Here is a 72,089-nt window from a genome sequence, read left to right on the forward strand (position 1 = left end):
GAGTGTACGTACACATTAATCGTGGATACCTGGCAGATATATAAGATGCAATGAATAAGATATCAATGCCCAAAAGGAAATATAATGCAAAGTCTAATGTAAGCACCGCTAAGCATTGCACAGGCCAGCTTAGGTGGTGTACGCAATGTGTAAACCAGCTAACTCAATGTGCCCAGTGGTATACCCCTTTAAACAATGCCATCCCTAGGTAAGCAGGTTTGCCCATAGTTTAGCCTTTTCAAAACCGGCCAAGCACAGAAAAGTGCGGGAAATCAGCCCTACTTAAACTCAAGAGGCGGGAATACATCTCATAACTTGTTGTACCTTCCTCTTGCAGGCACTATGGCAGTAAGGGGAGAGGGTGTGCGCTTCCGGGCACAGTGCTGGTGCATCCAGGTGTCCAAGGTCATGGCAGGACTCCTAGTTAAAGACTATGCTCACAGACTGCTGCAGGGCCAGTATCAGAGCTCCCAATATAAGGCGGAGGACTGGGACCATCTCGCCCGCGACCTCACCAGTGCCACTGGCATACCCCGAACTGGTGAGCAGGTCAGGCACCACTATGCTGACCTGGAGCGGCATAAAGGGGATCTCTTGTAGGAGTGCCTCCAAGAGGCTAGAGAGTCAGGGGATGTTCCAGACATGTGTAAGTATCATCCCAGTATGTGTGTAATAATTTCCAGCTCAGGTATATCATGGATAGGTATGGCTAAATATTCCTCTTATGTCACCCACAGCTGCAATGGAGAGGGCCTCAAACCAGGAGGCCCACATCAGTTGCCTGACAAGGTTGTGATGCAAGGCAGATCAGTAATACTCATGCATTTACTGTCATAGGAAATAACAATAAAAGTAGTAGTAAATCAATTGCTAGTATAAAACCTGTATTGTTCAAGGCAAGTACTGCATACACTACAGGATATGGCAGTAAGTGTCTCATATTGTTTGCAAGTCAATAAAAGTGTAATAGCCTGAAAAAACAGGTCAAACTGCTGGACAGCATGTGTATATCCTGGTATCATACAGTAATGTAGATATGCAATTATGTAATAGTACTGTAGTATTAAGCACTGTTACCCACACTGTGCACCATAAATTAAATGTGTAGGAATGCCCTGTATATGACAGGTGTAATCCCCAGAGGTCATTTAGTACAACTGAGAGAAACATAGACAGTAAACAGGGAAAATGCAGACAACAAAAAACAAATAGCACATGCAACTGGGCTGTGAACTGTTGTTTGTTTAGCACAAATAGCCATGGTTTGAATCCGGCCAGTGGTAGTCTGCATACAGAATCATTACCCACAACTATGTCTATTAAAGTGGCCCATGTATGTTGCATATCAATCGGTCCCCCTGGCAAATCAATGGGATGATCCCAGACGTATAGGCAGCAAACAGGAAATACAACTGATTGACACACATCTATGTCAACAAACCTGGCACACTAGCAACTCCCCAATACCATATGTGACTAAGAAGTCATGTATTTCCCATTTACACCCCAACTTGTCAAGCTGTAGTCAGAGTGTGTACAGTAACAGAGTGAGATGTATGTGCATAATAGTAATGTGGAATCTGGTACTGTGTGTGGGAACATTCAGGTAGTGCTAATAAACATTCCTCCCACAGGTCTGTCAGATACCAACACTGTGCCCAGAAATACAAGAATGATATGCAGTTGCTCTGAATAATGAAGTATTACACATCACTGTCACACACACTGTCCTACAAAATATAACTGTCTAGGAAATCTGTATAAGAGTGTTGTTATACAAGGTCAGAATGCAAAAGCACAGGAGAATAATAAGACAGAAAGCAGATAGGAGATATACATCAATATCTATATAGCAGACACAACTGTGATGAACAGTATTTAAGTTGTAGCAGACACAGCCATGGTCTGAATCCTGGGAGTGGAATTAGGCTGCATACAGATTCATACCCCACAACTGTACAGATGAGGCCAGAATGTCCAGTAAATGTGCCCATATCTGCTGCCTGTCCCCCTGTCCCCCCGGTAAGTCTGTGGGATGATCCCAGATGTTTAGCCAGCAAACAGGGAATACAAGTGATTGGCAAACATCTAAGAGAACACACCTGTCACTGTAGCAACCCCCAAAACTGTTAGGGGAGTAATATGTCAAGTATGTCCTATCTACACTCACATGTTGTCAAGCTGTGACCAGAGTGTGTACAGTAACAGAGTGAGATGTATGTGCATGATACTAATGTGTAATCTGGAACTTTGTGTGGCAACAGTCAGGTAGTGCTAACAAACATTGCTCCCACAGGTACGTTGGATATGAACACTGTGCTGTGAAATAAAGACCATTATAACCTGTACTGGTACTGTTCACTCTGGTATTGTAGGGAATTGTGAATGTTGCAGTTTCTCAGAATAATAAAGTATCACTGGTCACTGTCACCCACACTGTATTACTTAATATAACTGTGTAGGAAAGCACGTATATGTGTGTCAGGTCACTAAAGGTGGAAGAGGGCAAAATTCTAGATATGTCCAGGCACACCAGCATGTGGTCAACACATGGCCAGAGTCTGTGCAGAAAGAGCAGGATAGCATAGTGGAAAACATCAACCTGGAAACCGGGAGTATGTGTACAAACAGTTAGTTAGTAATAACAAACATTCCCTTCACAGGTATACCAGGCAAGAGGTGTATACTGCAGGTAATATAGTTCATGTGTAATGATGACGACCGCCATATCATAGTAAGACTTGTAAGGTACAGATAACAGCACTGACTAGGAAAGTAATGTGGACTACAGGAATATACTAGTTGCTAATTGACATCTTTCTCTCCACCCCACCATATCTCCAACAATAATCAACATACCCACCCAAACCGGTATGTAATGACACATATGTTCTGATAATGTCCAAATGTTTGATAAAATGTTAATGGTTCCCATGCATGTGCTATATTGAATTATTCCAACATTAGTGGCATGGTGCCATCAATGTACCTGCATGCTGTTCTTATTACCACTGAGGTCCCATATATGCATGTGTTCTGTTTACTATGCAACTGTTCCGTATCTGGTGTCTGGGTTAAGGGAAATATCTATGCATACTGTTATACCTAACCCTGGAATGTGTTGACTATTACTAACCCACAAATAATGATGAAATGTAAACAATATAGCACGTTTGGGAAGGCCGGTCACAGTGGACCCACCTGTCCCACCTCAGCTGGCCATGGCACCGGGCACCAGCATGTCTAGGGCCCAACCTGGGACTTCTCTGTCCGTTGGTCCTGCACCACCTTTGGGTGGAACTGCCTCAGGGGATGGGGCATGCCCCCCCTGGGAGTGGGCGTGAACAGGCACCTGACACCCATCGCCAGGTCGGGGTCGTGGTACCTAGAGCGATCAATAAGCAGTTTGGTGATCGTCTACGCCAGCTCGAGGGCCACGTGTCACGATTACAGGAGTCATCCTGGCTCTGTGACTCAGCCCCCAGCACAGCCACCTTTGGAGCTGTAAAGGTGCAGTGGTGAGTGCCCATGGGTGGGGACCTCAGCCCTACTGTTACCACTAGGGGGCCTGTGGGCTTACTATATCCAAACAACCCTCCCCATCAAGGTGATAATCCCACACATGTGTCATATACCATCCAGTATGCATCTTGTTTGTCTTGTCTGTTAACCTACCCAACCTACCTCCCCAAATATACCTACTACCCTTCCCCAACATCCCACTCTCACCTGAAAAAAAAAGGACAATCTGTTCCCACAAAAAAATCTCACCCCATACATAGCTGTCCAATTTGCACACATTTCCACTGGACACATGTAATCTGGTCTAATTGGCATCACAACTTATTATTGCTGTTCTCACCCCTCTCCCAGGAGTTTGAGTGTCCAAACCTACCTCCAAATTCAGTGTATATGCACAGCTGCTGCTGTAGAAGAAATGGGCAGCTATGGACCTTTCCTTCACCCTTCCTGCACATCCCTAGCTATTTTTCCTACTGTCTTTCCCTTTTTGTGCCCCTTTTTCACCACTTTCCTATCAACCCTTTTTTCTTTTCTTTTAAAGAAATTAGCACAGGGGAAAGCTGGAGCAAGCACTTTTAAGCAGCAGTAAGCAGGTTTAAGCCTGTTTGCGCGGGGGTAAGCAATGCCTACACAGGTTAAACAATACAAAAGCTGTGTATAAGAAACTGTAACTGGAAGTTAGCAGTGCTTACCTCTGCGCAAACCCATTTACAACTGCTTTAAAGTGCCTTAATCACTCTGTATCCTACAGCCCAGCAACAAAATAAACACCCTTTGCAAGGCTCAAACCCAGGACCCCACACACCATAGACAAAGTGATTTACCACTAAGCCATGCCAGATATACAGAAACCCTGATGTTTTCACAAACACATCATCCAGCCCAGACATTAAACTGTACGGAGAATGTATTCCACCATTTAGATGTATGTGTGTGTAAATATATTAATATCTAAACAGATACAACATATCTATATATGTATATATATATATATATATATATATATATATATATATATATATACACACACACACATATATATAGAAATATATCTGAACATATATACATGCAAATGGCTACATCAACACACACACACACACATATATATATATATATATATATATATATATATATATATATATATATATATCTACACCTATATGTCAACATATACCCAGCAAGCTACATATATGTAAGCAGATATATATATATGTCTGTATATATGGACATAGCTATATATATGTAAGTATATATATATATATATTATATATATATATATATATATATATATATATATATATATATATATATAGGTATATCTGGACATACATGTGTAGATATCAATGGGAGATTAACTAAAACATATATGTCCACATGCACCGTTAATGGGGTTGAGAGGTCCAAACAATATACGTTTTGTACGAATAGCCCACTCCCCCACAGCCAAACACATCTGCCCTGCAATACACTACGACGTGTTGCAGATCCCATAACCTGGACCTGACATGACATGGGCGCAAGATTTTAACAGTACTACATCCCACCTGTATGACGTCAGGCTGGTTTTGGTAAGATATCATGCTGTACAATCTGGCTCCCATAGGAAATGTAAATAGTAGAAGCTATCAACATCCCCAGGATAGATATACACAGACACATATATGCAGATACAGATATACATATATATATATATATATATATATATATATATATATATATATATATATATATACATATATACATGTAACTACACATACACGTGCAGAGATATGTACAGTAAGACGCGTATGTAGTAGGTGCACACAATATGGAACAGCTACTATGCCTACAGTTAACACCTTAATGACTGGACACTGGATGATCCACCCATACAAATGACAGTCATTGCCTGCAACATATACCCACAAAGAGGTCATAGGATAAAAAACCACACACAGGTCTGCAGAAATGGAAAACCATTATTTGTGTACTATTACAGATTTATATGCCATGTCATATAGCTGTTCAGACACTGACATCCATATAAACAGAGTAATGAAACTGTGAATCAGTATACTAATACAGTAGTCTGGAAAGGTTCCCACAAAAAAATCTCACCCCATACATAGCTGTCCAATTTGCACACATTTCCACTGGACACATGTAATCTGGTCTAATTGGCATCACAACTTATTATTGTTGTCCTCACCCCTCTCCCAGGAGTTTGAGTGTCCAAACCTACCTCCAAATTCAGTGTATATGCACAGCTGCTGCTGTAGAAGAAATGGGCAGCTATGGACCTTTCCTACACCCTTCCTGCACATCCCTAGCTATTTTTCCTACTGTCTTTCCCTTTTTGTGCCCCTTTTTCACCACTTTCCTATCAACCCTTTTTTCTTTTCTTTTAAAGAAATTATCACAGGGGAAAGCTGGAGCAAGCACTTTTAAGCAGCAGTAAGCAGGTTTAAGCCTGCTTGCGCGGGGGTAAGCAATGCCTACACAGGTTAAGCAATACAAAAGCTGAGTATAAGAAACTGTAACTGGAAGTTAGCAGTGCTTACCTCTGCTCAAACCCATTTACAACTGCTTTAAAGTGCCTTAATCACTCTGTATCCTACAGCCCAGCAACAAAACAAACACCCTCTGCAAGGCTCAAACCCAGGACCCCACACACCATAGACAAAGAGATTTACCACTAAGCCATGCCAGATATACAGAAACCCTGATGTTTTCACAAACACATCATCCAGCCCAGACATTAAACTGTACGGAGAATGTATTCCACCATTTAGATGTATGTGTGTGTAAATATATTAATATCTAAACAGATACAACATATCTATATATGTATATATATATATATATATATATATATATATATATATATATATATATATACACACATATATAGAAATATATCTGAACATATATACATGCATATGGCTACATCAACACACACACACACACACACACATATTTATATTTGTATATATATATATATATATATATATATATATATATATATATATCTACACCTATATGTCAACATATACCCAGCAAGCTACATATATGTAAGCAGATATATATCTATGTATGTATATACGGACATAGCTATATATATATATATATATATATATATATATATATATATATATATATATATATATATATATATATATAGGTATATCTGGACATACATGTGTAGATATCAATGGGAGATTAACTAAAACATATATGTCCACATGCACCGTTAATGGGGTTGAGAGGTCCAAACAATATACGTTTTGTACGAATAGCCCACTCCCCCACAGCCAAACACATCTGCCCTGCAATACACTACGAAGTGTTGCAGATCCCATAACCTGGACCTGACATGACATGGGCGCAAGATGTTAACAGTACTACATCCCACCTGTATGATGTCAGGCTGGTATTGGTAAGATATCATGCTGTACAATCTGGCTCCCATAGGAAATGTAAATAGTGGAAGCTATCAACATCCCCAGGATAGATATACACAGACACATATATTCAGATACAGATATACATATATATATATATATATATATATATATATATATATATATATATATATATATATACATATATACATGTAACTACACATACACATGCAGAGATATGTACAGTAAGACGCGTATATAGTAGGTGCACACAATATGGGACTGCCACTATGCCTACAGTTAACACCTTAATGACTGGACACTGGATGATCCACCCATACAAATGACAGTCATTGCCTGCAACATATACCCACAAAGAGGTCATAGGATAAAAAACCACACACAGGTCTGCAGAAATGGAAAACCATTATTTGTGTACTATTACAGATTTATATGCCATGTCATATAGCTGTTCAGACACTGACATCCATATAAACAGAGTAATGAAACTGTGAATCAGTATACTAATACAGTAGTCTGGAAAGGTTCACAGCTGCTGCTGTCCAGACCAAGCCCTTCAAATAGTCCAACAGTGAAGTAGTACAATAATGAAGACAGACTGGGCCACAGGATACCAAACAATCAACAGTAAGTAATGCAGGTGTGTAGATCAGCAGCCTCTATCTACATTTTGTACACAATCACTAGGTGATGTAACTGTCACATAACAAAGCATAACTGACACCATCACAAGCACACCGACAAACAGAACAGTCTGTATGGTAGGAGGCAGTAGGCCTGCATTAACCCAATTTATATAAGTAATGTCAATATAGGTGAATTGTATGGTACTGTACATCCAGATACCTTAAGGCAGCTCACACCTGATACCCCCACATATTGTCACAGCCTAGGTTATTTATGGTGCATCCCCCCTAGACTCAATAATACAAGCCCATATACCACTGTTACATACACTGGCATCTGGAGTGCATATGGGCACACATGTATGGTGTAGGCGAAGCCCACACATATATGGCCCCAGCCCCACCGTATGTGTGGGGGATACAACAACAGTGGACTGCTGGCAGGAATGGCATTGTGATATATGTATATGTGCATACGTATCACTATCTGTATATGTGTAGACATATATTGCTCTGCATATGTATATATCTGGGTGTGTATATGTATATCTATGTACATATACATACCCATCTATATATGTTGATATGTATATCTGTATATATCTGTATAGATATCTGGATAATTATATATACACATATTTCCACCATATGTCCTAAACATGGAGTGTAGGACTACTTCAGCCCCTATAGTCTCAATTACATAGTGCAAGGTGATGTCAGGTATGTCTAGCAGGTATAGCAGTAGACTATTGCTACTGTAATAGTGATTGCCTTCACAGACATGGTGTGTGTGGGAGATCACATCTGCTTTTACATATGCACCACTGGCTACAGGCAGACATCCTAAGGACATCATAGTACAGTACGGCTGCTAGCATGTAATGCTACTGTGGACTACAGCAGAGATATTGGCCAATATATGTGGACATTCTGACACACTCTGAACAGTCCACAGGTATACACAGACCCCCTTAGTGCAAAACATGTGGACCAAGCCTGACGATGTGGATTTTAACAGCCATGTAGATGGGTTTAACATGTAATGACTGGTATACATATGCCCCCATAGGTTATGCATTCACACACCCCTGTCTGTCCTGACACATACTAACCACTGGTACAGAGGTGCCACGGCCACATACTACCCACTAGATATTGACATACATCTGTACAGCATTCCACTGCTTTGTCTGGCATACACAACTGTTAAGGGAGGCCCGGCAGCAGTACATCTGGCAAGTATCTGGACATGACATATCACTGGGTAAGTACACTAAGCTGCTAGGCATGTAACAAAGCACTGCACTGGCTACAGGCAGACTGGCTCAACACTGGCCTAGATTTCCTATGGGGGAATGCACATGTGCCTGCATATATAGCAGGCTCTACAGGCATATCACAGCACAGTGTAAGATACACCTGTGTGACAGTGCATAGCTACATCCAATGTGAACAAAGCAACAGCCACATATTGTATGCTAGCACATTATTACAGTATATGGACTATCTGTTCAACACCATCCTCATTTGTGCCACTCACACACAAACCGTACATATACTGGGCCACTAAACAATGTGGTCTGATGACTGTCTGTGGTATGGGACATGTGTGTGTTTGGCCCTACAAACATGTAAGCTGATAAGGTAACTTACAGTGGAGCAGCATGTAACATCAGATAGGATGGGACCAAGAACAATGACATCTACCACAGTCTGTACACAGGCCAAAGTACATATTAACATTACACACACTGTCGACATTCACCATAAGTACGCAGACCTCAGTACTGTATACACAACCACAGAATGTCCAGGTTATGTCACCAAATATAACCCCTACTGTATATAACATGTGTAGCAGTCTGATATCTCACTGGCTTATTATCAGATATGGTGTCATTAATTATGGTGTACAGCACATATGCACCTCTTAATGCTTGACATATGTACAAAGGTTGACAGAGGTGTGGCTGGAAGCACATACACAAGGCCAATATTGACATGTTGCTGTGATAACCTCATACATTTACTGTTGTAACAGAGTTTGTTGCAACATATGTCCTATGAGGGATATGAAGTCAATAACTGTCACGTTTCCACCATCTACAGACTGCAATCCTCACACCACCTTCTGCAGTTCACAGATAGGTGCTCTGTGGGTAACACATGAAACCAAAGTCATCACACACTGCCCAGTCTGCAGATGACCCTACAGATGGGGATTCCTCATACACAGAGCACTGACATGGCAGGTATTACAACATGTAGGACAGCCATATCCACACACACACACTGTTAAACCAACACTGCAATAAATGCAGTATAGCAGCACTTACAGTCTGTAGTCAGGTCAGGCACATCCCCCTCCTGTGTGTTGCCCTGTTTCCACACTGTATGTTGTTAGAGGTAAATCCCCAATCCATCTGAGATGCTGTTTGCCAAACAACCGATCGAGTTCCTGCTCACAGGGAATGGAAAGGCCCAACACCAACATGATGTTCCTAGATATTGGAGTGTGTTTCCTTGGAATTGGCAATGGGAATGTTACCACAGCTGTGCAATCAGCTAGAGGAGGGCTGCAATTCGTGCAGAGGCCATCAGCTGATCATGAGCATCAATTAAAATACACATGATGCTGCCTAAGCAAAGCTGGTGTAGGTCTCCACATCCACCAGAGAGGGAGTGAGAGAGGCAGACAGTGTCAAAGACAAGTCAGGGAGGGTTGGGAGAGTAAAACCTAAGCATGTTTGTGTCACACACCTACCAGCAGAGGGTATTAAACCCCTGATCACTATGTAGTGCTATCACATTTCCATGCAGTTACTGGATGCTCAACATAGGTTACATGGTGAAGAGCCCTCAGAATGTATATGTGATGGTGAGTGACATCTGTGACAGGGATATGGTAGCTATACAGTAGGTGTAGTACACGTGCCTGTCCACATGTACAGGTGCCAGCGACAACACAGCCACACTCTCACAGGGACGCACACACATTGACACACTTGGCAGGGCCAGGGATACAGCTAATCACTAGTGAGATTGCCACAGCACATTACTGTGCAGGTATAACATGCACCACAGGGGTCATACAGAGGTTATATGGGCAAAGGATATGGGGAGGTGTCTGACATCAGACAGAATGCATCTGTATGCCAATGGGGGTTGTAGTGAGTGTGACTGTGATCATACGCATCATGCAACACACACACACACACACACACACACACACACACACACACACACACACACACACACACACATACACACACACACACAGTGCCAGTACTCACATGCATGGGTGCATTGATTCACGGGTGTGTAATGGTCAGCTTTGACAGACAGCTATACAAGGCTAGGTGATGGGTATACCTTGGCATCAAGCCACATGACAATGGTCTGCACTGTGGCTCAGAAGTGTAGTTTCTGGATTTGCCCACACAGGTGGATATTGTATTCACAATCCAGTCACCTGGGTGACTACTGCATGTGGCCTATGCTGCGCATTGCTTGCCATGTATGTGTTCCTTAGTCCATGACATGGACGGAGTCTGTGATGTGCACACCTCCCACATGCATGTACAGTGACATGTGGAACTGTACCTGGGGTGTCTGGCGCATATTGTGTACACAGAGTATCATCAGATATGCCAATTCTGGCCTCATGTGGCAGGAACTGGTAATGGACAGCAGGTTTACCTTGCACCTACAGTGATGGCATGCAAACAACATTCCCTGGTATCAGTGGCATCTGTGCATACAGGGCATGTTTTCAGGCATGGTATGTCCTTTGTGGGTCACATTTGATGGCACCATAGGTGTCACAGGTGTCCACTGGTGAACATGGGGAAGATGCACTGTCTGCATGTACGTGCCTTTTGGACAGATGGACAGGGTGCCATGCCCTCTTTAGCCCACTGCAATCACTCCATAGTTACTATCAGTGGGCAATATGTAATGTACCAACATAGTGGCTGTTGCCTTGACAAGTGTATGTGTGTATGAGACATGGGTTGAGAGTGTTCTCTGGGTAATACTAGGGTTGCTAACTTTGTTTGCCTGGCCTTGATGTCACATGTATGGGTATGGATTTGCACCCCAGCCTCTTGGCTATTTCACATCTGTAATCCCTGTATGGTGGACATTGTGATATATACTAGGGCCACCATATAAGAACATTGCAAAACCTGCTCCACATTGGGCCCAGATGTTACACACTCATAACCACCTACACACAGGATACAAGTTGCAAACAAAGATACACACACACCTTTCTTTTCTGGTATTAGAACTCCTACCTAACTAGTTTATTACACTACAGCACTACACAGTTATAGTACGCACCACAGAGATTACTGGAATACTCTTTCCCCAATCAGCAGGATTGCCAAAGTAGGGCATTCAAATCATAGTGAGTATTGCTAGGCTAAAATGCATTGCACCCTACACAGAGATTGAAAGACACACAAAACATCCACAACTGACATTGGTGGCATAGAACCCCTGACAGAGGTGTATATCACACTACAGAGTGAAGCAGTTATAGGACACACCACTGGGATTACTGCAGCACTCCTTCCCCAAAGGTGTATTTCACATTGGATGACATCATCAGGCTTGCCAAAGTAGGGCATCTGAAATGTACTGAATATGACTAGCCTAAAATGCATTGCTCCCTACACAGACATTGAAACACACACAAAACATCCAGAACTGTCATGGGTGGGAATAGAACCCTACCAGAGTTCTATATCACACTACAGCAGCACAGAGTTACAGCACATGCTATGGCAATTACTGGGCTGCATCCTTCCCAGAGGTGTATCTCTAGGTGGATGACATCAGCAGCCTTACTAAAGTAGAGCATTTGAATTGTATGGGGTGTGACAACCCTAAAAAACATTTCTCTCTACACAGACAGAGTCAGATAGATGCACACACTTGCCAAGTCTGGAATTAGAACTCCTACCTAACTAATTTATCACAGTACAGCAGTACACAGTTATAGGACACCCTACAGAGATTACTAGGCTACAACCTTCCCAGAGGTGTATTTCTAGGTGGATGACATATGCAGCTTTGCCACCACAGTAGAGCATTTGAATTGTAGGGAGTGTGACTACCCTTAAAAAGCATTGCTCTCTACACAGACAGATTCAGAGAGACACACACACAAACACTTGCCAAGTCTGGGATTAGAACTCCTACCTAACTAATTTATCACAGTACAGCAGTTAGCAGTTATAAGACACGCTACTGAGATTACTGCATTACAACCATCCCAGAGGTGTATTTCTAGGTAGATGACATCAGCAGCCTTGCCAAAGTGGAGCTTTTGAATTGTAGGTATTGTGATACCCTAAAAAACATTTCTCTCTACATAGACAGACACACACATGTGCCAGGTCTGGGATTAGAATTCCTATCTATTTTATCACACTACAGCAGTATGCAGTTATACGGCGCTACAGAGATAACTGGGCTACAACCTTCCCAGAGGTATATTTCTAGGTGGATGACATCAGCAGCCTTGCCAAAGTAGAGCATCTGAATTGTAGGTAGTGTGACTACTGTTAAAGCATTGCTCTTTACACAGACAGACACACACAGTTGCCATGTCTGGGATTGGAACTCCCATCTAACTAGTTTATCACACTACAGCAGTACGCAGTATGGGATGCGCCATAGAGATTATTGGGCTACAATTTTCCCAAAGGTGTATTTCACAGTGGATGACCTCAGCAGGCTTGTCATAGTAGGGTTATGGGGAGGGCAGTGTGTGTGCATGGGCCATAACCCATTCATCTAGAGGTTGACACACCACATGCGGGCACAAACAGGGTCATATTACACAGGTACGTGTATACAGCTGCTAGATGACTACTTCCTTGTACAGTCATGTGACAGTGAACACATGCACCACATAGTCTGCACTGTTGACAGATACTGGTTGCTAGTATCTGCAGTGAGTGACATCTGAACCTCATGTGGTTGTGGCCCATTGGCTGTGTGCTGGGTGGGACAGGCCTGGATGGCTCCTTGCCCCAGTCATCCTCTTCCACACATCTATGTACATCTAATTTTGGCTTATTATAGTGTGTTGTCCTTACATATATGTCTGCATTCCTATCCACTGTGTGCGCAAAGTATGAGTAGTGCATACTGAGGAGTGTCAGCACTAACATCTGTGAATGTCAGGTATGTCTGGTCCACTGGTGTTTGCAAACATGGCCTTCATGTGTTTAACTGTGTGAGCATGCCCAGTATGCCCATCTGTATTGAATGTGTGGATCGAGTCCAGGTAGTTTGTACTGCAGTGCTGACGTTTGTGTTGTACACCTACAGGTAGCATGCTGTTTCTGCAGGGTATCCATCGATCATTTGCCATTGACTGTTACTACATTTCTGCATAGGATGGAGGGCACACCTGACTATTTCTACATTTCTACACAGGATTGGGGGGGCGCACCTGACTGTTATTACATTACTATGTAGGATGGGGGGGCACACTTGACTATTTCTACATTTCTACACAGGATTGGGGAGGCACACATAACTGTTATTACATTACTACATGGTATGGGGGGCACACCTGACACTTGTACACATTTGCTAGGACTGTACTGCTATGTCAGGTACTCCATTTCATTCTGTATTCTTACCTATCATGCCAACTACAGGCATACTAGTGTACTACAGATCATAGCTTTGTTTGCCCTACATATTAGTGTCTGACTTCCTACCCTTCAGAAGTACCATCCCACTGCCTGACCTGCTGTAGTCTGTCTGTGTAGACATGGGGGGTTACCCATAGGCATCATTCAGAGGCCATGGCACAGGCTTTGTTTGGGTTTGTCTACACCTGTCCTGCTGGCTGGGACTGTTGTTGGATATGTGAACCTCCCTGACTGGCATGTGTGAGTCATATGGACACACCTGTCTCCCAGCACATTTCCTGCAGTGGGTTTTGTCACCCTGTGTAGTACTGGCTACTATGGTGACTCCAGTATGTGTTACAGATGTCATGGTGCCGCTATGGGTGTCTACTTTCTGCTGCCATAACGTTCAGCCACCCAATTCCCTTGCATGCTCACATCCATACCATAGATACAGGTAACAACACATTCTACTCCATTTGGCAATTTGTAAGTTGATTGACTTACCTTGTGGGTGTGCCAGGATTGCGGATGGTGCTGGAGGGCTGCCTATGTTGGATGCACATAGTACACTCCATATACATGGTTAAGCACAGGTAGTGTCATATTTGGCATCCCTTTTACTGTATGTGCGAGTCAGAGTGAGGTGTCATTCCCTGGGTCCCTACTGTGTCAGTGTATGTGCTATGTGTTGTCTCTTTGCTGTGGCCTTGGCATACTGGGCAAGTCTCCATCTGCCAACTGGGGCAGGCTCAGGTTGTTCCTCCTCTGAGTCAATCTGTGCCTGTGCAGGCCTTGGCATTGGTGGGGGGCTGTGTGGCCCTGCCCAATGCTGTTCCTGCTGCAGCTGTTTCTGCAGGATCATATTGCATAGCATGGTAAATACCATAACAATTTGGGTGCATGTAACTGGTGAGTACTGCAAGACTCCACCGGATGTGTCCAGACACTGGAACTATGACCTGAGCATCCCAAACACATGCTTTATTATAAGTCTGGTCTGTGCGTGTGCCTCATTATGGCATTCTTGTTCAGGTGTGTGTGCATTTCTGATGGGTGTCATCAACCATGGCTCCAGTGTGTAGCCAGCATCCCCCACTAGGTGACTGTAGGGGATGTCACCATTGGCAAATCTCTGGTACAGCTGCATCAGATGCCAAATGTGGGAATCGTGATAGCTTCCAGGGCAGCCAGCACACACATTCATTATAATGCCAGGGGCATCACACACAACCTGGCAGTTGATGGAGGGGATGCCCTGCGGTTGATGTAGGCCCTACCATGATCACCGGGTGGTGCTTTGATGCAGATTTGCGTGCAGTCTATAGCACCCACTACCTCAGGGTATTCTGCTATTTGGTGGAAGAGATGCATATTGCTGGCCAACACTTCACGGGTGTTGGGGAAATATACGTGCTCACTGGCATGTGCTGACATGGCATCCATGAACTGGTGGAATATTCTGGATGCTGATGCCTGTGAGATCCCCATGATATCCTCAGTTGAGCTTTGGAAGGTACCTGTGGCTAGTATTCCTAGGCCTACACATACCTTGGTATCCATTGGGATGAGTTCCCCTCGGTCAGTTCAGTGTGTCAGGCGTGGCCGGCTCAGCTCAACTATTTGCTGTAGGAGGTCCCTGTCCACCTTATAGTGCTCCAGTATCTCCAGCTCATGTAGCCCCTGATAGGTTACCCTGGGTCTGTACACTCTTCTCTGTCTCCTCACTGTGGGTTGTTCTGCAGCATTCACATCCTCACCACCCTCAGCCTCTTGCACATGTTGTTCTATGTTGCCTGCTGCAGCTCCTCTCATTTTGTAGGTTTGTTTGTTAAAAGTTCCCCACTTGTATACCCCGGTGGTGTAGAGTATGGAAAAAACCAGAGGGAAAGGTGCTTGCATTGTTTATAGTAGTGTTCCAGGCTGGGCTGTGCTGCTACCTGTGTAATTGGCTGATTCTGATACATTTCACCTGCCAGCTATGCTAGTTCTCCCTGATTACCTTTCTACTGCTGTTTTCCCTTCCCATTGCCTTCCTGTTTAAGCTCGGGGGTGCGCCGCACAAACAGAGTGTTCAAATGTGCACAGTGCTGCTATTTCCTGGTTTAACTTTTTTTCTTCCTGTAAAACCCGGTGCGCGGTGCATACATCCACTTAGGCAATGTAAAGTGTGCTAGGCAGATTCAGATACACCCCTTAGCTTAGCTGTGCAAACTTTAGCCACAGAGCTCCAATCCACTTACAGTTTGCCTGACACACTCCTCCATGATGTCGCCTAACACCTAGGCTTGCATAAAGCTATTCCTACTCTTACACTGTTCGGAGCTGACTAGCATGTTGGGGAAAACTGGGATTTACTATCATTCCCCTCATTTGCATAGGATTGCTTGCTAATGCATAGTTACATGTCTCACACTGAGCCTCCCCTCTTAGCAACCACTATTCACTGGCCATGTTGTCTTCTGCCTGCCATTGACTTGCATGACAGAATATTGATTTTAGTTATAATGCTTAATTTAGGTTAATTTTGTTATCCCCCCCCGATCCCATTTGTGCGCCACTGCCCTACGCTTAAACAGCCAAGATCAGCTACAAAAAAATAAGTTTTTTTTTTTTTTTTTTTTTGCTTTTTACAATGCCATTGGCCTTATACTTGGCCATTGGCATAATTCCTAAGTGATATGCAACCTTTATTCGGAGCTGTCACAGCTCAATTTTGGATTTTGCAGAAATGTACTCAGTTACTAACCGAGTAAATTTCTGCAGATTGCAGTAGTCCTGCATGGCCAGTTGCAAGCTTCCTGGATCGCAAAATCACCTAATTTGCATGGATGTCTCCTGCAAATGGGGTGATTTGCATACAGGGGCTTAGTTTGTGCAGGACTAGTGCAGGAGCAGTTGTGCACGCCCCTGCAGGCTGTTCCTGGATCACACAGCAGACATATTGCTTGCTAGAGCTCGTGCTCCACACCGTGCAAGGCATAGAGAATCCAGGGGATAGTCTTTACAATCCCATTCTCTTTAGTGCTCATAATTTTTATTATCCATTACACATGCATTGCTGCTAAATAAATACTAGGGTTTATTAGAACCAACTATTTATTTTATTTTGTCTTTATATACAAAATACCCTTTTTAACAGGGTTTGACATACAACCCCAAATAAAACCAAACACCAGGTGCAAAAATCTCTTTTTCCTTCATATCTGAAATGATATGCACCTTTGCAAATATGCAGTTTCTCTATCATCACTAAATTTATCATATACACCTTTTTTTCATACTGTGGTGGTGGTGCTGCGGTAGAGTTGTCACCTCATAGTAAGATGTTGTCCTGTTCGATTCTCAGCTAGAGCGTCTTCGGTGTGGAGACATGCGTGAATGGGCGTACCTTCGTTGAAGGTTGTGCATCAGGGCCGGTAACTCGGCATGTAAAAATCTATTGCCAATCATTAGTGGACCAGAGTTCCACTGTGGCGACCCCTAACCGGGAAAAGCTGAAAGACACAACAACCTTTTTTCATAAATGGTAATTTAAATGTTTTTAAGACCATAAACATTGCTTTTATTTTTTCCATAATTTCCTCTTATTTTTTGCCACCTCCATCTTCCCACATGTAATACCTGACAATGATATTTTTTTTTCTTTTTTTTTTAAATTAAACACCTTTATTGCATTATCACTTCTGACATAGGCATATTTACATTTATACAAAAGTAATCAAACTGTATTAACAAATTTACATTAACAAACATTATACTTCACATATATATTGCTATATATCATATAAGCGAAGCAACATTACATAAATTATTCAATTCCTGCTCTTTTTTTGAATAAGAAACATCTTTATTAAACCATCTCTTACAACATAAGCAATCTTATATTTATATAAATGAAAACAAACCACACCGACACAATCCTAGTTACAACCATTTTACATCACAAACCATACTGACACACTCCCAGTTGCAAGCATTATACATCACTTATAATCTACCCTATCATTTTCAGTCAAACATTACACAGCTCATTTAAGTCCTACTTTCTTTTATACCTCATTCTTCCCTGTATGTATTCTTCCCATAATTCCCATTTTCCTATGTAGTTTTCTTCTACCCTTTTCTAAAGATCTCAATTCCAGTTATTTTATCTCTGTTACTATATTCACTACTTCTAAGATAGCTGGTTTAGATTCTGATTTTTTAGTAATTGCTTTTTTGTCAGCCACCATAATTAGACATAGCAAGGCTTTACCATGTCTAGGCAATTCTGATTCTGTATCACAGCTCAGAAAAATCATCTCCCTCGTCACATCAATTCGCCCACCCACCATCTCCAACAGTGCATCCCGCAGGGAATCCTTAAAGTCTGCCAACCCACTGCACTCCCATAAAATATGTTCCCAAGTATCTCTTTCTTCCCCATCATACCTCCAACATTTGCTGTCTACCTGAGGAAAAATTCTTTGGAGTCTACTTGGACTGTAAAAATATCTAAGTAAACATTTCCAAGCAAAAATCCTAAATTTTTTAGACTTGGTTGCATATTTGGGAGACATACATATATCTTCCCATTGTTTCTTTGTGAATTGCTTATCCATTCTCTTTCCACTCCTTTCTAGCCTCCTCTAATTGAGTCTTATAGTTATCATGCCATATTTTATATGCTCTACTAATTATTATTTTTTTAATGGCAGCTTCTGTTCATTGCTTCTATACATATTACACTCTCTTATTCCCTAATCTTTTGCTTTTATCTGTATTTATACTTACACCAAATTCAGTAGATACAGTATGTTAATTTTATTAGCATTTCCTTCATTCATACCTTGTTTTTAAATCATCCACATAAGACATAAAACATGGAATGCACACTTTTCCTTGCAAGACATAAAATCCTTCTTTTACCCCAGTCTGCTTTTTTGTGGCAATTGCATTTATGATCAATACTGCTCATAGGGCAGCCTTGTCACACTATTAATTTTACTTCATTTACTGAACCAAATCATCCTTTTATTAAAATTGTCAGTTCATTATTTTCAGCAGATGATTCCAATACACTAAGTATTTTTCCTATGATACTGTATATCTCCTAAATATTCCATAAGTTTCAATGATTGAAAGCTTTACTTAGACCTGCAATCATTACTTTCACATCCTCTTTTGTTTGCATTAAATAATCTGTTAATTCTCACAATTAATAACTATCTCTTCACTTTATACCATACATTCCTTCTGTCATAACGTCATGAATTTCCCAATTAAATCTTCTCAGTAATATTGTCATGAAAATCTTATTGTCAACATTATTTAGTGTTATAGGCCTCCAATTTTTGATTATCCTTTTATCCCCCCTTTCCATATGTATTTAGTGACTCCTTCACATATTTCTTTTTTTATTACTTTCTCAAGCCACTCTTTGAACACTTTTACAACAATCTGCTTTTGTTCCACTTTAAATCTTTTATATATAACAAACTGTACTATCTTTGTCTGACATAGCTTCTTCTTTAAGCATTTTATCACCTCTTCTACGTCTTCTAAAGTTATTTCTACTTAACATTTCTACTTTCTGCTGAGACCATTTACATATCCTGCATTCCAAATGTTCTGTTTTTCTGCTCTAGCATATACACCCTTTACATACATAGTACACAATTTCATAATCTCCTCCTGCACTTCACTTCCTTACCCCCCCCATCTTTAGCCTTCATTTACTCAATTACTGCAAAATCCACTTTTGTTGTTTTAGCCAAAAAGGTGATAATTCATCCTTACTTCTTTTCACATAATGGTTCTTTTTAAATACCTTCTCATTCTTCCCTTAATTCATATTACATAATTATTTTTCTCTGATGAAACATTCTGTATTATCTGCTTCCAAATACTGGAAAATTTATTTATATATTGTATGATGTGTTTGCTTTTCATTACTGCCTTACAACTCCAGCAGTAAATAAAATTATTGGCATTTCTCATTAAAAATAACCACCAATCCATCAATCAAAGAAAGGCACCATGATAATTTGTCACCCCATAATTGATCCATTTCTGTTGCTAACACAAATTCATCTACACAGAACATGGTGGACTCCACTTTAACTCAACACTGCCTTTATTAATCACAAGTTAAGCGCTTTCAGTCATAAACAACTGTGGCCTTCATCAGAACCAATTAACACTTAAAATGAACATTCTTTTATACTTCCCCTAATTAAAAAAAACAGTCAGACGTAAGAACTTCTAAGAATGTATAAAACCAATGAAAACACCTATAAAATCCTATACTTAAAAACAAATAGAAGTGTGCATACATATATTGGTATATGTCTGTCCATAGTCATACATTTGCTATGGACAAACATATACCAATGTATGTATAAAGTCCTTAATTTGTGATTAATAAAGGCAGTGTTGAGTTAAAGTGGAGTCCACCATGTTCCGTACAGCAGTGTTATTAGTTTTATTTAGTTTTGTTGCACTGGACATTGAGACATAATTTATTATTTTTTCGTTACAAATTCATCTACACCTTTAACTAATGATCTTTGTATTCCTTCCCTTATCATGTCAGAAAAAAAAAACAATTACAATGTTTTCTCATGTTATCCCTTTCCCTCACTCTGAAAACAACAATAAAAATATATTTCTGTATGTAATTTCCTCTTTTAAAAATCCAACCATAATTTCTTCATACTCTTAATGTCCATCATTTATAACTTCTTTCATTTTAAGATCTTAAGTTACCTATTGTTTCACCTCTCTAATTCTACAATGAAAATCCCCCATTATGATTATGTTCATATCCATAGATACACATGGTTTCAGTTTCTGAAACATTTTTCTCTTTTCTTTAAATCCATATATGCATATAATCCCATTATTTTGAAAACTTCAGTATCATACTTAATATTCATTGTTGTTAATCTACCTGCCACAATAGAACATACATCTATTACTTTTATTTTCCCCTTCACAATTTAAATGCCTCTCAGTACTATTCAATGCTCAATTTCCATATAATCTGATTATCCCCACAAACTTTCAAACAATAATCTGCCCAATTTTGTAATAAATCTAGTATCTTGTAAGTAAATAATATCTGCATTTGGCTTCCCACACCATTCCCATATAAGAAATCTTCTAGTCTTATTTAATAAGCTGCTTATATTCACTGAAATTATTGTTATATTATTCTTTTCCATTTATTTTTTTAACTTTTGGTGGTTGGCTTGTGAATATTCTTTCTTTCAATTGTTTATCTGTAGTGTCTTTTTTTTTATTTTCAAAACTCCAAGGACTATTCTTCTCTATCACCTGACTCCTTATTCTCTGACAGCTTCCCTGTTTCTGAAACTATTTATTTTCTTGCTATTTGTTCATTACTTAAATTTTCTTGGACTGCCCTGTTTCCTTATTCATCTCATGATTTACTATCCCCACCCCAGTCAAGAGCATAAACTTTCTGTATACTTTTCTCAATCATTTATTTTTATTCTTGTCTTCATCTTCCTCATTCAGATATGTTCATTCTGTCACACTACGTTTTCCAAAATATATTCCATTCATTCTTGCCCTTCCACATACATACTTCCCTTTCTTACAGTCGCACCAGAAGTGCACTAATTTTTTACACACCCTACATTCTATTTTACATTTACTTATCATATGCTCTGTCTGTTCACATTATGTGTATGTTATTTTTTTACAGCCACTAATTAAATGATCTTTACTTCCACAAAAAATAACACATATTAATCTGATACACATATGTTAATGTGCCTCCCATCCCAGCACCCATATGTTAATGCGCCTCCCACCCCAGCCACACCACACTTGGAAGATGGATATTGTTTCCATTATCTATTTTAAGTTCGTCTACTACTCAACCACCATTCCACAGATTTCTGTTGTCCTTCATTTTAAATATTTCCCCCAGTTCCATACACATTTCTGCCAAATACTTCTGTACATCACACTTCTAAATTTCATCTGTCTTAAAGTGCATGCTTATCCTTTTGTTTCAACATAGCCCTAAAAAAAGCATAATCATTCCATGATAAACATTTTTTTCTTTTTACACACAAAAATATTTTCATCAAGCTTTCCAACTCAGAAGTAAAGTCACAAAATTGCTCCTTGCCAAGATGAATCAATAATCTAGCATCCGTAACAGTGAAATCAGAAGGCAGGGTAATATTATTCATTACAAACTATCTGACCAAAGAACATTCTTTTTAGTCCTTATTCTGTTGGCTGTCTTTTTTTATAATGTTCACAGTGCTTGCTGAGTTTCTCATTTGCTCCCACTGCTGCAACATACAGCTTAAGCTGCAGAAACTCAACATTCCCCTTTGAGTCACTATCCATACATCTGTCATCATCTTGTCTTTATCTGAAAATCCTTTCAGTAACATCAGCATATGATACCTCAGCTCAAGTATCTGGGTCTCCTTTGTCCATTAAATGAATCAACTGTAAATTATCCAATCCGTCTGCTGAAATCTCCATAATGACTACCCCTATCTCTCAATCCTCGCATGTCTCCTTTGTTCAGCAACCAGTGAAATGATGGTTATTTTAAATCCTTCTTTGCTTAAATGATCATCTACATCATGTTCCATCACTCCAAATTCTCAGTGCTCCTTTCTTCTACATTTTTTTGCTGTCACATTTTCAAAATACACCTCTGCTGAACCACCATTGTCCATCTTTCCCCTTCTCCTTTGTGCTCCTCCCCATCTCCTCTGCATTAGGAATACGAGCCCAAAAATACTAAGGAAAGTTCCCTGATATTCTGGCAAACATTTCTCTAGAAGTAGAAGCACCACCTTGCATCTCCCATGAAAAGAGACCACTTGCCTAGTAGAATTAACCTGGTTAACAAAGGATAAATAAAAATAACCACATACCATAATAACGTAAAGCATATGTGCATGCATCCAGTGTTGGTTATAACCTTAGGCAGCAATGTTCATTTTCCATATGCTCTTAAAGCCAAGCAGACCCTCACATGTTATTTAGAGGTGAACGGTGTGAGACCACACTACTGGCCCTAACACAACCCTCATTCACTTCATCTGACAAGCTTGTGACATATATGTGATCCAAACCCCATTTGTCACATATTATTTGATGCCAGCATTGTGAGTTTAAGGCTTACACAGTCAGTATAAATACTATTTTGGGTCTGCCATGAAAACAGGGCAGAGTTGTAGAACTAACCAACTCAAAAATAAATAAGTAAATAAATAACTATGTAAGCACCAAGGGAAAAAAAGGGTAATTTTTCTTTTATACCATTGTCTATATCTTTAGGTACAAATCTACCACCTCAAACAACTGCTAATGCAAGTGTCTTAACCAAGTACCTGTGCAATACTAATGTCTCATGCAAGTAAGTGTTCACTGTGAAAAGTGTTAAAATGTGTTTCTAATTATATGCAGTATTAGTCTGTCTACCTGCATGTCTGTGATGTAATAACTATATGTGTAAATGTCTGTGAAAACAGTCTATATGTTGTCTGCACATTAAATCCAGAGATACAGAATTTGATTCAGTGTTAGCACTTGTGTGATTTCAGAATGACAAAAAAGTTTAAATTGATTTTGACTTTAACTAATGTATACTTAACACTTAACATCTTGAGGTGTGTGATCATCCTGTTCCCTAAACTAGGCAGATGTTTACTCTCTCAGGTACTTCCTAAATTCTGATGTAAATGCTTATAGCACAGCTGTATGGCATAATTGGTCAAATGTTTCCCATGCAGTTTTCAAAACCCTGCAAGGAGGCATGACAAGATCTTAACAAAGATGGGGGCTTGAGTGGTGAGCTCCCACAACCACATTCCCTTATTTTCTCTTCTGTCCATGTTCAGGCTTCCTTCATTAGTCAGTCATATTGGAAGGCTATTGTAATCTAATGTGGTGTCAAATGAGGACACTAAACAGTTGTGCTTAGAACTTCTGGATTCTGTGCTTTTCTAATGCTGAAGGATGGTAGACAGTCTTGACATCTGCAGCCTACACAGCCATGTACATCCATGTGAAAAGGGAACAGAAAAATAGATAAAACTAGATTCTATGGCAATGAGAGCATTTTTTGAACTGAGAGTTAACTTTCTAAGTCAGGAGAGAGCTATTGATACTTGTTCAATGAAGACCATCTCCTTGGAGTCAGCATTCAATGTACAAAGCCAACATAGAGCAAGCGTGTCCACATGATGGATGCAGCCCAACAAGTGTTTTAAAATGTAATCTAAGTAAGTATAAGACTTGCAAAATAGGCAGTGATGGAATAATCTCAAGCTAACTGGACTGAAGAAAAGCTGCAACATGACCACATTTCTCCAGGAACACCCTCCTAAATCTTTGGGTCTCGTGCTCAAGATTTCCTGATCTTTGTTACTATCAATGCACTACAGCAAACTGTAAAACACCCATTAAAGACTTTTATATTCTTGATGTGATACTTACCAATCTAGGCCCACCAATACCCCAGCCCATATCTCCTCATCCCTAATTTAATATGACCACATTTCAGCCATCTTAACCATCTGCCTCCAAATGAGACTGTATTTAGGGGCTTTTCCAGGGAAAGTCTACTTTGCCTTGTTAAAACCTACACAATATTCTCAACTGTATCCCACACGTGGAACCAGATGAGAGGGCTGTCACATTTACCTCCAATTTTATGAGCTCTTAAATAGCTACATGAAAAAGTCCTTACCCATCCACCCTAAATGTATTGATAAATTCGGGAATAAACCTGTCTGCTGGAACTCCTGTATTAATAAACTGCACAATTAAAGAAGGAAATAATAAAAAATTGTATGAAATCCCCATCTCCCTCCATTAAGACAGCACTGATATATGCCGGCATGAAACTTAAGAGCACTATTAGAAAACATGAAGCAGAGTATGAAGTTAAAGGTAACTACAGATACCAAAGGAAACTAAAAGTCTCTATTCAATTATGTCAGACATTTAAAGAATTATACCCATCAATACACTCTGATCATTAATAGTAATATAATTCCAATCCAAAAGTAGCCAGTATCTTAGCAGACACATTTACTGCTAACTTTACCTCACCTACCCACATTGTTGTCCCAGCTATGCCAAACAATTGAGTTTCCCCTGAAATCACCTTGGAACATGCATTAGAATTATTTTCAAAGGCTAAATATAATATTTCTGTAGGACCACAGAACATGTCAGACTGCATTCTAATCTGTGGACCATCCAAGGCTCTACTTAACCTTTCCATCCTCATCCTATCCCTAGGAATTGTGTCTGATGCGTAGAGAAGAACCAGTGGGACTTCCTATGCAAGGGTGACCTCTGTATAGACCACGATAAGTATATGCCCATCAGCCTCACCAGCCTTTCAAATAAAACCAGGAAAGACATAATAACAGAAATTATTTATGATTTAGACCTCACTAGGTTTGGTTTTGTGAAGGGCAGATCCAGACTCTTCAGTAAACATCTTTGAAAAAGCTTCAGATGCTGTTAGTAATGGTCACTCTGTGTAGACTGCTGATCTTGACCTGACTAAGGCTTTTGATACGATCCCCATGCTGGTAAAATTGGAAAAAATTAAACAAACATAACATAAACCCCTATGTTGTCCTAAGGATTGCAAATTAGCCATCCAACAGATCCCATGTTGTTAAACGTGTTGGTTCCCTCTCTGAATGTAAAAGTTGATCAAGTTTGCTGATGATGGCAACCTGGGCATTATTACCTGCTTTCCCACTAAGATTAAGCTTCTCTGACAAGGGTGGAATATGCACATATCTGTTGTATTGACAGTGGTCTAAAGCTAAATGTAAACAAGTACCACATAGTAGTGCTCAGCACAAGACCTGTTCCCACCTCATATGTTATAAGTGGTGCTCCTCTTCAGGCAGATATGGTTGTAACAGAACTGGGTACGTGTGTGGAGAACTCTCATTTGATTATCACCCTTCCAGCATAGTCAGGAGATTATTTATCTGGCTCAGTTAACTTTTCACAGAATATATTCAAGATCCAAAGGATTCATCTTACCATTGTACTTTTCCCTTATCAGACCCATCATCATGTACAATCCCCCCTTTGGTATGTACAAATTCAAGCATATTACTCAACTGAAAAGGCTCCAGTCATTTTAACCAATAAAATTAAAGGCCTTAAATCCTTCAACTACCCTAATGGATTAACAAAACTCTTCTTATACTTAGTAGCCTACCTGCCGCTCCAAAGTGAGATGAGTTTCATTCTTTGAGCCATGAAAGACCGGTCCTATTGGGCCTCCTATTTCTTTGCAAAACTAGTGGCTTTTTTAGCACTTGTATAATGGGTACCTAATTTTACACCAACAAATAAACAAGACGAGCTGGATAGATAAACTCCTAACTCAATGTTTTACCAGCGTATGGAATACGTTGCCATTACAGGTCAAGCAAAGGACACTTTGTCTGCCTTTAAGACTACTGATTGGATGGATAGACACAAATTCATACCAGAGTTATCATGTACAGCCTTGCTTGATTTGGGAGATTTTGTAAAGATGGCAAGAACATTTAAGTGTGTCTCATTAAATGTGTATATGGTGAGGCATCTTATGGTTCTATGATCACTTGTCTAGTATTGTTCCTGTATTCCTCAAAGCCACAACCTGCTCTTTGGGAGAGCATACAAGATTTGGGAGATTGCTACCACATTCAATATATTACTACGACCCATAATGTTAAGTTGTTGAACCTAACCAATCAAGAATTACTACCACATACAAAAAAGTTCTCTCTGAAACTTTATCAGGAGTTTTTACTAATATATTGAAAAGTTCTTCAATGAGGATTGTGTTTGAAAAACTATTTTGCAGTACTCAGCTCCATGATCCAGCTACACTGGCCATAAAATATGATAATAAAAACATTGTCTTTCAGTCATCTGTTAATGTGGTGGCTTTCCTAACTTTCAAGCTGCAAACTGTCATGGTCTGGAGCCAAAAAATTATTGTAAAGAAACAAGGTATCTTTTTTCTTTGTGGACAGATACAAGAAGGCTAGTGCACCTGAAAAAAGAGCAGCTGTTGCAGCATCCATCAATGGCCACATATCTTAGCAGTTTTAGCAGTGGTGATAGCTTGGATGCTGACACTGTTGGTCCAGTTTAACTATCATGATGCCACCTCTTTGAACCTGCAACCCCAGCTACAAATAGGTTCAAACCCCTGCCTATGGAACAAATGCATAATGTGGAAATCTCACATAGTTCGGAAAAGGTGGGTTGTCCAGCAAAGTATAAGACTCAGAATTCCCCAAGAATTCCCCAAGTAAAAAAGTTACAGGAAATACCGAAATTATTGGCCTAGTATAAAGACAAGTAGAACAGTAAACCTCCTAGCAATAAGAAACTTAATTAGTGAGGACATGTGCTGTGCCATTGATGGTTTTCTTATTCAGAATTGTACTACATCCTTGTAGCCATATAAAGCAGGACAATATCTCTTGGGGTAGAAAGGAATAATGATGCACAGTGCCCTGTTTGTCACAGATGGAGGGTGAAATTCGTGTGATTAATGTAATCCTTAGGTGCTATTTGGCCACCATAGTTGCTATTTATGCCTCTTTTAGAGTAAACATCTGCATATATGTGGTATGGGTATTAAACATATGTGTGTGTGTTAGTTATTAGCAGTATTAGTGTTAACAATTGAGTGTTGTTTAATAGTTATTCATTTAAAGCCTGCTCTGATTGCTTTCAATATGACGAATCTAAACTTTCCTCTGACATGCAGATGATTAGGACATCATAGCTGAGTGCACCTCCAGGCGTTTCTGCAATTACCTCCTACTCATGCCTCTAGGGGTCAAATATTGCTTGTTCATATTTGTTTTAATAATTCCAAAACACTGCTTCATACAAGGTATCTGAAAATTTTATCCTAAAGCATACATGATGGCAAACACAACTGTATTCATATTTGATCTCTCTCTAATGCAGCAAAAGAGATATTGAATATTATTTGTTACTGTTGTAATAATTTTCATATTTCTCTAAATATCTCAACATTCAGGTAACACAGACAGAAATGCATAGATTCATATGAAAGCTCACAGCTGTATGAAGAAAATCCTGCTGGCAGTATGTTACTGTTACTAAGATATCATAAGCTGTTTATACAACATTTGAAAATTAATATTCATTGCCTTTATTTTGGCTTATAAAATCCAGTCTAAAGCATTGAAATTAAAGAATGCCACCAATGTAAAGATTATTTTGTCTTGAATAATTTGCCATTTACAATTTTCTAGTAATACTTAGAGTTTCAGAGATATGAATATTTGAATTGTAAGGTGATAACTTCATTTGTTTAAAGGCTGAAGCTATACCCACTGGGAGTTAAAGGTACATACTCAAAAGAGCTGTACTGGAGGGAACACAGACAGGCATAGCTATATGATGGTTATTGTATCCAAAAGATATTACAGTTGGTTATATAGTATAAGCCGAAATAGCATGTAGGTCATAGTTTTTTCCTCTCCTTCTAAATAATGAATGTTATTACCAGTCAGCAAGAGGTTTGAGTTGAACTTTGAGTTTAAATTAACAGATTGAGACTGGAAGTGGCCTGTGAAGTAGGCAAGGTGCTAGTGGAAGCATATTACCCAGCCCAGTGATTTATGGAGAGCTAAGTTTCCAGATGGACAAGTATACCTTTAACACTGTGACATGTCTACACCAACAATATAGACTGGTAGTTATGGACAGGGGAGTCGGTTCATAAAATACAAGACCTGGCAGTTTTGCCCTGTTTCCTTATAGAGCACCGTACTGTACTGGTAAAACTGAACAACTTGCTATTCCCTAATAACTCTAAAATGCAAAGGGTACTTTTTTCATTTTATTAATTTGTTAATTGGATGGGTGGGACTGCCCTGGGACCCTTTCTGGATATGGTCTAGGTGCAACAGCACAAGACTAGACATTAATTCAAAAACAGAAGTCTGAATTAATCATGGCATATCATATTTATTTACTTAATTTCATTTCTTAAGTAGGTAGGTAGGCTGGTCCTAACACTATTTTCAGCAAAGGCCCAGGTCATGGGAGCAAGACATTATACAGAAACACAAGTAACAAAAGAATATGACATGCTGCTTGGTGCTATACATTAGAAACACACACAGTGTAAGTACTAACAAATACTGATTGGTGCTTTACAGTAGAAACAGACAGCATGAGTACAAAGGATACACAAAGCATAAACACATACAAATATTAATGCATTATACATCAACAGTACATTGCATAATGCAAAGCCACTCGGGGTAAACACAGAATATTCACAGAGTGCATAGTTTGTTCTGAAGTGGGACTAGGAGATTATAAAATTCTACTAGAGCTGCAGTAGGGTTTGTGCAATTGTAGGCTGTGGTCCAGTCAAATGCTAGCAACTCGGTAATTCATTAATAGATATCGTAGTGTATTAAATTACAATTAATGCAAAACAAGTAAGTACATCCTAAACTGTTTACAGTGTTCAACAAATGTAATAGTCATTATAGTTATATTAAAGGCTAATTTTATTGAATGTACTAGCGATACATTTGCACAATTTGGTAGCATGCAAAGCAGGACACACAAGAATGTTTTATTCATTATTATTATTATTATTATTATTATTATTATTATTATTAGCATCTGTTTACCAGACTGGAGTTCCGCTATGGCGACCCCTAACCGGGATAAGCCGAAAGACACAACATTAGCATCTGTTTACCTAAATAGTCCAACTGTGCACAAGGCCCCTTTTAGTGGAGGACCAAGAACAAAAGCTCCACGCAAAAAGAGAAATACAAGTCTAATAAAAACATTACAAAAAACTCAATTAATAGTTAGAAGAGAAAATGTTCATGTTATAGCACTTAACTATTAAACCAAAAGAGAAAATAAATAAAATATCTTAAACAGCAAAAACAGCTAAGTGAAGTTATTGCAGTACATAAATACCTTATTTGCACTGTACATAAAACACGCATGGATAGAGGCCTTAAATAATCAGTAACAAGAAAGAAGAGAGTAAGATACGCGTAAACAATCAACAGCAAATAAGTAGAGCAACTACAATACAGGGTCCATTGTTAACATTGGTTTCTAGGTTTAGGTTGATACACAACATTCATAGAAGACTGATCTGACTGTTATTGGATGGGTAGGAGAAATGTTAGCAGTACTTATAAGATGACCAACAAAAACTACCTCGTACCACACCACACAAATGATTAAAAAACAAAAAAAATAGTGGCTGCCAGAAAGAGTCAAAGGATTTAATAGAAACAAAGATATAAGATAACAAAGAATGGTGATAATAGAAGAATATATTGTAAAGTACAGTGAATGTCAGTAAATAGATGCAGGTATATTGAGATGAAAGACGGAAGAGCACAGTGAAGTAAGTCCAATCAGTTTTAATTTTACTATCAGAACTTTCAGTAAATAGTGTATGTTTATTTCCTTAAATATTGACTGGTTTCAACTACTTGCAGTCTACAGAATTCTCAAAAGTTTTCTCCAGTGCCACAATTGAAAAGCATTGATTTTCTAGTGCACAACTTTACTTCCAGTACAACCACAATGTTTGTCTTTTTCTGGTTAGGGGTCGCCACAGCGGAACTCCAGTCTGCTAATGATTGGCAGTTGATTTTTATGGTGCTGAGTTGCCAGCCTGATGCCCAACCTTCAGCGAAGGCATGCCCATTCATGCATGTCTTTCGGAGGCCACTCCACCATGGGAAGGACATGCAGACTCCACACAGAAGGCACTCCAGCTGAGAATCGAACAGGAGTACCTCTTGCTGTGAGGTAACAATGCTACTGCTGTACCACCACGGATCCCACAGTACAACCACAATAGCCATTTGTTTTACTGGGAAAACTATAGCCTTAACTATTTGAAGCCTTTGCTATTTAAAATATTATCAAGTTTTGGCATTGCTTTCCTTCCAAGAAGCGACTGTCTTTTAATTTCATGGCTACAGTAAACATCTGCAGAGATCTTTGAGACCAGGGATTAGAATATAAACTGGCTTTTCCATCAAGTAACCAAAGCACTGTTATGCTTTCAAAATATGCTAGCAAATGCCATACAATATTGTAACATTATTTTACAAGAATTTATGTAATTCAGTTGGAATTTATTTATGCAGCATTTTATTGGCAAGACTTTTTATGGCACATATAATTTCACTCTTCGTGATGTCTGTCTGTAGATCAAAGAACATACCATTGTGTATATCAGTGATGTTAGGGTCCTTCTTATATAGTTCTGCGTATTTCTGCCACATTTTGATATCGTCGCCTTCCCCTAGGACCCACGAGTGCTTTTTTTTTCTCTTTTATCATGCCCATTCTTCCCTGGAAGTTTCCCTTGAAATCATCATTCTTTTTGAAGAGATCCCTTGCTTTTCCATTCTATTACCTTTTTACTGCTTCTATGTACTTCTGTTTTAAGTATGTCTCTTTGCTACTTCATTATTCTCAGAAACTCATCCAAAGACAAACAAAACAGAGTCCAAACTGGTTGTAATCTTTTATTATAAAACATAAGCACTTTCAGGATAAAAAAAACTTCATCAGACAAACTTCACATAACCATGACAGTCTTAAAATATTAAAACATTACTTTCTATACTTGACCCGCCTTTTCTTTAAGGTTGGTTTTAAAAATACAGAACTATTTAACCCAGGTGGGTTGTCAGCAGCCAACTGTATGATCCATCTTAACTCTGCATACTCTGTATCATTGACAATGCCCCCCCCCACCTTTTTTCATCTGTGCAACATGCAGAACCATAAAAACAAAAGTATGATCTGGAAAGCTAGAAACATGCTCGTACAATGCATTATGTTTATCCTTCTGTCTAATAGATGACAAATGGTGCAGTATTCTTGTTTTTAACTTACAATTAGTTTTTTCTTTTTTCACTAAATATTTTTTTTTATTATTTCAAATAAGATGTCTTAAACATTACATGAAATAAAGATAAATAACATATTTATAATTCTAAAACATTACTAACTTCAAACCATTATATAACTATTTACATTGGTGTCTATGCAAATAACATTGAAATTCTATATTATATAAAGTTAGAAACATAAGATGATATATCTTCTTCGATATTTTCAAGTATTTCCAGTACTTTCATCCAAGAGTAATAGTAAGAAGTAGATCTTTTAGTTCTGTTCTTCACTGTTAATATTTCCATGTGAGCAACTGTTGTTGTTAAAGTCTCAAATTCCTTGAACGTAGGCGAAGCCTCATTTTTCCAGTGTATAGTTATGATTTTACGTGAAATTGCCAATAGTGACCATAGGATTTTAGTGTCTTTTTGGTACACAGTTTGGAATAGGAGAGTTGAATAAAATTAAAGACTTTGTTAATTGAAAATTATCATTATAAACAGTCTGAAAAAAATAATTAATGGATTTCCAGTACATATTGAGACATATACATTCATAAAAACATGCTGCCAATCTGCTTTTATCTTGGTATGGCATCTCCAACATTGATCTTCAATAGAATACATTTTGGCTAACCTATGTGGTGTATAGAAACTTCTGTGTAGATATCTCCAAGTGAATAATTGCCAGTATTTTGATAATGTAGAAAATTTGGAAGATTTTAGAATATTACTTTTTCTTCTTCAACTGGAGGATGGTTGTTTATTAAAGTATAATAATCCCAGTATGATTTTTCATGATAGTTTTTGTTTTTAACAATTTTATAGATATTAGACAAATAACCTGTACCCTGATAAGGCTGTTTTGTGATAAGAATAAGGTATTCAATGAGTTTTGGAGTTTCATGTCTAACTGAAGGTTGCATTTGTTCTATTTTATTTATAAGAAAATGCCTTAGATTTTGTAAAACAGCCAATTGTCTTTATTTATATTATAATTATAAATTATCTGTTCCTTTGTTAGAATTTTCCCTTTCTCTATAAGTTGATGCCAAAAGAGTAATGTTTCTTCTTTAAGTATATTTATTTTAGATATTTGGAATGTATCTAGAATATTTGGTGTAAAAGCTATAGGAAAATAAGAAAAATCCAAGAATTAATATTTGGTATTTTGTTTATATATGTTCTGAACACTGAAAGTGTAGAACTTACATAGTTTGATGGCAATTTATTAATATTATTCCTTTTCCCTAAAAATAATCTTTTAACATCCATATAAGGGTGATGGTATTACTGTTAAGTTGTCTTGTATGTGATTATAATCGATTTCTATGTAAATCTGCTCATGGGCTTGTTTCCATATAGGTGTGTATGAATTATTTAACCATAGTGTTATGTTTTTAATAACAGATGAGGTAATATATAAATCAATATCCGTAAATTAATTCCACCATCTTCCCAATCTGGCAAATGTTTATTTAAGGCTATACGGGTTTATTTGGAAACCATAGAAAATTTAAAATTAGTTTATTGTATCTTTGAATAATATATTTGGGAGGTGGCAATGAAAAATTTTGTATTAAGTATAATATTTTGGGAAATATGATTATTTTAATAAGATATAATCTGTCTGCTGTTGAAAAGATATATTTATTCCAGTAACCAATTGTTTGTTCTATTTTGTCTAGTATTTTATTATAGTTAAATATTAGAGAATCTGTTAATTCATTGAGTAGATTTATTCCCAGATATAATAATTTACTTTCTGTTACTATATATTTGGAAAATCTTTTGTTTATATTATTTTTTTTACAATTACAGGGCATAATTTTAGTTTTGTTTTCATTAAATTTTAAGCCTGAAATATTTTGAAATTTATTCATGGAGTTAAATAGAGCATTCAAAGACTCATTTGCATCTGAGAGAGTTAATAGTATGTCATCAGCAAAGAGTTGGATTTTAAGGTTTAACATTTTATTAATACAAATGCCCTTTATGTTATTGTTTGATCTGATTTGATTTGCAAAGGGTTCTATGAGTAATGCAAATAACAATGGTGATAAAGGGCAACCTTGTTTACTTCCCTTTTTTATTGTTATAGGGCCTGATCTATATGATCCCAGTTTAACATATGCAGTAGATTTTTCATATAGTATTTGGATAAGATTATTAAAATTAGAAGGAAAGTTATATTCTTTTAAAACTAGTGAAAGAAAGTTCCAGTTAACCGAATCAAAAGCTTTATTAATATCTAATGAGATTACATTTAAATTTAGGACTTTGTGTTTGCTATAATCTATTAATGTTAGTATTCTTTTAATATTATCTGAAGTATTTCTTCCTTTAATAAAACCTGTTTGATCTTTGTGAATTAAGAAAGGAAGAAAGTGTTTGATCCTATCTGCGTATATAGCCATAAACATCTTGTAGTCTATATTGAGTAATGATATTGGCCTATATGAGGAACACTGTTTCTCATCTTTATCTGGTTTGATAATTGGGGATATCAATGAATATTTCCAAGAGGGTGGTATATTCAAATCTTTATTGGCTATATCATATACTTTTAATAATAAAGATATGGCTTGATTGGGTATTAATTTATACATTTCTGGTAGCATATTGTCTGGGCCAGGTGCTTTATTTGTCTTGAGCTTTTTAATTTGTGATTTTAATTCTGTCATATTGATTGGTTTGTTTATAATGTCTATTTGTTCTTGTGTTAATTTAATATGAATATTGTTTTCTAAGTATTTTTATATCCTTAGTAGGTGTATCTTGAGTATTTATGGAATTATCAATGTTAAATTGGAGTCTGAATGCTTCTAAAATATCATTTAGTTCCATAACTCTTTTGTTAGTATTGGGAATAAATATTTCTTTTATTTGCTTAGATTTAATTATTTTTTTTGTTCTATTAGTTAAGTATCTCAGGTGTGCTGAATTAGTAGAGTATGAGTTTATTTTTATCTTTTCTAAGTTAATCATAATCTTATGGTGTAGCAATTCTGTATACTTCTTATTGATTTGTGTAAGTTCTTGAACTTGAGTAGCATTACCCTTTTGTATTTCCAGTTTCAATTTATCTGCTTTGTTTTGTAAGTCTAGCATATCTTTATTCCATAACTTCCTTTTATTTATGTACCAGGATAATATCTTCCCATATGTAACTGCTTTTAATGAATCCCAGACATATATTTCTGAAATATCTTCTGTGTAATTTATTTCTAGAAAGTTTTTGATTGTTTCTTCATAAAATTCTTTGAAATCTCTCAATTTTGTGATGTAGGAAGGTATCCTAGTAATGGGATTTGAATAAAATGGTGTAAGCTCTATCTCAAAGACTATGGCATTATGATCAGATAAAGGACAATTTATGATTTTGACTTTGTCAATTTTTGTTATTAGGTCATTGGCAACATATATTCTATCAATTCTAGAGTTAGTTTTATATCTATGAGAATAAAATGTGAAGATTAGTGAGTCTGGTTCTGCAAATTCATTTATATCTTTTAAATACAGTGTATCTATAAATTTTGATAGTGCTTTAGAGATGGGTTGTTTTCTTCTTTTGGATTTAGAATCTGTATCTTTTTCATTCATTATACAGTTGAAGTCTCCTGCCAATATCAGGCTACCCTTAGTTAAATGAATTATCTCTTCAAAATGCTGTTTAACTGTTTTTAATCCTAGTCCTGGGATCCAATATAGATTTACTAACGTATAGATTCTCTTATTTAACTCTATTGAAACTAGACAAAACATACCTGATATATCTTGATGAGTAGTAATTATTTTAGGTGTTATAGTTGAGTTGCGAAGTAGTATAGCTACTCTTTTTTTTGTTTTGTATTGAGAGTTTATTAGTACTGTGTAATTATTAATATTTAAGTTGTTTATATCTCTATCTAATAGGTGTGTTTCTTGTAAAAAGACTATTTGTGGTTTATGTAAGTTTATGTACTTGAATAGGCTTCTCCTTTTATTACTATTATTTAGACCATTAACATTTATGGATAAACATTTCATTTCCTAGTTTTGAGTTTGTTTTATGTGTGAGTTTATGTAAATATTGTTTATTCTTAGTTCCATCTTGGATACAGAATTCAAAAAGTTTTTCTTGTATGATTTTTGCATATTTCTGAGTGACACCAAAGTGATAGAATAAAAAAAAAACAAAGAACTTCCAAACTTGTAATTCTTAACCTTAAAAAACATTCCCTATTGCTATGAGGTAATATACCTCTTCGTTTGGTTAGTGAATCTAACCAAACAAACTTTCTACCCTCACAAATAATATTTGGATCAGTTTCTCTTATCCTCTTAGTTTTAAATAAAGATAATTGAATAATATATTAAGATAATCTAATCAGCTAAAATATATACATATATTCTTTACTCATCTTATTGTAATTCAATAATACTTACTTCTAAGCAGGTTTCAAAAGGTACAAATATTTAGATTAAGGTAGTATCATTTCAAAATAATTTAAGGTATTAATAAACATCATGTTAAAATCTATAACTGTATATTTCATACATCTGTTGAAAACTATTTACTGACATTACTGTATAATACAGTACCATTGTTGTGCAATTGTTTTAGACTACTCAAGTCCGAAACCAGTGTTTAAATTAATATTTGCAAAGTCATATTGGAATAAAAACATGAATAGTTCTGAAACCACATCATATTTCATGTTTAACATAAACTGAAATGCGATACAATGTATAAGTATATTAATATTTCTTTAGTAGACATTAAATATGTTCCTCTGATTGCATTTTTCAGCTTTTCAATGACAATTCCCATGGCTGGAGACAACAAGATCACAATTTAGACAGCTCCCTTATCCAAGAGACCACTCATAATGTTGTTACCTGATTGAGTGTCTTGTTGCCAACACTTCCATCAACCCTCAGAGGGACCCTGCACAATGAAAACTGACACAGTACAGAGGTAAAACTGCAGCGACTTGACCACACCCTCAAAGCAAACATCTATGTATATCACACATCAACTCCCACAGCTTAGACTGACACCCAACCAGTGAGTCTATCTGCTGACAACAAGTGCTGGAGATACAATCCTGACCTACTCAACACCAGTAATTCAATCCTATGACTGAACAAAAGTATACTGGAGAACACATCAAAACAATGGAAGCTGCCAAGATTCAAACCACCATCTACTGAAAATATTACAGGCCAAAATTCCCAACCCATTTTGCAGCAAAGAGACAAAACGTATTCAAACCATGGGGTAACACCTTTACCACGTCAAAAAGGTGTCCAAGAAGCTTGTTTTTCCTCCAACATCGGAGGACAGCTACGATGATCCATGCACTGCAAGAGTACCATTTTATCCTGGCAATTGCTTCACGACTGTATATAGAAACATTTAATCCAAATCATTAACTGGCACCACAACAATATTTCTCAGAAAAGCTGTTTTACAGCCAATGACCAGACAGAACGCATCACTGAGAGGATACATTTATCAAATGTCAAGTGCCCCAGCCATAATCCAAGTGTCTCCTCAAATCAATCCCCAACGAATCTACTGCCCACCAAACTTGCAGACCAATACTGGCATCCTTTCATGCAGTCACATTGAAACACAAAAATACAGGTCCGCTGATCAGGAACAACCAGGCTCTCAACTGCCAGACAACACACCCGTCTGCAGAAAGGTCCAAGAATCATAGTTGCATTGTCAAGCATACTTGTCCACACTAACAGTAACATGATATACCCGCATACACTAGTATTGTGTCATTCTTGATAATGTAAAAAGCCAGGCAATATTATAAGAAGGGTGAAGCCACAGCCAGGCAACATAACAAGAAGAGCACAGCCGCAGTCACCATTCAGATGAGCAAACGGGAACAGCATGAGCCATCTAAGGATGGATAGCCCGTTGAGTACCTGCCACAATGCATGCCCATAATGCATGGCAACCCAGTAACAAATTAGGGTGTGGGCTAAGCCTCTCCCCTTCCACTCAAATCAGATCCAACACAATATGTGTGTAGAACACAGATGCTTCGACAAAGCCCAAAGCCACATGGGATATAAACATTGTATAATTGACACACGGGTCAAATCCACTGTTGTTATGTTACTCATTATAGTTGCCTATACAATCATTGCTTCCACTTTCTCCATCTAGTATACCATACCGCCATCTAAATGTTTGATTTGCCAAATGCACATCCAACCTTCTTGTTGCATCCCACCTGCCCACCCGAGGGCATACCTTGGCAGCAGGACATCAGTAGTATTCTGCAGGAGCACCAGCATGGGAAATGGCAACCCTCCCCAAAACAAACCTGTCAGTTGCTTGACATTTACTAGTTTCTTTAGAGAATTTGTAAAACAGCAGTGATTTTATTTGCTGATGATTAATTTCTGCTTTTAAACTCTGCTGTATAAAACATAGTAAGGGATAGCTAAAATGTCTGGAAATCTAAACTGATAGAAAGACAAGCAGATATATGTCCTTATCTATCAAGGTGCTAGAAGACATCAGTAGCCATAAACTGAAAGTGCTTCAAAAATAAATATCTGTGTATATTTATATGAACCTTTTATATTATTTATGTTTCCTTAGAAGGAATTTAGGTTTCTGTATCTTTAAATGTGAACCTAGCTTTTTTTCTGACTAGACGTCAATTAGAAAGAGTCAGGGGATGGCATACACAAGTAAATGCGACAAGCAATAAGTAACTCAAGTTTCTAGTGATGTTTGTGGCTGTTAAATTGTCTCGAGAACCAAGCAGGGAAAGGTATGTGTTTTTTCTTTTTTCTTTTCCCTCCTCTTATTTGGTGACAAACTCATGTAGTGTGCATGCGAGCACTCTAGTTTGCAGAGTAGTGTTCACAACTGTCAAACTTTGCATTTTAAACATGCTATGCCTTATTTCTCTACAAAAGAAAAGACAACAGGATATCTAAGCTAGTCACAAGCATCTTTCAACTCCGGATGTCTGGAGCCACAACACACATGACTTATAGCCTCAAAATATCACTTAAAACATATTTTTTCACTGGACTATATCAGTATGTGCATATGGGTCAAAGGCAGAACATCTTTTAAGATTATTTAAAGTAGTCTTATGATACATCCTAACTGAAAAACTTCATTTCAAAAGCAACACATTTCTGCCCAGCATTAGCGTTTATCCAAACAGGGACACTTTTAACTTATAAAAAGTAATACTATCAGGGATGTAACTGATAATAAGTTATATAGCAGCCATTACTATACCTATTAAGCAATATAACCATATACTGATTAAAGTATTATAAGTTAATGAAGATTTTATAAAAAGAAGAGAAAAAAAAAAACAACAAAACACAAAGAGAAAATAAATAAATAAACTATTTGGGAACATTATTATGCATTGATTACTCTGATTAAGAATATGAAAATAATAGATGGATAATAATGAAAAATAGAGTAATGTTTAAATTATGCTTAGTATATTGATGTGATTTGAGATAAATGTATTTACATTTATGCTAATTTTGACATTTAAAATATAATTGAAAACAGTACCTGTTTTGGTGTAACTTGAAGACAGTAAGAACTTTTCTTTTGTTGTTAGTATTATTATTTAGATTTTTACAGAATATAACATATGTAAGATTATTTGTCCTTTAGTTTTTTTTCTTTTGCTCAACAGTTTTCCAATTATTTACTTCAGCATTTCTCTTCGGTGTACTTATTGTCCAGTCCATAGATTCTTCATGTGTTAGGATGTTGTTGTTGGTAAGGTATTTTATTGCTGAATCTACTGTTTCAAAGATTTTTATTCCATTTGGTAGAAAAACTTTCAGTCTTGCTGGAAATAAAAGATGGACTTTCAGTTGCTTTTTCTTCAAGGTTTTTTTATTGGTAGAAATTCTTTTCTTTTGAAACCACCTTTGTAGAATAATCATTGTCAAATCTTATTAATGAATCATTGTATTTGATGGGAGAATTTGCCCAAGCATTTCTTAATATAAGATCTTTATCTTGTGTAGAAAAAGTCTCACAATTATAGATCTCGGCTTGTTCTTACCCGGAGAAGAAGCATTTCCAGAAGCTGCTAGTGATCTATGCGCCCGTTCTATACCATATGAAAGAGCTTCAGGTATTTTTGTTACATCTGGTATCCAGGTGGTAAGAAAGTTTATCATATTGTCCCCTTCAGATTTTTCTGGTAGACCATATATTCTAATATTATTTCTTCTTGTTCGGTTTTCCATATCATCAAGCTTTTCTAGTAAATATGTATTCTGTTGAAGTAAGAATTCAGTTTGTTGTTCTTCTATTTGGACTCTAGTGTCAATGTCACTTAATGACTGTTCAATAAGTGATATCTGTCCTTTCTGCTGTGTAAACATTTCTTGAAGCTGTTCCAGTTGTTGTGAGCACTTTTCTTTAAAAGTATCTATTTTATTGTCCATCTTGTCGATTTTATTGTAAGTTCCTGTATATTTGTAATGAGAGACTGCAGGTCTTTTTTGAGAGAAGAGTCTTGTGCTGTATTCCTTAGATGACTCATGCTGTAAAGCTGATATTGGTGCTGATTTTCCAGTAATTAATTTGACAGGAATTATTCAAGTTCTGACAATAAAATTTTTCTTATAGATGCTCAGAGTTATTAGAAATAAGTTAGTAATAAAAATTTCTTCAAATTAAATATTATTTTGTAAAATTCCTGTCAGGAATTGTATTGAGGTAAGAGAGCTGAAATGAAGTGCAGCTATCAGTTCAGCATCCTAGCCACGCCCCCCCTACAATTAGTTTTTTCAACATAAAAACTTGGACATGACTTGCAGCATGCCAAGTAAACCCTATTCTCTGTAGGGCAATCTGCATAAAACTCAAATGTATATTTTTTGTTTGTAACAGGATGTATAAAATAATTTAAACCATTCACATTTAAACATGCTTTGCAATGCCTACAGGGCAATATTCTCTGAAACTCTGCATTTACTTTGACACATTTTTCCCATCCCCATTACCTTTTCACTCCTTTCCTCAGCTACTTCTAATGCCCCCAAAGCAGATATTTCCCCTTCTTTATCTTCTTTCTATACAGAATATTCTTTGTTGAAACCTCCTGGACAATATCATAAAGTTCTCCTCATATTTCTTCAGGTACTCTATCCACCAGGTTTGGTCCTCTTCACCTCCACGACATATCTATTGGGAATATTATTTATGCTTTAAACACCTTTATTAAATTGTCACTTAAAACACAAGCAAACATACACTAACAGAAAAGAAATAATATTAACATTTTCTTTTATATACATTATATATCACATATCGTTTCTTTCTTTGTAACTATCATCAGTCCAACATTAAATTGCTGAATTCCTGCCTTCCCTTAAACCTCATTCCTTCTCCTCCTTCTGAACATTATTCTGCATATATTGTTCCCACAATTTCCATTAATTTCTATGTAATTTGCTCCTTCCCTTTTAAAAGATCACTGTTCCAGTTCTTTTATTTCTTTTATAATATTCAGTACTTCAAAAACAGCTGGTCTGGACTTTGATATCCATTTTCTAGTAACTGTCTTTTTTTGGAAGCCAACAAAATTAAACTTAACAAGGCCTTACTATGTCTAGACAGTTCAGATCATGTGTCCCATCTCAAAAGAATCATTTCCTTAGTAGATAGCAATTTGTTCACCAACAGTTTATGACAGGAGCACTCTGCTGCAAAATTTTAAATCCTGCCACCTCATTATACTCCCAAAACATATGTTCCCAGTTACTTCCTTCATCTGCATCACACCTTCAATAGTTGCTATATACCTGTGGAAACTTTCTATGAAGTTTACTTGGAGTATAAAAATATCTATGCAAACACTTCCAGGCAAAGATCCTAAACTTTCTGGACTTTGTTGCTTGCTTGGGAGCCATACATATGTCCTCCCATTGTTCACTTGTAAGTTGCTTTTCCAGTTTCTCTTATTCAATCTATTCTAACCTTGTCTGATTCATTCTTATAGTTATCGTACAATGTTTTATATGATTCTAATTATATTTTTTTAACAGCAGCTTCTGTTCTAGATTCAGCTAAAAACTCTACTACCTATTTGGCCTGGAAGCTTTTAGTGTTTAATTTATTTATAAATTTAGTAATAAAAAGCTGATAGTCTGAGCTACACTCAGCTTCAGATGTTGTTTTTGTTGACTATATAGTTGTCTTCCATCTCTGACTGCAAACTTTATTGTCAAGCTGATTTCAGTATTGACCATCTGGTGATAACTCTGTGTAAAGTAATTGCTTAAGATCTCAAGATGTTGAAAAGGAGACTTTGTTACATCCAAGGAATTTTCTTGATGGAATTCTAGTAGTCATATCTCCATATTCATTTCATGCTCCAAGGCTAAACCTGTCCATTATTTCAGATGTACTTTTTATATCATTATAAACTCTCTGAACATAACGTAAACCTATATGTAGTCTTCTGGATAGACAACTGAATTTCTGACAGAAAGCAGACTGTTAAATTAGTGTTAATTCCACTATCCAGTAGAGTGTCAAGACATACCCCCGGATTCTCAAAAGCTTGCATAGAGTGCAAGATCGGCACAGGAGCTCAAGCAGGCAATATGTCTGCCATGCAATCCAGGAACATCCTGCAGGGGTGTGCATGAGCGCTCCTGCACTAATCCTGCATGGACTAAGCCCTGGTATGCAAATCACCCCATTTGCAGGTGAAATCCATGCAAATGAGGTGATATTGCAATCCAGGATGCTTGCAACAGTCCGTGCAAGACTAGTGCTATCTGCAGCAATGTACTCGGTTAGTAACCGAGTACATTTCTGCAAAATCCAAAACTGAGCTCTGACAGCTCCAAATAAAGGCTGCATATCATATAGTAAGCATGCCAATGGCCAAGTATAAGGCCATTGGCATTGCAAACATAAACAAAATACAAAAATTAACAATTTTTTTTTAGCCGATCTCAGCTGTTTAAGTGTAGGGCAGCGGCGCACAAACAGGATCGGGGGGAAAATAAACAAGGTTAAACTTTTTCTGGCTCCGCCAAGTCTGCTCTTCAAATTTTCCCTTAAGGAAGCTCTACTCTTAGTATAACTAGACTACTTACTATATTATAAGCCTAGCACTTGTTCTCAATACTTCTCTACTAAGTAAGCACTCTCGTACTAAGTAGAGCACTATATCTACTTACCACCCCTGTGAATATCCACTTCCCTTAAAGGTACAGCACTCCCTTATACAGTTCTAGCATGTCGAGTGGTAGATTACTGGCATCGTCTCCAGTTCAGCTGGTCAATCTGGATATCTTGAGACAATGCTACAATTGTCTCATGTACACAGACAACCCTCTCCTCCTCCCAACAAACACAAATACATGTGAGAGATGCAACTATATAGCCAAACTGGAGGCTGAACTCTCTCAACTCAGGGCTGGCATGACCAGACAGGAGGAGATGGCAACCACACACACAACAATCCCAGTCCCACATAGACCTACCACAACTGCAAACCAAACACATAAAACACAAAGACATACTCGAGGCTCTAATAAAAAACTTACCAAAACAACAGAGGCTCCCAAAGCAGACACCCAAAAATCCACCACCTCAAAACAAAACACATGCAACACATACTTCAATAAATCAGTTTGTCAACCAATCACAGCCCTTAAGGCCAAACACCTTGCCTGATACACTAGTAATAGGTGACTCTATAGTCAGACACACTGATGTCCCGCTGTCCAGGCTGAACAAGGAGAAGGTGACTGTGAGCTGTCTATCGGGAGCTAGGATCCACCACATAACACACGCACTCAAGTCACTCCAAAGCAAGTACAAATATGACTCCGTCATTGTCCATGCTGGTGTGAATGACCTGAGACGTACCTCCCTGGACTTCATGAAAAGAGACATAGAAGAGCTCTCCGATTATGTAGCCCAGGCTGACCCTGACCCTGAGCAGCATCTTGCTCTCACCAAGAATGATACCACAATACAAAGACAAGATGATCAGCTTTAACAATTGGCTCAAGTACTGGTGTCATTCTAAGGGGATCCAATGTCTGTCTGCCTGGGATGACATGTTGGACAAGCCACGCTGCTTCGCAAGGGATGGCTTACACCTGTCACCACTGGGCTTCCGGATATTGGCTAAGGCTCTTGCCACCCCCATAGTGCCTTTTTTAGGCAAGGCTCAAAAGACAAACCCACCTCCTTAGAAAACAATAATGGAAAAAAACTAAGGGTAATGCTGCTCAACGCCAGAAGTCTAAATCTCAAGATGCAGGCACTTGATGCACTCCTCAGCATGGAGAACATCGACGTCTGTGCAGTAACTGAAACCTGGTTCAAGGCTCCTGAGAGCACCCCAGCATTACCAGGCTATACCTCGTATCATGCTTTTTGGCCCCAAAACCCGGGCTGAACCACAAAGGGAGGGGGAGTGTCCATATTCATCAAGGACACCCACACCTCCAGGTTAATAGCAACACATGAAGCATCAGAGACCATACAGGTGCAACTAACCATAGGCAAAACTGCAATACAACTGGTAGCATGTTACAGACCACCCTCCCAATCTCAAGAACTCCACTCAGCCTTCCTGAAGACATTGGAGGATATGAATGTATCACAAAATACCATCATACTGGGAGACTTCAACTACCCAAACATAGATTGGGTACATTATTCTAGCCCTAATACCCTAGCCCAAAGGTTCCTGGAATTCATAAATTCAAATGCACTGGAATAATTAGTCACCTCTCCCACTAGGGGAGATAATATACTAGACCTGATCATCACAAACATGGGGACAAAATGCTCCACACTGGAAGTATAGTCCTCACTAGTGAGATCTGACCACAAACTAATCACCCTGGATATACATATCCCACCTCCACCCCCAGCACAAAAGACCACAGTGAAAAACTTCTCAAAAGCAGACTTCACTCTTCTTAAGACTGAGATGGTATCCTTTAAGCCCACTGTGCCAGTGGATACCACATCCCACAATGCCGAATCCTTCACAAATGCTTTCTATGGACATCTCCAAGAATGCATGGATCATGCAATCCCAAACAAATCCAAGTCCCTCTCCACCAAAGGTAAGCATCCTGTCTGGTGGACCTCAGCCATAAACAAACTGTATAACAAAAGAAGGAAGCTACTGCAAGTCACAGCAAAATCCCATGAAGGGAAGACATCTCTGATCAACATTAGCAGAAAACTATGTTCTCTCATAAAAATATCCAAGGCCAACTTTGAGAGAAAAATCGCTAAGGACACTAAAGATAACCACAAAGCCTTCTTCAGCTATGTTAGAAACCTGGGCGGAAACCCTCAGATATGCTCAGAGTTGGTTCACAACAATAAAAAATACACTGAACCCACAGATATTGCCAACATTCTGGCTGACAGGTTCAGTGCAAATTTCTCCCCTCCTTCACCCCCAAAAGAAGAAATACTTATCCCAACTGAATGTAATCTCCCTATCATCCTCAGATGTCCAAGTGAGAACCGCCCTAAACAAAGCAAAAAACACAGCATCAATGGGACCTGACAGTATCCCGGGTTGCGTGTTACGTGAACTCCAAGAGGAGCTAAATCCACACATAAAAATGCTATTTAACCTTAGCCTTACTTAGAGATATGCACCTGAACACTGGCGTACAGCAACAGTGGTCCCACTCCACAAGGGGGGTGCCTCTACAGACCCTGGAAACTACCGCCCATAAACTTAACCAGCCTGGTCTGCAAAGCTATGGAAAGAATCATTATGGAACTCAAACAGAGACATAGGGGACCTACAGACACTTGACCCCACCCAGTTCGGCTTTGTAAAGGGCAGATCCTGCCTTTTAAACCTGGTTGACTTTTTGAAACAGTCACTAGAGCCATTGACGAGGGCAAAGCAGTCCATACAGCATACCTGGACTTGGCTAAGGCCTTGACACAATACCCCACTCAGGCATCATAGATAAGCTCAACAGCTTAAATGTAAACCCTTATGTCACTAGATGGGTTGCAAACTGGCTAAAGGACAGAACCCATAAAGTTAAAATTGCTGGAGCAATGTCAGACTCAAAGCCAGTCACAAGTGGTGTCCCACAGGGATCTGTCCTGGGACCCCTCTTGTTCGGCATTTATTTCTCAGATGTTAAAGCAAACACGGGAGGGCTGTGGCTGACAAAGTTCGCAGATGACTGCAAACTAGGCGCCATAGTTGATACACCAGCAGACACACACATCCTACAAAAGGCTTCACAGAAACAGACAACTGGTGCCGGAGTCATGGCCTTAAACTAAATGCCAAAAAATGTATAGTCATCCCCTTTGGGAAAAACAAAGTACCCACAAATTATCACATAGACAGCAACCCACTGAGTACTGAAAAAGTAATCAGAGACCTAGGGACCCAAGTCGACAGCGACCTCTCATTTGATACCCACGTTGCCAAAGTGGTTAGAAAAACATTCTACCTTGCACACCTCATCATGAAGAGATTCACATCCAGATCCAAGGATGTCATTGTACCCCTATATTCCTCCCTCATCAGACCCATGATTGAGTACAATGCCCCATTTGGTATGTACCTCACCCGGCATTTGCAACAGCTGGAGAGACCACAAAAGTACCTCACCAAGAGGATCAAGGGTCTCCAACATATGTCTTATTCTGCCAGACTAAAGAAACTTCAGCTCTATTCAGTATCATACCGCCTGCTCAGAGGTGATCTCTGCCTGACGTACAAGGCCATGTCCAATCAGGATCTGAGGGACATGCTCCACCTCAAAAAATCCAAGTCCATCAGGACCATGAGAGCTAAAGACTTAAACCTCGGCACAAGTATGAATAGGACATGCTGGAGGGATAGATTCATAACCCAGAGGCTTCCTATGCTTTGGAACAAGATCCCAGTTCATATTAGGCAGAGCCCCTCACTGACTCTCTTCAAGAGAAATCTTGATGAGTGGATGGGAGATCATAAATTTACCCCAGGGGTCACATCTGTGTCACTGCTAGACAGGGGCACAGTAAACTAATTCTATTATATAAGGGGACCTTCATTGTGTCACTACTAGACACAGTATTCTAAATTTATTCTGTACATTTTTGTACCATTTCATGGGGTGGCAAATGCCACATCACTATGGCTAGGCTTACAAATGCCCCAGGGCAGATAGCATAGTACTATACTATGAAACTATGAAACTATGAAACCCACAATAAGCAGTCTAACTAAAATCACTATTCTGCCATGCAAATCAATTGCAGGCAAAAGACAACCTGGCCAGTGAGTAGTTGTTGCTAAGGGGGGAGGCTCAGTGTGAGACATGTAACTATGCATTAGCAGGCAATCCTATGCAAATAAGGGGGAGGATAGTAAATCCCAGTTTTCCCTAACATTTGAGTCAGGTCCCAACAGTGTAAGAATAGGAATAGCTTGGAGCAAGCGTAGGAGTTAGGTGACATCATGGGTGTGTGTTTCAGGCATACTGTAAGTAGACTGGAGCCTGTGACTCGGATATGCTCCTACCTTAGCACAGTTAAGCTAGAGGTGGTGTGTCTAAATTGCTTAGCACTCTTTACAAAGCCTAAGCGGGTGTACTCACCATGCACCAAATTTTACAGGAAGAAAAAAGAGGTTAAACCAGGAAATAGCAGCAGTGTGCACATTTGAGCACTCTGCACAGTGCACACATGGGCTTAAACAGGAAGGCAATGGAAAGGGAAAACAGCAGTATGAGGGTAACCAAGGAAAACTAGCTTAGCTGGCAGGTGAAATGTATCAAAATCAGCCAATTACACAGCCAGCAGACCAGCCCAGCCCAGAACACTACTATAAACTAAGCAAACACCTTCCCCTATGGGTTTTCCCACACTCTGCACCACCGGTATAAACAAGCGGGGAACTTTTAACACTCACAACAGCAAAATGATAGGGGCTGGAATAGCTATCATGCAACTTGTGGAAAGACTGAGAGTGGTGAGGATGTGAATGCTGTCGACCAACCCACAGTGAGGAGACGAAGAAGAGTGTACAGACCCAGGGTAACCTACCAGGGCTACATGAGCTGGAGATAGTGGAGCACTGTAGGGTGGACAGGGACCTCCTACAGCAAATTGTTGAGCTGTGCCGGCCACGTCTGACACACAGAACTAACAGATGGGAACCCATCCCAGTGGATACCAAGGTATGTGTAGGCCTAAGAATACTAGCTACAGGTACCTTCCAAAGGCCAACTGAGGATATGATAGTGACTTCACAGGCATCAGCATCTAGGTTACTCCAGCAGTTCCTGGATGCCATGTCAGCACATGTCAGTGAGCAAGTATATTTCCCCAACACCCATGAGGCGTCGGCCAGCAATATGCAACTGTTCCACCAAATAACAGAATACTCTGAGATAGTGGGTGCAATAGACTGCACGCAAATATGCATCAAAGCACCACTTGGTGAGCGGGGTAGGGTCTACATCAACCCCAAGGGCTTCTCCTCCATCAACTGCCAGGTCATGTACGATGCCTAGGGCATAATAATGAATGTGTGTGCTGGCTGCCCTGGAAGCTATCATGATTTCCACATCTGGCATTTGATGGAGCTGTAACAGAGATTTGCCAATGGGGACATCCCTGACTGTCACCTAGTGGGAGATGCTGGATATGCACTGGAGCCGTGGCTGATGACACCCATCAGAAATGCACACACAATCGAACAAGAACTCCATAATGAGGCACATGCACAGACCAAAATTATAGTAGAGCGTGTATTTGGGATGCTCAAGTCACTGTTCTGGTGCCTGGACACATCCGGTGGAGCCTTGCAGTACTCACCAGCTACACGTACCCAAATTGTCCTTGTATGTGCCATGCTACACAATTTGATCCTGCGGAAACAGCTGCAGCAGGAACAGCACAGGGCAGGGCCACACAGCCCCCCACCATTGTCAAGGCTTGCACAGGCACAGAGTGACTTGGAGGAGGAACAACCTCAGCCTGCCCCAGTAGGCAGAAGGAGGCATGCCCAGTATGACCTGGCCTTGGCAAAGAAGCAATGCATGACCCAGGGAATAACACCTCTCTCCGACTCTCACATACAGTAAAAGGGATGTCAAACATTACACCACCTGTGCCTAACCATGTGTAGGAAGTGTACTATGTGCATCTGACATAGGCAGCCCTGCAGCACCACCCTCAATACTGGGACACCCACAAGGTATGTGACTCACACATGCCAGTCAGGGGGAGGTCACATACCCAACAACAGTCACAGCCAGCAGGACAGGTGTAGACAAACACAAACAAAGGCTGTGCTATGGCCTCTGAATGAGGCATATGGGTAACCTCCCCCCAGGCCTACATAGACTACAGCAGGTCAGGCAGTGGGATGTCAGTTCTAAAGGGTAGGAAGTCAGAAACTAAAATGTAGGTAATTAAAAGCTAAGATCTCTAGTACACTGGCATGCCTCTAGCCAGCACAATAGGTAAGACTACAGACTGAAATGGAGTACCCGACATAACAGTACAGTCCTAGCAAATGTGTACAAGTATCAGGTGTGCTACCCATCCGACGTAGAAATGTAGTCACAGTCAGGAGTGCCCCACCCCCAATCCTGTGTAGAAACTTAGAAATAGTCAGGTGTGCCCCCCCCCCCCATCCTACATAGAAATACAGTAACAGTCAGGTGTGCCCCCCCCCAGAATCCTGTGTAGAAATCTAGAAATAGTCAGGTGTGACCCCCCATCATACATACAAATATAGTAACAGTCAGGTGTGCCCCCCCACAATCCTGTGTAGAAGTGTAGAAATAGTCAGATGTGCTCCCCCATCACATGTAAACATATAGTAGCAGTCAGGTGTGCTCCCCACAATCCTGTGTAGAAATGTAGAAATGGTCAGGTGTGCCCCCCATCCTATGTAGAAATATAGTAACAGTCAGGTGTGCCCCCCACAGTCCTGTGTAGAAATGTAGAAATAGTCAGGTGTGCCCCCCCATCCCATGTAGACATATAGTAACAGTCAGGTGTGCCCCCCTACAATCCTGTGTAGAAATGTTGAAATAGTCAGGTGTGACCCATCCTATGTAGAAATATAATAAGTCAGATGTGACTCCCCACAATCCTGTGTAGAAATGTAGAAATAGTCAGGTGTGCCTCCCCATCCCACGTAGAAATATAGTAACAGTCAAGTGTGCCCCCCCACAATCCTGTGTAGAAATCTAGAAATAGTCAAGTGTGCCCCCCATCCTATGCAGAAATGTAGTAACAGTTCATGCCAAATGATCAATGGATACTCTGCAGAGACAGCATGCTACCTGTAGGTGTACAACACAAAGGTCAGCACTGCAGTACAAACTACCTGGACTCGATCCACACAATCAGTACAGACGGCCATACTGGGCATGCCCACACATTTAGAGTAATGAAGTCAATGTCAGTCAACAACATACTGAAAGGTCATACTGGGCATGCTCACACACTTAAACACATGAAGGCCATGTCTGCAAACACCAGCGGACCACACATATCTGGCAGCTGCAGATTATAGTGCAGACACTCCTCAGTATGCACCTTACATGCTTTGCACATGCAGTGTATAGGAATACAGGCATATATGTAAGGACAACACACTATAATAAGCCAAAGGTAGACATACATAGATGTGTGGAAGAGGGTAACTGTGACAAGGAGCCATCCAGGGCTCTCCCACCCAGCACACAGCCAAAGGGCCACAGCCACACGAGGGTCTGATGTCACACACTGCAGATACTAGCCACCAGTATCTGTCACCATTACAGTGTATGTGGTGCACATGCCAGCTGTACAACATGAATGTTCAAGGAAGTAGTCATCTAGCAGCTGTATACACGTACCTGTGGAATATGAGCCAGGTTGTGCCCACATGTGGTGTGTCAACCCCTAGATGAATGGGAAATGGCCCATGCACACACAATACCCCCCATAGCCCTACTATGACAAGCCTGCTGAGGTCATCTACTGTGAAATACACCTTTGAGAAATGTGTATCCCAGTAATCTCTGTGGCATGTCCCATAACTGTGTACTGCTGTAGTGTGATAAACTAGTTAGGTAGGAGTTCTAACCCCAGCCTTGGCAACTGATGGGTCTGTCTGTGTATAGAGAAATGCTTTTTAGGGTGGTCACACTCCCTACAATTGGAATGCTCTACTTTGGTAAGGCTGCTGATGTCATCCACCTAGAAATACAACCCCAGAAAAGGGTGTATCCCAGTAATCTATGTGGCATATCCCATAACTGCGTACTGCTGTAGTGAGATAAAACAGTTAGGCAGGAGTTCAATTCCCAATGATGGCAACTGTATGTCTGTCTGTCTGTGTAGAAAGCAATGCTTTTTAGGGTAGTCACACTCCCTATAATTCAAATGCTCATCTTTGGCAAGGCTGCTGATGTCATCCACCTAGAAATACACCTCTGGGAAACTGCAGCCCAGTGAACTCTGTAGTGTGTCCTGTAACTGCGTACTGCTGTAGTGTGATAAATTAGGTTGATAGCTGTTCTACTCCCAGATATGGCAGGTGTGTGTGTCTGATCCTGTCTATGTACACAGCAATGCTTTTTAGGGTAGTCAGACTCCATACAATTTGTATGCTCTACTTTGGCAAGGCTGCTGATGTCATCCACCTAGAAATACACGTCTGGGAAAGACAAAGCCCAGTAATCTCCGTAGAGCGTGTTATAATTGCATACTGCTGTAGGGTGATATAGACCTCTGTTAGAGGTTCTATACCCACACATATCCATTGTGGAGGTTTTGTGTGAGTTTCAATGTCTGTGTGGGGAGCAATGGATTTTAGGCTAGTCACACTCAGTACATGTCCAATGGCCTACTTTGGTAGTCATGCTGATGTCATCCAATGTGAAATATGCCTTTGGGGAAGGAGTACTTCAGTAATCTCTGTGGTGTGCTCTATAACTGCATAGTGCTGTAGTGTAATAAACTAGTTTGGTAGGGGTTCAACTCCCAGACATTACAGGTGTGTGTGTGTGTGCGTGCGTGCGTGCGTGTGTGTGTGTGTGTGTGTGTGTGTGTGTGTGCAACTTGTATCCTGTGTGGAGGGGGTGTGAGTGTGTGACACCTGGGCCCAACGTGGGACAGGTTTTGCAAATGTATTTTACGGTGGCCCTATATCACAATGTCCACTGTACAGGGATAATAGATGTGAAATAGCCGAGAGGCTGGGGTGCAAATCCATACCCATGCATTTGACATCATGGCCAGGCAATCACAATTAGCAACCCCAGTATTACACAGAGCACACTCTCAACCCATGTCGCATACACACACACACGCACACACATACACACACACACCCACACACACACACACACACACACACACACACACACACACACACACACACACACACACACACACACACACATGCTGAGGAAACAGCCAATATGTGTGTAGTACACTGCATATTGGCGACTGATAGTAACTATGGAGTGATTGCAGTGGCCTACAGAGGGCACGGCTGCTGATGTCATCCACCTAGAAATACATCCCTGGAATGATTGTATTACAGTAATCTCTGTGGCATGTCCAATGACTGTCCAATAGGCACATAATGCAGACAGTGCACCTTCCCTATGTTCCCCATTGGACACCAGCAACACCTGTGGTGCCATCACATGTGATATCGACCACACAACGTACTCGCACATAAGGCAGGTGCAAAAGCCAAAAAGCATACTCAAACTCAAAAAAGAGGCCAGCACCAAAGAATGAGAAAAATATGTATATATTAATATAATAATATATAAACCATGAATCAAACCAGTTTTGGCCCCAAGGCCTTCATCAGTGATGCACTCATAACATTCAAAGAATACTTAAATAGTTATCTGAATACAATAATTAAGCAGATTAATCAGCATTTAAAGACACAGCACAGTACATAGGATCATATACATTATTTATACAAACCACCATTCAAAGATGGTCATTCAGGCCAGGGGAAAATAAACCCCCTAATTTAATAATCCAAGCCTTCTCCTTGTTATTCAGTATATTGTGCCATCCCATTTTCCTGGATCTGTCCCCCCAAATTTTGTCTATAACAGTAAAATGAAATTTGGCTGTTTTGAACATGTTTGTAAAGGGCATTAGTCAGACGCTGGTTTCTTATGTCACTGAAATGTTCAGACATTCTGATCCTGAGTGGCCTAGACATCTGTCCCACATAAAAAGCAAAACAGGAACAGGTGGCCCAAAAGACCACCCAATCCATCCCACAATTACCAAAACATTTAACCTGGTAAACCTTACTAGTATTCCTACTAGAAAATTCCTTGGTTTTAAGCATATGTGGACAGAAAGAGCAGTGCTCACAGGGAACGGACCCCATCAGTTTATCCCCAGTTAATGTAGTTTGTTGACCAAAAAAAAGGCTTATTAAATCCAGATTTGAAATGACTAAGGTAGGACCCCAAATTGCGGCCCCTACGATAGGAAAATAAACACTCTGGTGGTAGTATCCCGGCTAGCTCTTGGTTAGCCAAAAGGATATTCCAATTGTTTTTGATAGCATTTCTAGTCACATTGATGTTTCTTCCATATGTGGTCACAAACCTAATAACTCCCTGTTCTGTACCTGATCTCACCCTGTATTCCAATAATTTGGCTCAATCCTGATCCTGAGCCCAATTACTGGCTGTCATAATATGCCCTGGCTTATATCCATGATTACAAAACCTTTTTATGAGGTCCTGTTGATGGTATGCGTAGGTACCTTGATCCGAACAAATCCTCCTGACTCTCAAAAATTTAGATTTGGGTATGTTTCTGATAGTATGAAGGGGATGTAAACTAGTAGCCTCCAATAAACTATTATATTGGGGGTATTTACAAAACACTTGCGTAGACAGAGTATGATCAGAATTACGTATTATTCAGACATCCAAAAAATTGATCTCCTGATCATGCATGTTAAGTGTAAATTCCATCCCCAATTTGTTCTCATTTAGATATTGGACAAACTCTAGTAAATATGTAAGATCACCCTGCCAAATCAACCAACAATTGTCAAGGTACCTACTCCAAATGCCTACCTCCCCTAAATAAATATTATGTGATGGATCATAAAAAAGAAATTCCTCTAGGTACCCCATAAAAAGGTTTGCATAAATGGGGGCAAAAGAAGCCACCATCGCAGTTCCTTGTGTTTGCCAAAAGCAGTCAGCTTGAAAATAGAACATATTTTTGGTTAATATGTGTTCAGCCATACAAATTAACAGGGTGTTGAAGCCGGGTGGATAGATGTCTGCCTTATCAAGCCAATATTTTAAGGCCTCCAGCCCAGCCCAATGGGGGATGTTTGTATAAAGAGTGTTAACATCTAACGTGCACATTATCAAACCCGGCACCAACTGAGAATCAGACAAAATCTGGAGGAATTCAGTGGTGTCTTTCAATCTAGCACAGACCATCTTTAGTAGAGGCTGTAAATACAGTGTAAGATATACAGAAAAAGGTTCTGTCAATGAACCCCTACCAGATACTATAGGTCTACCTGGTGGTTTCTCCAAACATTTATGCATTTTAGGTAGCAGATATAAAATCTGCCTCTGTGGATCATCCACCACCAGTTGTTGTTTTGTTCCCTCTTCAATAATTCCCTCTTCAACAGCTAATTCCAAAAAGGAATCTATTTCACTTTTAAACTGCATAGTAGGGTCAAGCGGCATAGACATATAGTATCTGGAATCATGTAACTGTCTATAAGCCTCACTCAAATAATATTGAAAGTCCATGACCACCACCACTCCTCCTTTGTCTGCAGATATAATAACAATATTGGATTTATTTTTCAAATGTGTCAAGGCTACTTGTTCCTCATCAGATAAATTGTGACCTAACATATGGGAATCATTTAATTTAAAATGCAAATCTTTGAGACAAGATTCCTGAAACACAGGCACATATTTAGCCATAGGAGGTTGAAAATTCGATTTCCGAAACCAAAAATCCCTACTTGTCCGACTGTTATCTTGTCCACCAAAAAATAATTTTAAATTCAGCAGATGACAAAATGCCAATACATCATTGACTTCAGAGTCTTCATTCACAAAGAAGCCAGAAACATATGATAGTCCTTTATTCAATAATTTTATTTCTACATCAGTCAGGTTAACAGAAGAGATGTTGTGCACATTAGAGACTTCAGTTACCAGGGTATGAGAATCTGTAACGATGTTTCCACATTTTTCATTCCTTCTATGTTTTATACCACCCCTGCATTGTTTATTCCTAAAGGGTCATCCAAACCTCTAGATTTCTTTATGTGCTGGTGACCCCTGAGTGAGTACTTGTTCTATTTCAGTAGCAGACAAGTCTTCCCCTGACGTACTACTATAGTCAGTCTTAGATCTCTTTAAGATGGATCTAGGTCTCTTCTTCCTAAGCTTCCCCACACCAGGCTACCCATCAAAACATTTTACCATTTTTCTCGGTCCAAAAGGTTTGCCCTTATCATAATCTGTCAAATCTCTTTGAAATTTAGGTAATTTTTTTAATTTTCAAAGTTTTTTCCAAGGATAACAAATCCTGGGAAAGTTTGGTCAAATATAACATACTGGGGTTGTCCATCAAAAGCTTTCACTTCCTCACAAATTTGTTTAATCTCATTAGTGTTAGTTAATATAATATGTTCATAACAGGAAGACAAAACATCAAGGTACCTACGCATACCATCAACAGGACCTCATAAAAAGGTTTCATAATCGTGGATATAAGCCAGGGCATATTATGACAGCCAGTAATTGGGCTCAGGATCAGGATCTAGCCAAAGTATTGGAATACAGGGTGAGATCAGGTACAGAACAGGGGGTGATTAGGTATGTGACTACATATGAAAGAAACATCAATGTGACTAGAAATGTTATAAAAACAATTAGAATATCCTTTTGGCTAACCAAGAGCTAGCCGGCATACTACCACCAGAGTGTTTATTTTCCTATCGTAGGGGCTGCAATATGGGGTAGTACCTTAGTCATTTCAAATCTGGATTTAATAAGCCTTTTTTTTGGTCAACAAACTACATTAACTGGGGATAAACTGATGGGGTCCTGTCTCTGTGGGCACTGCTCTTTCTGTCCACATATGCTTAAAACCAATGAATTTTCTAGTAGGAATACTAGTAAGGTTTACCAGATTAAATGTTTTGGTAATTGTGGGATGGATTGGGTGGTCTATTTGGCCACCTGTTCCTGTTCTGCCTTTTATGTGGGACAGGCATCTAGGCTGCTCAAGATCAGAATGTCTGAACATTTCAGTGACATAAGAAACCAGAGTCTGACTAATGCCCTTTACAAACATGTTCGAAACCATAAAACAGCCAAATTTCATTTTACTGTTATAGACAACATTTGGGGGGACAGATCCAGGAAAATGGGATGGCACAGTATACTAAATAACAAGGAGAAGGCTTGGATTATTAAATTAGGGGGTTTATTTTCCCCTGGCCTGAATGACCATCTTTGAATGGTGGTTTTTATAAATAATGTATATGATCCTATGTACTGTGCTGCATCTTTAAATGCTGATTAACCTGCTTAATTATTGTATTCATATAACTATTTAAGTATTCTTTGAATATTATGAGTGTATCACTGATGAAGGCCTTGGGGCTGAAACTGGTTTGATTCATGGTTTATATATTATTATATTAATATATACATATTTTTCTCATTCTTTGGTGCTGGCCTCTTTTTTAAGTTTGCCATCACATGTGACCCAGAAAGGACAAACCATGCCTGAAAACTTGCCATGTATGAACAGATGTCACTGACACCAGGGAATGCCATTAGCATGCTATCAATGTAAGTGCAGGGTTAATTTGCTGTCTATTACCAGTTCCTGCTACAGGTGGCCAAGACTGACACATCTGATGATAATCTGTGTACACAACATGGGCCCAACACCCCATGTACAGTTCACATGTCACTGTACATGCATGTGGGAGGTGTGCACATCCCAGACACTGTCCATGTCATGGACTAGGGAACACATACATGGAAAGTGATGCACAGCATTGGCCACACACACTAGCCACCCAGGTGACTGGATGTTGGATACAATACCCACCTGTGTGGGCAAATGCAGAAACCACAGGCCTGAGCCACAATGCAGACCATTGTCATGTGGCCTGATGCCAAGGTATACCCATCACCTAGCCTTGTATAGCTGTCTGGCACAGTCGCCCACCACATACCCGTGCAGAAATGCACACATGCCTTGTCAGTACTGGCAGCCTGTGTGTTTGTGTGTGTGTGCTGTATGATGTGTATGATCAGATCCACACTTACTACAATGCCCAGTGACATTGATGTCAAGACACCTCCCCATACCCTTTGCCCATATAACCTCTGTATGACCCGTGTGGTGCATGTAATACCTGAACAGTAATGTGTTGTGGCAATCTCACTAGGGATGAGCTGTATCCCTGGCCCTGCCAAGTGTGTCAATGTGTGTGCGTACCTGTGAGAGTGTGGCTGTGTTGATGCTGGCACCTGTTCATGCGGACAGGCATGTGTACATCATAGCTACCATATGCCTGTTGCAGATGTCACTCACCATCACATATATGTTCTGCAGACTCCACAAAAGGTAACCTATGTGGTGCATCCAACAACTGCATAGGACTGTGATAGCATTACTTAGTCATCAGGGGTTTGATACCCTGTGCTGGTAGGTGTGTGACACAAACATGCTTAGGTTTTACTCTCCCACCCCTCCCTGACTTGTCTTTGCCTCTGTCTGCCTCTCTCACTCCCTCACTGGTGGATGTGGAGACCTATACCTGCTTTTCTTAGGCAGCAGCATGTGTATTTTAGGTAATGCTCATGATCAGCTGATGGCATCTGCATGAATTGCAGCCCTCCCCTAGCTGATTGCATGTGGAACAGCTGTGGTAACATTCTCATAGTTAATTGCATGGAAACACACTCCAATATCTAGGAACATTATGTTTGTGTTGGCCCTTTTCATTCACTGTGAGCAGGAACTCGTTCTGTTGTTTGGCAAGCAGCATCTCAGATGGAGTGGGAATTTACCCCTGACAACATACACTGTGGAAACAGGCCAACACACAGGAGGGTGATGTGCCTGACCTGACTACAGACTGTAAGTGCTGCTATACTGCATTCAAAGTAATGCTGGTTTAACAGGGTGTGTGCAGATATGGCTGTCCAACATGTATTAATACCTGTCATGTCAGTTGTATGTTTATGAGGACTCCCCATCTGTAGGGTCATCTGCAGACTGGGCAGTGTGTGGTGCCTTTGGTGTCATGTGTTACCCACAGAACATGTATCTGTGAACTGCAGAAGGGAGTGTGAGGATTGCATTCTGTAGATGGCGAAAGCCATGACAGTTACTGACTTCATATTTCTCATAGGACATATGTTGCAACAAACCCTGTTACAACAGTAAATGTATGATGTTATCACAGCAAAGTGTCAATATTGGCCCTGTGTATGTGCTTCCAGCCACAACTCAGTCAACCTTTGTACATATGTCATGCATTAAGAGGTGCATATGTGCTGTACACCATAATTAGTGTAATCTTATCTGATAACAAGCCAGTGATATATCAGACTGCTACACATGTTATGTACAGTAGGGGTTATAGTTGATGACATAACCTGGACATACTGTGGTTGTTTGTACAGTACTGAGGTCTGTGTACTTATGGTGAATGTTGACAGTGTGTGTATTGTTAATATGTACTTTGGCCTGTGTACAGACTGTCGTGGTTGTCATCGTCCTAGGTCTCATCCTATCTGATGTTACATGCTCCACTGTATGTTACCGTATTCACTAACATGTTTGTAGGGCCACACACACACATGTCCCATACCACAGCCATCAGACCAAACTGTGTAGTGGCCCAGTATATGTAGGGTCTGTGTGTGAGTGGCACATATGAGGATGGTGTCAAACAGATAGTCCATATACTGTAATATCATGCTATCTTGCCATATGTGGCTGTGGCTGTGTTCTCATTGGTTGTGGTCATGCACTTTAACAAAGATGTATCTTACCCTGTGCTGTGACATGCCTGCACAGCCTGCTATATATGCGGGTACATGTGCATTCCCCCATAGGAGATTTAGGCCAGTGTTGAGCCAGTCTGCCTGTAGCCTGCACAGTGCATTGTTACATGCCTAGCAGCTTAGTGTACTTACCCAATGAGATGTCATGTGCAGATACCTGCCAGATGTACTGCTGCCAGGCCTTCATTAACAGTCATGCATGTCAGAAAGAGCAGTGAGATGCTGTACAGATGTATGTCAATATCTAGTGAGTAGTATGTGGCCATGGCACCCCTGTACCAGCGGTTATTACATGACAGGCTATACAGAGGTGTGTGAATGCATAACCTATGGTGGCATGTGTATACCAGTCGTTATGTGTTATACCCATCTACATGGCTGTTAACATCCATATTGTCAGGCATGGTACACATCTTTTGCACTAAGAGGTTCTGAGTATACCTCTGGACTGTACAGAGTGTGTCAGAATGTCCACACATATTGGCCAATATCTCTGCTGCAGTCAACAGGGGCAGTACGTGCTAGCAGCGGTACTTTACTATGATGTCCTTAGGATGTCTGTCAGTAGCCAATGGCACACATGTGGAAAGCAGATGTGACCTCCAACACACACCATGTCTGTGAAGACAATCCCAATTACAGTAGCGATAGTATGTAAAACTGTAATAGTACACAAATAAAGGTTTACCATTTCTGCAAACTTGTGTGTGGTTTTTTGTCCTATGACCTCTCAGTGGGCATATGTTGCAGGCAATGATTGTCATTTGTGTGGGTGGCCCATACAGTGTCCAGGTTTTCAGGTGTGAACTGTAGGCATAGTGGCTGTACATATGTATGTTACTGTACATATATCTGCGTGTGTATGTGTAGTTACATGTATATCTATATATATATATATATATATATATATATATATATATATATATGTGTGTGTGTGTGTGTGTGTGTGTGTGTGTATCTGTATCTGCATATATGTGTCTGTGTATATGTATCCTGGGGATGTTGATAGCTTCCACATTTTACATTTCCTATGGGAGCCAGATTGTACTGCATAATATGTTACCAATGCCAGCCTGACATCATACAGGTGGGGTGTAGTACTGTTAACATCTTGTGCCCATGTCATGTCAGGTCTTGGTTATGGGATCTGCAACACTTGGTAGTGTACTGCAGGGCGGACATGTTTGGCTTTGGGGGGGGTATGCCTATTTGTACAAGATGTATATTGTTTGGGGCCTCTCAAACCCATTAATGGTGCATGTGGACATATTTGTTTTTGTTAATCTACCATTGCTATCTACAGATGTATGGCCACATATACATACATATATATATATATATATATATATATATATATATATATATATATATATATATATGCTTACATATATATGACTATGTCTGTATATACCTACATAGATATATATCTGAGTACATATATGTACCTTGTTGTGTATATGTAGACATATAGGTGTAGACATATATATGTGTCGGTGTAGGCATTTGCATGTATATATGTTCACATATATTTATATATATATATATATATATGTATATATTTCTAAATATATATCAATATATATAGATATGTTGTATCTGTTTAGATATTAATATATTTATACACACATGCATCTAGATGTTGGTATACATTCTCTGTAGTGTTGCATGACTGGGCAGGATGATATGTTTCTGAAAACATCAGATTTATGTATATCTGGCATAGCATAGTGGTAAATCACATTGTCTATGGTGTGGAGGGTCCTAGGTTAGAGCCTTGCAGAGGCTGTTTATTTTGTTGCTAGGCAGAAAACAGGCTGTTAGGTACAGAGTGATTAAGGCACTTTAAAGGAGTTGTAAGCGGGTTTGCGCGGAGCTAAGCACTGCTAACATCCGGTTACAGTTTCTTACACTCAGTTAGCTTCTAAATTGCTTAACCTGTGTAGGCAGTGCTTACCCCATGCAAACAGAGTTAAACATGCTTAATAGTGCTTATATATGCTTACTACTGCTTATTTGTGCTTAAACCTGCTTACTAGTGCCTTATTCATTATGACACTGACACTTCACATGTACATTTCCTGCAGTACTCCATTTCATAAATATATGTTATTTAGTGGGTTATGCAACAAAAATATTGGTTATAACATGTTTTGCCATGTAAAATAGACTGTGCTGCAGTGGGACTCAAAACGGGAATGCCTGCTCATTAGGAGAATGCTCTGCTCACTACACTATTGCTGTGCTGCTTCATTTGCATATATCTTCCTTGTTATCCTCTTCAGCCTTTTAAGCTGCTTTAACCATAGCTAAGCAATGGGCATACCCGCGTACCTATGGTTAGCTGTACTCGGATTTACTCTCCCATCTACACTTCAGTGTCCAAAGCTAACCTCAGCAAACTGTCTGCTGCCTACAACAATATTGCCAGATTTGCCACTAATTCTACTTTTAGAACTCACCACTGCCAAAACTTAAGGCAACTACGATGGCTAGAGCTACAAAACCAAATTCTATTTCACCAGATCTCCTTAGCCCACAAAATCCTTTACAAACCCATAAACACACCCATTCTCACATCACTTATCACTCCATACTGCAATCTTAAAAGCCTTCGCTCCTCCGACAAACTACTTATATCAACTAGTAAACCCAATAACTCAGCGGGCAAATCCTTGTTCTCTAACACAGTAGGAAAAACCTGGAATACTCTTCCTCACAATCTCACAGCAATCTCCTCTCTTCCCTGCTTCAAATCCCAACTCAAAACACACCTCAAAACCCACTGGCTCTGCTCCTGTAGCAACCCTGACTAGATTACCTTGGGTATCTAGGTACTCACAACTTCTCTGCTGTAAATAACTACCTATCCTCAGGTATCTAGGTACTAGAAAAATTTCTTTATATTTTTTTCTTTTTTACTTTCTCTAGCTCTAGAAACTCCTAACAAAATACACTCTCTATTTTCTCAACTTCTGCCTTTTAATATCTAATGATTTTGACATATATATTATAACCATGTTTAATGTTTTACCTGATATTACAAATGCTTGCATGTGGAGCTTTTCTCCCCGGGCCTCTGCTGAAAATGGACATATATCCAGTTGGACCAGCCCGGTCAACAAATGTAAAATAAATAAAATAAATAAATAAAGGGTTTCTTCATTTAATATATATGTACTGTTGCTGTTGTACACATGAGGGACTGTTGGTGGGCATATGCGGACACCTATGAGTGGTCTCGTTCATTTATAACCACTTTCTGCTGTTCTACATTGCAGGGGTTTGTTTATTCTGAGAGCTCTGCTCTCAGACACGCCCCCTGCACTCGTACACGCTTCTGTGTAAGTCAGGCAGCACACCTTATTAATATGCATAGTGCGCTGCTGTCCTGCTCTTAAACGGTCACTTCCGTGCAGGACTAAGCTAGTCCTGCACGGAAGATTAGTGAATCTGGGGGAATAGTATTCCATGTAGTATTCCACAATGATCTGTGCCGGGTCTCCTGCTCTTTGCAATCTACTTCTCAGAAGTGAAAGCAGATCTCAATGGACTGTGGCTAACTCAGTTTGCTGATGATTGTAACTGGTTGTAATTGTCAAAACGCATCTGTCTTGGAAACATGAATACTTCAGCAGGGTCTGGATCAGACTGATACCTGGTATTTGGAACAACATCCTGTCCTCTTGCCACCTTTCTGGTACCATTCTGAAAACAGTTACAAATATCTGGGAATTGGGTCCCTATGTTCATAATGATCTTTCTTTTGATCACTGTGTTTTGGTTATGATTAGAAAGCCCTTCCACCATGCTTAGCTGAGTTCCCATAATGTCTTAGTCCCCATATATTCTTCCCCTTTAGATCTATCCTTGAACAGAATGCCCTTTTGGAATGTACCTCACAAAATACCTTAACCAGCTTGAAAAAAACAAAGGTTTATAACAAAGATTTGCTAACTACACAAGGTATGCTACCCTGAAAGACTAAAATCCTTGTTCCTCTCCTCTCTGTCTAATATAGAATTCTGAGAGTGGATGTCTGTTTAGTCTTTAAAGCCCTGAGTGTCCTACCCTTTTATAATCACTGTCACCTTCACAGAACCAACAGTCTGTCATTTATGCCATGACTTCCACTGCAAGATCGACAATACCTGCTGCATGACAGATTTGTCACACAACACATTCCATGAATTTATAATAAACTCCTTGCAGACATCAAACAAAATAATATTCTAATTACATTCAAAACTATATGTGACAACTGGGTGTGGGGAGGGGACTATAAATTCATACCTGACATATGTGGAGATCTTTGTAAAAAGGGTAGCTAATAAACTGTAGTAATAAGGGGTTGTTCCAGCTAACCTTCCTAATGGATCTTTGGGTGTAAGCATAATAAGAATGCATGAACATATGAACTTCAGCCTATATTTACAGGAATGGCTGGAGATGATTCTCATAAAACCCACTGTGTGCCCCAGGCAGAAGTATGTTATGGGTTATCTCAGTTTTAAAAGCTATGTTAAGGCTTTTTTTCATCCAGAAGCTGATCAGTTTGAAGAAGGGTAGCCTTTCTTTAGACAAAGTTGAAAGGTGATTTATTACACAGTGATTAACCCCGGGCTATTTTATTGGATAGGAAAACTTGACCTCCTTCCTTAAGTGTATGTCGTACACTGACATGTATCCAACAGGTTCTGAAAACTCTTTGGAAAAAGCTTGACATCCTCTCCCTGCTAATCTCCACTAAATTCATTTGTAACAACCCAGACTTGCAGCTAGGAAAACAAAACAGGGCATTCTCACCTCATTGTGTATTAAGAAGCTTACAGTGGTTAGAAGATTTAGTGGTGACTGGTGGGTATTCCTAAGGTCAAAGCTTCAGGCTTACTTTTGGTACTCTGTAGAAATACTATAACTTGATAAAGCAAGATCATTGATGGTACCTGCAAATCAGGCACCTTCTGCATAGGACCCCGGCTGCTCCAAAGTAACCATTTCAAACAGCTGTTAACTCATTGCTGGATCAAGGCTTGCATTTCTCAACAGTAAAGTCCTCAGTCAGACTGATGCAAGCTACTAGCAGGTTATTTACTACTACAAGATTTGGATAAACCGTCTGAGTGTTTAGTTTTATTTGTTCAAAGCACTTCAGAAACAAACCTAGTTCAGCTATTGAATAGGTTAAGTAAGCTTGACAGGCTTGTGAAACTACAAATATTTCTTCATAACAAGTGTTTGCTTCCTGAGGTTAGTGAAGGGAAAGATGTAGGACTTGTTAGACCTTGCAATACCCGCAATGTTTCTACAATAGATACACTTTACAACTTACCCTAGTGTTATATTCTTCTAGTCTTGAGCCATGAAGGATATCACTGACTTAAATATATTCATCTGTGTGAACCACAGCTCTGGGGTTTAGCCTCACATAGTAGCATAGTTTTCTGTAATACATTTATGGTTTGATTCTTCACACTGCACATAGCATAAGGACATCCATAGCCAGAGACTGACAGGAATCCCATCTGTTGAATGAAACAGAGTTCCTCAGCTGTTTTAAGAACTGCACTAGGATACTTGTGTTATTGAGAAGACTGCAAAGAGAAACTTCGCTAAGAACAGAAATATGCATACATTTATGGATCTCTGGGAAAATTAATTCAATAGCTGGATGATACTGACTGACATTAAAAATTGACCAAAGTATTGCTGAACCACATGCAAACAGCATACCCATATACAGAATATCTGTCCACTTAGGTTTAACTTTAAAATCATGAATCACAGTGGTTCGAGTGCTCATATGAGTGACTCGAAACCACAAAACTGTAAATGTCGACAGTCCTTAATGTTCGAAAAACAGCAAATCAAAAAGCAGATTCACTGTTTTTCGAACATTAATGTCAAAGAAAACTCCTCACCACTTTATTATTTTAACTTCGAGATCACACTACAGTGTTGAAAGGAACCATTTCCTGATCCCCACTATAGTGCAATCCGTCCCAGAATGTCAAATGTGCAATGAGCGAATCTCACTGTGCATTCGCTCATTGCACATTCAAACCTTTTTCTGTTCAGCGTTTCTAAATTGCCTTTCGGAAATGTTCTATTCGCCCTTCTACAATATGCGATTTTAAAGGTAAATCATCCACTTATTGCTTGCTGGCCACTACAGATTTGATATATAGTTCTCTTATGCTATTTGAAAGCAAAGTCACATGTGTTAAATGTTTGTTTTGAAGTTATCTGTGTTGTTGTTGTTGTTTGTCTTTTCGGCTTTTCCCAGTAAGGAGTCGCCACAGCACAACTCTGGTCCGCTAATGATTGGCAGTAGATTTTTATGGTGCCGAGTTGCCAGCCCGACGCCCAACCTTCAGCGAAGGCATGCCCATTCACGCATGTCTTTCGGAGGCCACTCGACCACGGGGAGGACATGCAGACTCCACACAGAAGGCACTCCCCGCACACTAGCTGAGAATCGAACGGGAGAACCTCTTGCTGTGAGGCAACAATGCAACCGCTGTACCACCACGGCTATGTAGTTTTGATGTTATCTCTGTAATTTATGGAAATATTAATGTTACATAATTATCTTTCAACTTATTATGCCATCTCTCACTGTAGCTATCATTGTTAACAGAATTAAACTCTTCGAAACAAATTTTCAAAGCTAACCATAACTTGACAATTTCTTAATCTTTTCACAAGTCTATAGTATGTTACGTATGGACATCAATATTACTATTATTGCAAAAAATGTATTTATTTGTTTATTTATTTGACTTTGTTGACCAGAAAAGTCTGACTGGGAAGAGCCCATTTTTGATAGGGGACCCAGGGAGAAGAGCTCCATTATAATACTTTAATATACAAGTGAATTTCAGACAGTTCTCAGAAAAAAACAACAGTTACACATTTCTCAGAAAAACAAACATAGTTACAAGAGAGATATATGCAAATTTACAACAATATGTATAAGTCTACACAGTTCTGGTAGCTGTAAACTCTTGCAAGAAGCAAATGGATTTATACTGTAGAAGGGAAAACTTTGTTGTAAAGAAATTTAATGTCCTTACATTTCAGTGCAGAAAGGTTTGTAAAGACTTGAAGAATACCCTAATATTACTAGTAATATATAGTTTTTAACAGGTGCAGAGCCACTGAAAATGAACATGATTTATTTGGAGAAGTATTTGTCTGAAACATTACTTCCAGTGTTTCAGGCTCATATTATTAACATTCCATCTCCATACCTCTCAACCTCTTATTGAAAAAAATCTGGACAAAGCCTAACAAAACAAGGAGACAAAGAACCAAAAATAGGGACAATTTTTTATAAACTTAGAAAGTTGCTAGAGTAAACAGGCTTTGTGCTAACATTCATTTTCTGAAAGATTTGAAGTCTGAAATGTAAATGCATGTCATTATTTGGTGACCTCCTTCCTCAGAGCATTACAATGATTTGCCAGAAAACCACAGGTTTTATGACGAATAGATCAAAAATATGAGGTGAAAATCTGGGCACTTGAGAGGTATGTCCATCTCTCATATGCCAGTTTATGATCTATATCATTTTCGTCCATAAACATGTTTTAGGTAGTGACATCAAGCATGCAGAGAGAATTCACAACAGAACTGACAGCACATGCACTTATTACATGGGTCCTACAATGAGTGCATCAAATATTGTATTGTCTCTGTTTCATTTTTATGTATAATGAAATGCATTTTTTGTTTACTTTAAGCTGGCATTAACTATCTAAATTGCCTCTTTTGCCTGTTATTTAAAAGGAGTATTCTTAAATATAAAAACATTTTCTAATAATCAATGCTTAGGGTGCATTTATTTATTTGAAGTAAATTTCATAGCATTTTGTTTCATTAAAAAAGCTGCTCTTGAGTGCAGCTTCATTGAAAACTAGTACATGTCCCAAGAGATTTGACAAGCTCAGCATTCTGCCTTATGCCTCAGAATGCAGCTGTAGTTTACATTGTTTCTAATGTATGTGTGCCTTATTATGGGATATTCACTAAATAACTATAATTGCTTTCAGTGTCACTGGTTTTAGCCATCGAAAGGCACTGATGTAACTCAGCCACATATATATATATATATATATATATATATATATATATATATATATATATATATATATATATATATATATATATATATATATATATATATATATATATATATATATAGGATCCATACAGATCCCCAACGGCACTTTCTGCCGAAGCAGAAATCACAAACATACATAACCAAAAGCGCTGTTCACCAAAGCAGCACTTTCGGTTATGTATGCTGGTTGTGCCGGTCGCACTACAGTGCGGTTAAGGGAGAATTCCCTTTTCCCCACTGTAATGCGATCTCGGAATGAGAATATAAAAGAAGGAGGGGTGTGTGGGGCACGTCCCCCCACATGGGGGGATGCAGGGTGGCTTGCCTCCCTGCATAAAAGAAGATTTATTGTTTTTTTTTTTTTGAATGGACTTTAATGAAAGCGCTTTTTTGGTGAAAGTGCATTCGGGTATTGTGGATTCTTTTGTTCAATAGTCCTAGATATCTCTCTCTCTCTCTCTCTCTCTCTCTATATATATATATATATATATATATATATATCTCACACTGAATTTTTAATAACAAATTCAGTCACTGAATATCATATCCAGTTGATTTCCTAGAGGTCTTGCATTACTATTTTATACAGAAATAATTACAAGATACAGGTTGTAATTGTTTATGCATTCAGTAAAACAAGTGAGTTTCCAGATCTGCTGTGGCAGCAGTGAAAAAATTTACAAAAAAAGTATTGTCCCATATAAATAATTTTACCTTTTATATGAGATTTTTTATTACATTATCATTTGGAAAAGTGATTATCAAGGAAAAGCAAATGAAACACAAGCTGAAACATATAACTCCAAATATGATTTTTTTAATATTATCTATGATCAGACAATTCTGATATAAATACATCAAACCAAACTTGAATCATATATGCTCCAAATGAGATAAATGATTTTGTCCTGAACAATACGCAAAAAAGGATAAATGATAAATGAATACAAAAATAACAAGTTAGTGTGAGAAAAATATATGTCTGATTAGCATGTATTGCTAAAAAAATTACTTTTTACATTTTCATTCATAGTTTAATTACCAGGAAAAATTAGAAAGCAGAAATTATCGATGTGGAAAACAGATCATACCCTTTGTCCCATATGTCAGTACAGAGATTGGTATATATATTATATCCACTTATTAATGGGTATATCATAAGATGGGAAACCTGGTGTTTGTGGACCTGTGTTGATCGACACTAAGAATTTTATTAGTGGAAGGATGCACATACTCCAACGGTATTAGACGATTTGGGATTGAATAATATGTGTGTGTTGATTAAATGAGATGTGATTATTCACAATAAATCTGGAATAAAAATCCTCTATTTGTAAGTAGCCAGTTCATCAACACTCAGGCTGTCATCACTGGAAGTTTGATGTTACTTATCTGTTGTGAAATGTCAGTGTTCCGAGCGGTCGGTCTTCTGGAGTTTTGTGTTTTTTATCTCAGTCTTTAGAAAGTCAGGTAAGTGAGCTTTTGGGGGTCTATATTACAACAACGAAAATCCATTACATCGAATACCAAAACAGCAACATGTATTACTCAAACTGCGAAAATACCAAACGCACTAAACCGCGAAATTTAAAATATTGAATGTTCATAGTCGGCCAACCCCACCACCCGCTACATACTACCTACCCAAACAAAATAAATAAACCACATACATACACTAACCAAACCCTATTCCTAACCCTAAAGCAAAGCACCAAAACTCAACTTCTAACCCTACACTAAACCCCACATACACAACTATCTATGTACTACCCTTAACCCCTCCCTAACCCTAAGGTCCGTAATTACCGCACACTTCCCCTACGGAGATATACCCAAACAAAATAAATAATACACATAAATACATTTAACAAAAACCCTACTTCTAACACTACACTAAATCTTACACACATTACCTATATATACACTTACCTTAACCCGCACCCTAACCCTAAGGTCCGTAACTATCGCACACTTACCTTACTGCATTATACCGCAGACGGGCCAACTAAAACACTTCAACATTTCAAATTTCGCTGTTTTGCACATTTGACGATTACGTATTTCGGGCAATATGTGTAGATGATTTCCTATTCGCGTAAACGGAGTTTCGACAATCTAATAGGAACCCAGCTTTTGGGTTTGTGAAGTAGACATATATATATATATTGAGGTGTGGGGGCATTCCCCATGTTGTGTTTTGCAGCACTAGGAGTGCACTGTTTTCGAATGGAACCTCTAAAGGCCTTAGAAGTACTGGGGTTGAGTAATTTTCCACTCTCCCCACACACACACACACACACACACACACACACACACACACACACACACACACACACACACACACACACACACTCACTCCCCTACAGAAATCAATCCCTCTGAAAGTAGCTAAAGAACAAGGCTGACAGGCAAAATTAAGGAAAAAGTTTGCTAGACTGCTCATGGGTTGACTGTATCTCACTTTTTGGCACAGCCTAGCCATAGCATGAGTAGAGTCCTTTACAAAATGACAGGAAACATTCCTGTAATACATCAAACTGTAGAGATGCTGAAATGTCATTCATTTATGTGATTATTCAGAATGCAGACATACTAGGTGGCATGTTCAAAGGCTGGCTATTTCCTGTGGAACACTATCACCCACATCACTTGTATGGCTTCCATTTTCTGTTAAACGTACTCACAGACAGTGCTTATATGGAATAAAACAGAAACTGTCATTTGGGGTAATAAATCATGCTTGACACCCCAGAGTGAAAGGTATCACATTGTCCAATGCCTTCCACATATCTGGTCAGCAGGAAACCTTTACAGATGTATATCATTTTGTTTTCCATTCATCTTAGGAAACTGCTTGAAAAATAATTGCTGTAATGTTAAGATTTAGATCATCAGAAAAAGATGACTTTACCAGGCATTTTATAATTAAGATCATCTTTCAAGTTACTGTAATTAGAATCTGCCATTACTACGTTAATAAACATATTACAAATAAAGGTATGAAGGTCATTAACATTAAATGTTGCCTACAGAAATTGTACAAAGATGCAGGTCCTTCTCAACATGCACAACATCTGACAGATGTATCCTAGTTTATGCAAGACATATGAAATGTGTCATTCCTAATATTCTGAGATAATATCAGTCCTGACATTCCTAGATAAGTTTGTATAAACTATGCCCACTTCTGTTATACAATCTGTGAACAGTATGGACATATAGGAAATGCCAGTCTGAATCTAAATAAATATTTATTTTATAGTGAGAAATGGATGCATATTGTCTGCATATTGCACTGATGGAAAATGATAATCTTGAATTGTATAATAACCTTTTGACTGTATCAGAAAAGTCATAAGAGGAGAATACAAGGACAAGAAAACCATATAGGCAAGGTAAGAAACAATAAGCAGAGATGAGAACTGTAATACAGGGCAACATGCAAAATAATAGTATGCAACAGACACTGAAACAGCCGTTCCTTATTCCAGACTCATCTGTTCCTAAGGTGGAAATCCACACAGCAGATGTGCAAGTACACCATCACAGCTCATTTCTTCTGTCTTAATATGGTGTAAGATGCTTGGTAGGTAAATCATGCATCATCTGAGTTTAGAGGTCTGAAGTGTCAGTTCTCATTATATGGTCTTGGAATACATATAGACCACCCATAAAGATGCACAAAGTAAAAAGTCATGGACATTCAGGAGACATGTAGCTGAAACACTGTATGTTCTTAATGGGTTATTTGCATATATTGCATGGACCTCTACTACAGGAGCTTTAAGGTAAAATAAAGTGAAGACACTGACTTGGTTGGGTCTTACTTGCACTAATATGAGCTCTGATTTCAACAGTTATATCATATTTTCTGTGTGCAGGTTATGTGATATGTTGGCAAATATCCAGATTTCAAAGGAATATTTTATGAGTTTATATTTTCCATTGTTTTGTCTTTTTTACACAACTGGGACTGCTGTTAATGTCTCATGTTCAGGATGAGTTGTTGTAAAGCTTTATTACTAGCGAGGTAAGCCATAGTTGCATGCAGTTGGAATAGTACCTCTGTAATGGCCTGCACAGGTATGTTCTAATATTCATGGGCAAATATTTTTAGCATGGGTCTTATTTCTTTGTAATTTTAACCAGAAATGGATGCAGTAAGTCTTGGAATGGAGATCTGTCTATCATCATCTTCTTTCGGCTGTTCCCTTTAGGGGTTGCCACAGCGGATCATCTGTTTCCATTTCTTCCTGTCCTCTGCATCTTGCTCTGTCACACCAACCACCTGTATGTTCCCTCTCACCACATCCATAAACCTTATCTTAATCCTTCCTCTTTTCCTGTTATCTGGTACCTTCATCCTTAGCATCTTTTTCTCAATATACTCAGCATCCCTCCTCAGCACATGTCCAAACCAATGTAATCTTGCCTCTCTGGCTTTGTCTCCATACCTTCCAACCTGGGCTGACCCTCTAATATACTTATTCCTAATCCTGTCCACCCTCATCACACCCACTGTAAATCTTAACATCTTTAACTCTGCCACATCCAGCTCAAACCCCTCCCTTTTTGTCAATGCCACTGTCTCCAACCCATATAACATAGCTGGTCTCACTACCCTCTTGTAGACCTTCCCTTTCACTCTTACTGGTACTCGTCTGTCACAAATCACTCCTGACACTCTTCTC

Source organism: Protopterus annectens, chromosome 7.part0 (genome assembly GCF_019279795.1).
Source record: "Protopterus annectens isolate FY-2018-M chromosome 7.part0, PAN1.0, whole genome shotgun sequence".
Lineage (NCBI taxonomy): Eukaryota > Metazoa > Chordata > Ceratodontiformes > Protopteridae > Protopterus > Protopterus annectens.